We start from the raw sequence: 72089 nt of genomic DNA on the forward strand, positions 1-72089 counted from the left end.
ACAAATACAAACAATAAGGTTGAAAAAGAAAAAGCCATTTAAAAATGAATTTAAAAGATCGTCTATTTGTAGCTTTATGACACTGAATAGACCAAATATCTGCCTCTGACGAAAAAAAAAAAAATGTTTTCCATGCTGATTTGTTTTTTGTAACGAGTATGTCATTTCAAAAAGAAAGAAAAAAATATTACTTTTTAAAAACTCAACGCATTACTATCTAGGCCTATAATTATAATTATAATGTTATACTTGATTAGATAACAATTAGCCATGTGTTTGATAATTACAGAAAATTAAATATGTAAAATTGCTTCTCAAAGCAAATTAAATTACCTGGAATATGATTGTATGGTGTTAAAGTATGCAGTTTAAAGTGAATTGTAAACAAAATGTGAAAAAAGAAATGGCCCTCTTGCATTATATGACCACTGGGGTCACTTATATTCAATTTGCTCCTCCTGATCATCCTCCACCCCGCAAATTATGCAAATGTTAATAATGTTTACAATATTTATTATGCTTACTGTATTGGTCTCATCACAAGCTTTAGTTTGACACCAAATTTAACTACATAGGCTGTAGGCATCCCCGGGGTCGGCCTAGCCTATATTATGAACCCCAAAATGTTACATCTCCACTTAAAACGCATGGTCACTTATTGACTTATTTATTGACTTATTTATTTCTTTATTAACTTATTAATTTATTTATTCATTTTTATTTTCAGACATTAAATCATGACAGTAGTTCAATATTGAGTTTACCTATTATTTTATTGACTACGTTATAGAAATTCTCTAATTTTTGCTTACCTAGGTCAACGGGCAATACTTGTTAACAGTCGGGCAACGCTGTGAATTGTAGAAATATATCTTTCTCCGGTTCATAGTTTTATATTCGAAGCCGCATATATTTTGACGACCAAAAAGTATTCGAAGCCGAATATTCGCCTTCGAATATACACTTTGAACCAGCCTTAATCAAGATTTAAATTATCGATCATCTATTGTACAGGGAAAGCGATGAAACAGATTGACTGAGAGCTATTGATTTATGTTTCGTATTAGCAAGTGCCGATATTGAATAAACATGATGAACAAGCAACGAGACGAAGATATTTAATAAACCTGAACAATTAAAACGAGTCGGATAGACCTAATATTGTTTCCAATAAGATAGGCAGGATAGAACGTAATAAAATCTATATTTGTCTTTGTTTCAAGATTTCATAACGGGTGTTAGAGCAACGAGATCGCTTAATTTTGTTTTTATTGAGACACTCTAGACTGCTTCTCTGCACGGATATTATTAAGCCTACAATTGGTTATTAGGTTCATTCCATAATTTGTGCTACATGTACAAGATGTCTTCAAAAACAGGTGCAATAAAGCTGAGGATGACAGATTTCATGAATTTCAGTGTCACATATTTCGTGTTTTTTGTCACATTCATTCCCATGGTAACATCTTTAATAAATCAATGTTCTGCCAATTTTCATGTTGTTCATGGTAAGAGAATGTTAACCAGTGAAACTCGCACTTACAACAACGTCAAAATGCAGTCTCGGTGCGCTACGAGTTGCCTTCATGATCCGAGGTGTCTGTCGTTTAATTTCGCGCGTAATTTGGGAGTGTGCGAGATGAATTCTGAAGTTTGTTTAGACGCAGATGATAGATGTAATGATGATGACGATTATGCACATGTTCACAGAAACGGAGAGGTAAGAAATGAGTGTTTTTGACGAAAGAGATGAAAGGCAGATACCGTCCAGAAAAAACATTACAATAGATTGGTCTTATCTTGATACATGTTTGTAAAGTAAGCCTGTTTCAGTAATAAAATTGTTCAAACTCCAAATAATGTTTTTGTGGAGGGTGTCTGCCGGCGTCTATTTCGTCAAAAAAAAACACTCATTCAATGGCATGCATAGTGACTACAAGATTGATTAACTGTCTCTCTCTCCCTTTCACCCCTCTCACCCCCCTTCTTCCATCTCTCTCCCTCTCGCTCCCTGCCTCTTCCTCTTTCTCTCCCTCTCACTCAAATACGATAATTGACTACTACAATTAAAGCTAAAATGTTTCAAACCTGTTCTACTTTAGGTAATTGGAAACTGCACACCGGATATAAATGCACGTAAGTAGATTCTATTGAACGTCTTTACTAGATTACAAAAAAACATGTGATTTTATTTTGTTACATAAAAAAAAGTAGTAGGCCTAATTGGAGAAGGGTTTCTTCGAAATAGTGAACAAAAAAGTGAGCGTTGAAGACATTTTAAACTTTTACATAGGCCTAAATTTGACCAATAAAACAATTACCAACACCTGATAACATAATGTGATGCTGCGTTAAAATTTAATAGATTTAGAATACATCGGACGAGTTCTGAAATTTGTGTCAGGATCTTTGGAAAAAAGTATCCATTTTGTATTTTAGCGTCTGCCCAAAATACTTCGCATTATTCTTTGGTGTATAATCATGAAATCAGAATAATCTTGAACAGTGAACACTTCGGATGCATAGTAGGCCTACAGAACGCCAGCGTGGATGCGTCCGATGGCATGGAGATACACTGTTAAAACTAAATGTACGTCGTAGTTTTACAGAGACTTTAAAGGAAATTCATAACCTCATTAATAAACGCGATGTGTGCGATCCAATTACATTTAGTTATTTGTGAAAACGCGAACGCAATTCGAGGTCATTAATATCTCACAATTGACCGCAAAATGCGTAATTGTTCCAATGTCGCACACAATTGACCGGCGTTTGCGTGTTGTTGTGCGTCGAACAAACTACGCGCGCGCTGGCTGCCGTATTTGGATTGCGCGCTACCATATTTGCACAGATTGTGATACGCACTTTTGTTATTGGTCGTTATGTTTTAGCCTGATCGATTTTGGGAAAGGGAAGATGTAAAAATCATCTATTTTTATAAACTTTCGAGCAAAATTTTGTGTTATTTTGTAAGATGAAGAGATTAAAGTGACGGTTATGAATGAGGTTAATAACTTTGCATCGGTAATATGTCGGGCATTGTGAAAAATCTAAACATTTTGTTTTGGACCTCAGAATATTCCGCGGTTCCAAAGGCAAAATGTTTAGATTTTTCACAATGGCCTGCAAATAACCGGTGCGCAGTTATTAACCTCTAAATAACGGGGAAAATAACACAGAATTCTGTAAAGTACAGGCTTAAATCCTTAATTCTACGGATTCCCTATTAATCAACGGCCATTTTCACAATTTCCTATAAAATCTACTGCCAGCTAATTAACCTTTATTTAAATTTGCTGTTATTTAGCCGGCACTAGATTTGTTAGGAAATTTGCGAAATTTGCGAAAACCCGAAGCTTTACAAGGAAAAGAAGGGAAAGTGCTAGAGATTTACAGAATGCGTGAATTTCCCGTGTTACGGTCTCTGTAAAACTACGTTTATATTTAAAAGTGTGTTCTTGGAATTTGCCGTGTAGTTTAATACTAGATGATTTGGTTTGCATGTTATCAATATCTTTTTCTTCATAGAAACCCCGTATGTTTGTGAGGGTGACACATTCAGCTTAACATGTAACAACGAAGAACGTATCATAATAACTTCTGCAATGTACGGAAGACAAATGTACACACTCTGTCCAACAACCAATATGAATACGTTGAGCTGCGCAGCTAATAATTCTCTGGCTATAGTTCAAGAAGTGTGCGATGGTAAACAAAGCTGTAATATAAACGCCAGCAGTGAAGTTTTTGGTGATCCGTGCTCTGGTACTGATAAGTACTTACAGATAGAATATGAATGCGGTACGTATAAACACTTCTCGTGCTTCTTTTATTATTGTAATTTCCGCATAGCGATGAATAACGGAATAGTATAAACCGTCCCTCTGAACAATCTTGCGCGACTGGACGATCGCATGTAGCGACCTTGACCTTGGTGAAGGTTTTTATCGTCCTTGGTTCGCCAACTTGAGATGTTCTCACTTAAATTGCCCCCATTGAATATTCAATCAAAAAGATTGAATTATCAATCTCACGGTCCCGAATTGGGGACAAATCATTTTCGACTGTATATTCAGTCGGATGATTTGAATTTTTCAAACTTTTTGTCAATCAAAAGTGGTGATTCTCAATCTTTTACAATCTTTTAGCGATTGAAGTTTGGGGCAAATCTTTTTCGATTGAATTTTCAGTAGAAAGGATTGATTTTCATTGTATTTCAATCTTTTGCCGTCCCAAATTAGGGACAAATCCTTTCCAGTTGAAAAAAAGATTGAAAATCTTCACTCTAAAACAGTTGAAAATCTCATTCCAAAAATATGCAGCACATGACATGTGGCAGTACATTAGGAGTATCACTTGATTAGATAGTGAATCAGTCTACAAAGAGAGTTAGAGTGGAAAAAAACACATTTCAATCTATTTTTCAATCTATTTAGATTAATTCCTATCATCAAAACTCATCCTACGATTATATGCCTGCATTATACGGCTGCATTATAAGAAGCACAAATTGGTGTAAGCCTATTATTATTTCCTTTTAACTTTTAATTCCATTCTAAGCAATTTACAATTTATTTTAATGAATCATACTAAACTACACGTGAGTCTTTTTTTCATGGTGGGACCAGAATGAATAGCTATTTCAGATAATTTTCCACCAACATTTAACCTGAGAGTTTTAGACAATATTAGACATCTAATTTTTGAAGTAAGTTTAAGTAAGTGTATACAATGAATCGAGTTATCTAATTCCATAATATCTGACATTTTTGATTTTGGTTACTTTTTCTGAAGATTTTGACTCTTGTGCTAGTAATCCTTGTTATCCAGGAGTAACCTGTACTGATGCTCCGTCTGTTAAGCCTATCTGTGGGTCTTGCCCCAATGGAATGGTCGGAAATGGAACCACATGCGGAGGTATGGAGTATTTTATGTATTTGCCATGTGAATACCATGTATAAATCAGAATATACATTTTTTTTATTTTTAAGATAATGGAAGAGGATTTGACGAATGTTTTAGGCTTGTTAAAAGGTTCGTTGTACATGTACAATGGACTATATATGGGTCAAAACCGATAAATCGGCAGTACTTGGAAAAAATCGTGTCGCACACATTGAATTATAATTTTCACGAATGCTTTAACTTCCATTGTTAATTTCTTTTGTATTATCAAACAACCAAACTACACTCAGAAAAATGGTAATGTTTTTTAATCTCGCATTAATTCCTTTTATAAACCACGGCAGGTTGTTTGAGGGATTTATGGTCAAAACACTGTGTCGCAGGTGAAATATTTTTGATATTTAATGTTGCTCATTCTTAACAAGACGTGCATTCAGTTGGAACATGGCACGTATTTGAAGTAACATTCAATACTGATATAAAGCAGCGAAAATTTAAATGCCATGGCCTTCTTTGAGTTTTAAGAAATACCATCCAAATATGTCGCAAGGTTTCGTGAAACCTACGTTACCCCGATATGTTAACACGTACCTTTGTCGTTGCAAACACTGAAATTGAACCAAAGTGTCCTTAAATATACTGTTTACCATGCAACCTATATGATAGTAATGTTTTCAGGTCCACATTATTTATGTATTTGAGAAGAACTCCTAGGAAATTCACAAATTCAGACCGTATTTTTAAGAAATGAAACATACGTTACCATAAAGTGCAGGATTAAAACAAAAAAGTGACTATAAACTGTTGAGCAAATTATAGCCGCAGGTGCACTTGATAAACTTTATAAACATTGTTTCATTAACGCATTTTGAAGTTAAAATGTAACCTACGTAACAGAAACATACGTTACCATTAATTTTAAAACCCTATTAAAATGTACTAAAACCGCGCCCGATTACCCGTGTATTGCTTTCTTATAACGCTACCATGCATTATAAGTACCTAGGAAAGAAAATTACAAAATAATAGGCACAATGAAAAGTATCCTAATTGTAAGTTTCATCTAAATTTTCAATTCTTTTTCAACTCTTTTTTGAGGCAATCAATTACCCTTTAACAAAAGTTTCTTTTTAAACTAAAAGGCAACATTGCATAGTTTTATGCCCAAACAATTAGTTTTTGTATTGTCAACAAAAGAGCTTGCAGTACTCCTTTCAATCTAATGGTAATATACGTTTCCCTTAGTAACGTAAGTTTCCCATGAAAACACACGGGCATTATTGAAATTGATGTAAAAATAAAAGTTCACAAGATTTGATCGTCATATATTTCCAGAATGAGTAGTATAGAGGTACTTTATTTTTGCCGATTTTTCAATTCCAAGTACTGCCGATTTATCGGTCTTGACCTTATATCTTCTACTACTTAGTGTCCTGGCGATTTTATGCTCATTTAGTAGGAAGCAGGTGAATGTGAGTTAAGGCTTTCTGGCTCTCAACCCTGGACATGTACGATAACGTATCAAGGTTTTCAATCTTTATAAAACAAACGTATTTTAAATTTGATTCTTCCTCAGTTCCAATGCATCTTGGTTGCTACGAAGACAATGACGCCAGTCGGATTCTACCGGATGATTTCTTGTCTTCTACAGAGGCAATGACATTAAGTAGATGCCTCAAATTCTGCTGGTTTCGAAATATGATCTATGCTGGAATTGAAAACTCAACAGATTGCTGGTGTGGTTATAAAGCTGCATTTGATATAGATGAAAAACGGCCAGATGTGGAATGTAGCTCGGTTTGTAGCGGAAATCGTGAGAATGTATGCGGTGGAGAATGGAGAATAAACGTGTATAAATTAGGAGGTGATTTAAGAGTATTAAACATTGCTTACGCGCACAATCATCCTACACATAAAAAAACCTCCATGATCCAAATCCATTAGACCATAGAGGCCCCAGTGAGGGCGTTCCACAAACTTCACACACACAAACGTTCTGTACATTCAAACCAAGACATCCACAATCCCCCATATAAAGCGAGGAAAGCGTATAAAGGTCTTTTCAGACACCCCATGCCAAATATGGTCTGCCTATAATACTATTACTATAGATATTTTCGCTTTGTAAACCTCACTTTGTAATTTTTCCTCGGTTTGTATTATGTATTTCTTGTACAGTTCTTCGCTTTGAATGGGGAAACAAACATACCCATCACGGACTACATGTAATGTACAAACAACATACTGCAGTTACTGTCCGTTTTCCTATACACAATACACAGAGCTCTTACAATTGACGCGTGACCTCCACAAGTAGTGTACGTTAGAAGTATAGGCAATTGCCTAGTTAACGTCACTGTGTGAAAAATAACCGGCCAATATCTAAAGTATTCTCTGAAATTCTAGAAAATATAGTTTTGTAACATGTCCTAAATTTTTAGCTAATTTAGGTGTTTGGAAATATTCGCACTTTTGTGTTTTAGGAAGGATATGTAAACGACAGATAACACCAAAAATATGAAGAAATTATTTCCAAACCGTGTTAAGTCTGCAAACCACTATGCTTCTCATTTTCAAGAAGGCTGGTTAACAATAAGCAGAGTATTGTCTCATTTTGTAAACAAAAGCGCACACAGAATTGTTATCTAGCGTTCGCTTTATAATCGTTCACCCATGCAACTGAAACTATAATACCAGCTCGTTGCTCATTGCACAGGTAAAACAGATACATGTGTTGTGTGGATTTAACCAGAGAAGATCTGATTTAATCAGTTGAGCTGAGTGTTATCTTGGTTTAATAGCTTTTAATGGGGTTTACGTCCTGCAAAGATCGTGGTGAATTCTACTGTATACATGACTGCATCATGACATAACCACATCCCAACAAGCTCCCACGCACCCTACTCTATAATACCGAAATAGTCTTCACAAGGTCAAACCATGGACGATGTTACTTACAGAGGGGTTGGTAAAGTATAAGACCCCCTTTTACGTTTTTCTTCGGAGGACTTGCGTTTTGAGGACATGTGTCTTGTTCCCTGTCATGCATGAAGCCCTCGTGTCCTCGAAGTAACATATTGCATATGCACCTTCACGCACACTTTTATGTTTGGCTCCCATTATTGTATTCCCTTTTACAGAGAGAAGTTGTCTCAGTGATTGGAGCAAATTTGAAGACACCTGTTATTATTTGAATACCAGTAAGACGACGTTCTATGATGCGCTCAGAACATGCGCACAATTCGGCGGTAGCATGGTCAGCATTCATAGCCAGGCAGAACAGGACTTTGTCACAGGTTAGACGACAACTCAATTCTTGTAAACATGTATGATTATTTAATGTGTTTGTATATATTGAAAGGAAATCAAGGAAGCGACTTTTTTCATTCATACGATTCATATACATTATTTTCAGCAAAAGGAATAAAACAATATACAATATGGTGATATAAAAAGTGGTGTTATGTGGAGCTGAAGGTACCATGGAATAACCTCACAAAGAGCTTGACGAGAATGTTCCTTAATTTGTGTGTGAGATATCCCCGTATAATAAAAGAGTTTGCGATTCACACCTTTGACACAAACTTCCCCGCCTAACGCACGCATGACGTTGAAATGATCGTTTTGTACATGGTTTATGCAACGTGACTACTTTTCTCCACAAAAAGAATATTTGGATAATAACATAATTTTATGCACGTATAGTGGTCCTTAATCTATCGAAATGTTTGTATTTTCTTGTAACATGATTTTAGAGAAGCACTGAAATACAACCTTAAGCGGCATGTTAGGTTTAGACAGTCATCTTCATGTGACCATAATGTTATACAGTCTCTAGAAATCCACCGTACAATGGTTGGTTGAGATGTACATCTTTATAAATGTGTTCATTAAGAAACGAATTTGGAGAAAACCTTCTGTTAATAAAATACTATACTGAGCCACCGGCTTGGGTGGCTCACGCTGCAGTAATTTCAGATGATTGACCTCAGTAATACATCAAAGAATGTCTTCCAATTCATGAAAACAAATAGATAATCAGCTTATCGGATTAAAAGCTTAAAGGGAAGGTCTTGCTGCTCAGCGAGTGTTTGTAATTATCAGAAGGTTTTCTCCAAATTCATTCTCTAATGATGTGCGTAGGAATTTCCTACGGCCGTAATGTGCAAGACGTATGAAACATCGCAAACTCTCTAATGTCATCGCTGAATTATCCATTTTTGTTATTTTTTGCAAATTCCAATCGTCATGATCGTCAACGGTATTTGATATGATGGAGCATCGTCATGATCGTCAACGGTATTTGATATGATGGAGCACCGTCATGATCGTCAACGGTATTTGATATGATGGAGCATCGTCATGATCGTTAACGGTATTTGATATGATGGAACATCGTCATGATCGTTAACGGTATTTGATATGATGGAGCATCGTCATGATCGTTAACGGTATTTGATATGATGGAGCATCGTCATGATCGTTAACGGTATTTGATATGATGGAGCATCGTCATGATCGTCAACGGTATTTGATATGATGGAGCATCGTCATGATCGTTAACGGTATTTGATATGATGGAGCATCGTCATGATCGTCAACGGTATTTGATATGATGGAGCATCGTCATGATCGTTAACGGTATTTGATATGATGGAGCATAATTATCTTCTTATAATAAATAAGCTACGTTTTATTTGCTGTTGCAGGGATGATATCCTCAACATCTGTTCGGATTGGGCTCAACGACATTAGAAATGAAAGTTATTTTGTTTGGACGGATGGCACAGAGGTAACATAATGGATGACACTTGATTCCACAAAGCTTTCTACAAAGATGTATTTGAAAAGCACATTTTTGTTAGTGGCGTAGCGAAAGAGTAGCCGAGACCCGTCCCCCTCACAGTACAGACTTTGCGACCCGCCGGTACCTTTCGCCACACGCCACTAAAACTAAAAATAATTATGTGATGTTTAAAATTGAGTTTACTTAAGTTTGGCTCACTTAAGAATTAAAATGGTTCATTTTCGCACGCTTCGCGGGCAATTTTCTCGGTAAAGTAATTATAGGAGCGGGTCAGCGGAACGTCCTGGAAATTTTAGAAGACACCTTTAACCTTTTCAAGACGTGTTTAGGCTGTCGGTACATTTGTAATTTTGTTCCCCCCGCCCCGTCTCAAAAAGCTTGCTACACAACAAAAGTTATAAATGTTATTCAAACGGCTACAGAACATTTGGAAGTTCAAAATTAACTGCGTAATGACTTCGTGTTTTTGTTTCTTGGTGGGTTTGTGTCGTAGGTGTGTTGTGTGGTGTTTTTGTTTTCATTTCGTTTCAGACACATCCACTGGCACTGAATTATGTAAATCGTTGTGTGTATGCGTGGGGATATTGTATGGGGTGGGGTGTGGTGCCAGTGGTGTATGAATGGCAGGGGTGTGGGTGTGTGTGACGCGCGCAGGGTACCGACTTAACCATTTTCATTTATAATATTTATAATTCAGGTCAGTTTCACTGCCTGGTCTCCAGGAGAGCCCAATGGTTACGGTAAAAGGGAGTATTGCGTGTATATTGCTGATTTAGATGGCAATGGATTTATAATATTTATAATTCTGTTACATTTCAGGTCACTTTCACTGCCTGGTCTCCAGGAGAGCCCAATGGTTACGGTAAAAGGGAGGATTGCGTGTATATTGCTGATTTAGATGGCAATGGTACTTGGACATGGAATGATCACAATTGCACTAGTAGACTACCCTTCATTTGCAAGCAACGCAAATATATCGACGTATTCGGTAATATTGAAGTTTAAGATTCTGACATTTCGTAGCGAATTTTTTATTTGAATGAATGTTAACATGTAAGGTTTTTACTATAATTTATACAAATTTTGTAATGATCATCTTGTTGACACACAATAAAAGCAAATTTGGATAATATTTACATTATCGTTGCAGAGGTAACGACAACTGCGCCACCAACCACAACGTCACCACCGACAACCCTAGGTAAGCTAGAAATCAACTTATTTAGTTGGACGATAAAAACATCATCCAGTCAATAAATTCCAAGAAAAAGGCAAACAGAAAAAAATCTTATACACATTTTGTCAAAATAATGAACTACTATTGCAAGCAACGCAAACATATCGACCTATAGTACGCAATGTTCCAGTTAATAACATGTTGATATTCCGTAGTTAATTTTAATGTGAGTAAAAGTTGTCTTCGTGCAAGTTTTGTTTTCACTATAATTTATACCATGAGAATGGATGAAGGAAGAATAATGATCGAGTGAATTGGTATTCTTTGTGATGTGTGCATCATGCGGTTGATTTTTATATTTATGATAATATTTACCCATGTGTATTTACCATATCGTTGCAGAGAGGATCGAGATGACGACCACTTCGATACCTACAACAAACCTAGTATTGACAACCTTAGGTAAGCTACAGTAAGGAAATAATGTTCGCGTACTCTGACATATTAAATGCCCTCATTAAAGTCGTCAACGAGTGCGTCCAAGGAAGCCTTCGCACAAATCTGCTCAAATTTTACACATGGTCAGAAGTTGTTTCAGACCTACCATCTAATCATACTACTTATAATGACATTGACAAATAAGAAAGTCGGTGGAAAAATTTTAATGTTCTTGGACTTATCAAAAGCCTTTGACACTATTGATTACAATATGTTTGCAAATAATTTGATTTATTATAGGAAAATGGTGGATTTAGAGGAAACGTTTAAAAACTGTTTTGAGGATTATTTATGTAACATTAAAACAAACCTAATATGTGTATCATACATTTTTGTAATTCTTGGTTTAAAAAAAAGTATATAAACAGTATGACAGGTAATCACCTGCTTACTATTTGAAACAATGGGGTTGAGGATGGGCACATCTATAATAGACCGCTGCATCTTTCACTGCCAGCAGTGTTATTGTCTTGTGTGGCTTGCTATACGTGACTGCGTCATATTCCTGTTCATATCTGTATGTGTTTTATTTCTTCCTTAATCCTCACAGTCGCGGAAGACCTCATCTTCTACTGTCCAGTTGACATAAACATCTATGGATTCTGGTCTTCCGTTTACAAACAATTCGTCGGCTTTCTCCCGGATCAAGAACCCGTCTTCCGAGCAGCAAATGACGAGGTGCTGTCTTTTTCCTGTACTCCTGAGCCAGGTTCTGTGTATTTTGTTGGCGATGTCGTAAATGTTACGTGCGATGCAACGTTCACAACTTTACAATCCGTGCAATGCCAGTATACAGTAGGAATCAAAGGTATTAAAGAATTCTTTTAGTGACATTCTGCTTCCTTCAGGTGACGTGAGGTGAAGTATAGATTTAATTGTAGAGTGTGAGTAACTGAATTTGTTGTCATGTTGACTTGCAACACGATAATCAAAATTACTAATTTTCAGCTTCGATCATACGTCAATTGCACCAAAAATCGACCGTGATTGTATATTCATTTGTACACAAAACAGCTCAAAAGTGTGAAAAATACCCGGAAAAATACTGCATTTTTTTTTATTCCGATTTTATGAAGATGAAAGTAGTCACTTGTCTTTGACCTGAGGTATATCCGTAATCATTTACTATTATATAAATGAAGAAAAGGTGAAAAAATGTTGTCAGCCAAATGTAATCGCAAAAGAAGTAAATTGTTTGTGCGTGCAGTGAACGGCGAACGGCAGCAACTTATATTCTGATGATGCGTATGTGATACATGTATAAGCTATTGTAATATTTCAGTGTAAATAAACGACACACAGTGTGGTCTCTGAACTTAATTTGAACTTTATTGATGTATTATTGCTTTGTCGACAACTTGTCGACGTCGGATCTTGAGATTTGTCGATTGTCGACAATGTAAGTTTTACTCGACAACAGCCCTATTACCAACTAGGTTCAATATTATACGATTGTTGTATTTTTATATGCGGTTATCTCAGAAAACAGGTCTTATCGCTTTGATTATCCAACTATGAGGTTACAAAGCTGACTAAACTGGTGTTTCAAATCTTACGAAACCTTTCTTTGAGACTACAACTGTTCTAATAAATTTAATTTCCCTGTTCAATTTAGAGAGAGACTTGCAACTTGTATTTGGGAAAAAAGTCCTGACACCAAGTGACTACAAAGGCGGTGCAACCGATATCTTCACCGTGGAAGTTGGCACCGAATATGTCATTCAATATCCAAATATTGATACAAATAATAGAACTTTGACACATGCATTTTGGAGAGAGGCCATGAAATCTCACAGTGACATTCACTTAACCTCAGGTAAGAGCGCTTTAGTGTGGAGACGGCTCTTATATTTTATAAGGCATTGATTTTATTTTCATGTGCCCACCATATCACGGAAGATGGTGTCTTTTTGGGTTGTTGAATGTTGATTTTGGCTGCTGTAAGGTGCTTAAAAAACATATTTGCTTCAGTCGACGTTGGTTTATTCGGCGTTGTGCACTTTCAACAAGTATTCGTTATTCAATCTGTTTCAATGCTTTTTTATATTCTAACGAATGTTTAGTGACGATACATTGCTATAAATAAAAGACAATCATAAATTGGTTGACATGGGTGTTGAACGACGACCGACCAGTTTCAAAACCACTTGCTCCTGGACTATTTTATTCTTTAATTAAACATGTTATAGGAGCCATGTTGGAGAACTAGAACCACAGTTTCAAGGTGCCGGAGTTTACGTTACATGTCCCCAAAGAAATATTCACTTTACCTTATATTTTGGATACCATAAATATCATTAACTGGTGCATACACCACATCAAAATGCTGAAAGCGTGAATCATTCTTTGTAATTTTTATCAACTCATGGGCACATAATTTTTACGATATAACCTGGTCCACCTTTGACTCCAACACAGATGGCTTAATGACTTGGAGACCTACAAGTACTGCAAACGTGGACATATCAATAACAATTACATATGACGGAGAGACAAAACCAGGCGGTATATGGCAGTATCCAGTCAGGATCTGCAATTGTAACCAAAATTCGTCATGTAATTTTGCCGAAATTATAAATGGTACGGAATCCAGTGATAAGCTTTTTTCGGTAGGTACTTTTCATGAGAGTGAATTTCTGCAGTATTTCAATTTGTCATGATTCATTACGTGATAAATAACCTTCCCTTTATTCTAACCAATTTTTTTCTGGCAACTTCCATGTTTGATGTGATCGATTATTTATCAATGTTTCTAACAAAACATTACATCATTTTCATTTCTAGACCTTTGCAATACCAACAGCTATCACACTAATATACATATATAGTTTTAGCTATTTTAACTTAGATTTTCTTTTCTTTATCAAATTGTTCATCGTTGTCTGCCTTTTTGTGGTAATTTTTATTCTATGAACTGTATTGTGTGCAAATTGAGGGCACTATTTACACTTAGTTTAAATATAATTTAGCCCAATAATATGAGTTATTCCTTGCATTTCATGATTTAAAAAAAGTGGCTTGCAAATTTCCTTAAGATGTGCAACTCATTTTAATGATGTTTTTTAAAACAGTTGAAAACGAAATGGATCTACTTGAAGACACATGAGTTAAAAGCATCTCTGAGCTGAGATAGCAAGATGGTGGGCTATTCATGTATTCTGTATCTGTTCCTAAGATGACTTAGTTTGTCACACAGCTATACGGAGTATGTGACTTAAATGTTGAGTTAGTTACATGAGATGAACTTGTTCAACTCTGCTTTCCAAAAAGATCCAAAAGTGACCTTCGCCATGGGCAATTGCTTGCTAAAAGTAGACAGATGTCATGGAACCATTTGGTTTACCAGAGTATGGTTGAATCCTTTTTAATGTAATACGTATAATAATTCCATATCGATATTCTGCACTATAGGTCGCTAGCTGTAAGTGTAATCCCGGATATAGTGGCGTCAACTGTTTAGAAGACTTTGACTCTTGCGCTAGTAATCCTTGTTATCCAGGAGTGACATGTATCGATGAGCCTCCTCCGTCCGTTGAATATCTATGCGGATCTTGTCCAAATGAGATGATCGGAAATGGTACCAATTGTGGAGGTAAATAGTGTTAAGGACCTGCTTTTTTAATTTGCTATTGTAGTTGTCATTCAAAAGTTGTATCTGCGATTCTGCGTACAAATACAAATACATTAGTCCAATTAGCGGGCATTTACAGACAATGATTGCTGCACTTAAGGGGGCAGACAGGATCACTCAAAGAGAGAAATTTTAGATATTGTTTTGTATTGTATCTTAATGACGATAAGTATATAAAAGTTACATTCTCAAAAAGGAAATGATGCAAGGAATCCAACTAGCACGGCAGATTTCTACAAAAATGAGCAGTTTTTCAGAAAAGCGCCAATTTTTTTGCATATTTGTGTTCTAAAGACATAATACTAAAGATTTCTCAATTTTTCGAATTTTTTTTGTTTTAAGAACATAGGTCAAAAAGGAAAAACTTTTTTCAATTTTGACTAAAATTTTTGATATTTTAAGGTATATTTTAAATCTGAAGACATATTTTAGTTCATTGCTTTTGTGATTTTGTTGGTACTTGGTAAGCATTTAAACGTAAATACCTATTAATAAATTAGTATCATGGTCTTGTGAATCTCTTGCGGAAGTATACTGTATATTGATGGATTTGTTATTTACTCCAGTACCATTGTATCTTGGTTGCTACGAAGACAATACCACCAGTCGGATTTTGCCGGATGAATTCACGTCATCCACGGAGGACATGTCACTAGATACATGTATCAAATTCTGTTGGTCAAAATCTATGATTTATGCTGGAATGGAAAACTCAACAGATTGCTGGTGTGCTTCTGAGGTGTCATCTGATGACGTAATGAGTAAAATAGATCAGATACCGAATGCAGCTCGGTTTGTAGTGGAAATTCGAATGAAACTTGTGGTGGCGAATTGAGAATTAGCATGTATCAATTAGGAGGTAATGAATGCGTTTACCCCCCCCCCCCACACACACACACCCCCACCACAAACCCCACAGACTCAACCACTGAAGTGACTCTTACCATCTAGACTCTTACCTACCTGGGCGTTGTAAGGAAACTTTTGGTTGAATTAAAAAAATTGTTTACTGAGAGGAAAACTACTAAATATCACTGTTACATAATATTATTTACGATTCGATATTACCTCGCGGAAGAACTTCATTTCCTGGTCATTTGACTGGGTTGAAACTTGAATGGCATAGAAATGTTTTAAGCACGGATTTTTAATTCTCGCTGCACGGATTTTTAATCTTACTGCACAAACGTGCCAGGAGGCACATTAAAATAGCCCCTGTACCGTAAAAGGAGTAACATTTTGCAGGTCACGTTTATAAAGTTCAACTCTATCATATCTGTTAATATTGGATGTTGGTTTTCTCTGGAAAGAAATAATTTTGCTTGTCAAATTTACCCTATTGCTTGTCAAATTTACCCCATTCTGGACAAATTACTCAATGATTCACTGAGCTAGCAAAATGTATGACACCAGTCGTGATTGACTTTGTATCGTCATATTATTTTTTCACACAGAGAGGGCCTGTCTCACTGATTGGAGTGAATTTGAAAACACCTGTTATTTTGTGAGTACTGTGGATAAACCTTTCTCTGATTCTCTAACAACATGCGAGGATTTTGGCGGCAGTTTGGTCAGCATTCATAGTCAGTCAGAACAAGACTTTGTCACAGGTGAGTTGCAGAGTAGACTTCTAATAATTTAGATTTAGTTTGTTAGTCCTGGTGCAAGCTAAAGTCGGCTAAACTGAATAAAAATTCCCTTTAAACCGGAATATTGAACAACTATGCTGAGATTATAATGAAAATATCCGGGGAAAATATAAGGGAATCATTGGGTTTAGTTTGTTAGTCCTGGTGCAAGCTAAAGTCGGCTAAACTGAATAAAAATTCCCTTTAAACCGGAATATTGAACAACTATGCTGAGATTATAATGAAAATATCCGGGGAAAATATAAGGGAATCATTGGGTGTAGCTTCTATACATTATAGTGGCATTGTCTGTAAACTTTTGAAAAAAGGGTGTCATTGGGTGGCAGATTTGCAGACAATAATTTGTTAACACTTGACTCGTACCAATATGCCAGTGGCAAGGCAACTTTCAAGGGGGCAAACTTTGACGAAAATGGAAAAAGTACAAAAAAGGCTAAAATCGTAAATAACAGGGGTAAGACTTCTCATAGGGGGAAGCTCCCCCGGCTACGTCACTGATGCTTAGGAGGACAGTAGCTATAGTAATAGGGTAAACATAACATGCTCAGATCACATCACATCGTCAAACAATATAGTAGACCAGATATAAGACCTATCATGTGTTTGTTAAGGTCCCGGGTTAAGGTCACGTGCAACTTTGAAAACGGCCTCTTATTGACATAATGATCCATTGTGACCGACCGCAATGATGTATGACATAAAATTTATCTCAAAAAGCATTATTGGGAACTTTTAGTTGTGGATACCTATAAATACATATTTTTATATATATTTATCATTTATTGAATTTAGGAATAATACCATCTTCAGGTTCTTGGATTGGACTAAACGACATTAGAAATGAAAGTTATTTCCTTTGGACTGATGGCACAGAGGTAATATGCTAAAACTATATAATGACTTCGTCCAACATTTCTGATATATGAAATCAAAACTCGATCCCGGTTGACCGGTGCTTACCATGCTTACCGAGGGTTGAACCGCGTTCCATTTTTAGAACAATGGAAACCTGCTCCAACCGAACGGAAAAGCCCGGAACCGGCGTTCGAGTTTATGATTTCATCCCTATCAATTTTTTTTCTGTGTGTTTGTTTGTTTGTTTGTTTGTTTTCGGTCGATCCGTGCGTTGTGTTGGTGGTTGTGGATTACAGATTACAGGAGTGTGGATGAGATGTGTAATATGATGCATATAGATTTCCCACTTAACCACTTTCATTTAAATGCATCAGGTCAACTTCACTGCCTGGTCTCCAGGAGAACCTAATGATTACGGCGACGGGGAGGATTGTACGCAGTTAGCTGATTTTGACGAAGACGATATTTGGATGTGGAATGATTATCCTTGCCATGGTGTATTACCACTCATCTGCAAGCAAGCCAAGCACATTGATCTAGTTGGTAAGTTTCCCAGTACCATACCCTATCGTTTGGCTTTCTGGAGGGAGTCAATACTTTGCCGGATATAATTGTCCATAGATCACTTTCAGAAGTTGGGTCGGGAAAAGTAACAGAAGTATAATGTGAAGTACTAGTATGTATGTAAAACACTGCACTTTTGCATGTCTGGCAAAATACACAATGGTTTACTTGTGTGGACGCTGAGGATGATATATAGGAAATATCGGAACCATCAGCCAGGTACGAATGGACAGGGGGAAATGTGCAGGAAATTGTATTTACAACATTTCTATAGAGGGTATCCACTTTACTCATGTGTCGGTGACTTCTAACAAAAGGCTCTGGTTCCAGTAGTATTCCTCATTTAAACAAATTCAATGCGCGACCTCGGAGTTACATGCATAACTTTGGCGGTCTATTTTGAAACAGTCATGTTTGCACATGCATGTACTTCTTTTGAAAGTCGTAAACAAGGTTTAGTAGTCGCTGATAGGATATGCAGCTTATAGAACACGGATAACCTTTAGGCCTATTATATCTTCAGTTTTTCAGACCAAAACGTCAATGATTTTTTTGCGAAAACTGAAAAAAACACCTTTTTTTCAAAATAAAAGTTCTACGGTCGGGCGGACGAGGACAAGCAAACAACGGTTTTTTGTTGTTGTTGTTTTTTTGTTTGTTTTTTGCCTTACTTCGCGCATGTACCGTCTTTGATTCGGCGCGTGGCCAGTTCTTTGAGTCAGCGTATTTTGAGTATACGTGATTTAATACTACGCAAAAATGCGACCCTTTTTTTCAGATTTTAAGGTCGGTCGAAAAGACAATACAAATCTGTTTTAAGGCCTAAGATGATATAATCACGAAATAACCCTCTAATATACGTCATATGAGATGCATGCCATAATGCAACCTGCGTTACCTGCCTCATTTGTCTTTTATAATAAAACCACATTAGAGAATGAATTTGGAGAAAACCTGATAATTACAAACACTCGCTGAGCAGCAAGACCTTCCCTCTAAGCTTTTAATCCGATAAGCTGATTATCTATTTGTTTTCATGAATTGGCAGACATTCTTTAGCCTTGTTCACACAGTCGGACTTAAACCACTTAATACCGGACTTAAATTACGTCGGTAATAGTATCGGGTATAAGTGGCAGTGTGAATGAGCGTCGGATATAACTATATCCGACGTAATGTGGTTTAAATCCGAAGATGACCAGGGTTAAGTGCTGTTAAGACCGATCGAAACGTTACGATCGGTAATAGTAATTACGTGTGAACACTGAACAGCGCTTTTGGGCTGTCGGATATAACTGTGACCTTTCACCTTTCTGCGTGATTCAGCGTGAAGAACACTTCCGGGTTAAATTAAATCACTCGCGCAACTGATTTGAAGCAGAGTATAAATAGTGTGACCAGTGAGAGATAAAACAAAAGTCCGACAAGGCCCGTAGAGCTGGCAAAGTAATTGTTCGCGGGCAACTCAACCCAAACCTCCACGTGGTGTCGGATGGATAACGCTAACTTGGGCTCTGGGGAACAGGCTTGGATGCGGGAAGTCAAGCTAGCGTAGGATCATGCAAAGTAATTTGACCACGTTTTAGCCCTTCCTCGGCTGACTCAGCCTGTGGTGGCTCTGAAGAGACACTGTTTGGTTTTTTACCACGTCGACAAGGAAACAAATTTGGATTCATCGTACGAGCAAACAGCAAGAGATATACAACGAGCTAGGCATGAAGAAGATAGAAATAACTAAGGTGCAGTGAAGCAGATAATTATGTATTGTGACTGAATGGAATTATACAGGTGCAACTTGACAAAGGAGTGAGTACTGGCGCAAATAACCTCAGTAGTTGAAAGCGCCATACAAATCAACCAAAACAAAAAAAAAAAAAAAAAAAAAAAAAGATAAAACAAAATCATCATGGATGCAGGTGCGAATATCAAACGCAATAGAGGAATGAACTGGCAAGAGAAGGAGACATTAGCTCTGCTGACCATTTCCGGTTAGTTATGACCGGTAATAGCTCGGATATAAACACGTCGGACATAGAGCTATTGCCGACTCGTCGTGTTCACACAGCCGGACTATTACCGGACTTAAATTACGTCGGTAAAAGTATTGGATATAAGTGGCAGTGTGAATGAGCGTCGGATATTAAAAAAAATTACTATATCCGACGTAATGTGCTTTAAATCCGACAATTTAAGGCTGAAGATGACCAGAGTTAAGAGCTGTTAAGACCGATCGAAACGTTACGTCCGGTAATAGTAATTACGTGTGGACACGCAGCACTATTGGGCTGTCGGATATAATTGTGAGTAGGCCTATATCACTCGCGGAAAATTGTAAGCAGAGTAATTTATGGCTGCAGCTGCAAATATTAATATAAACTAGCGGGATGCAGGCCTTGCCGTTTAGATTTTAAAGGCGAGTGGTTAATCACTCGCTAGCATGATTGTAGGCGAGTGGTCGAATTTTCACAAATATCACTTATTTAGGAAATAATCAAGTAGAGTTTCTGTCTTGACACGGTATTTATGTACATTTATGTTGAAATGCGCGCGAAGCGCGCTAACATTTTTCACTTTCTACGCTTGGAGGAGTACAGCATCGATTAAATACTGAAATGGCTGATTCAGTGGCTGATTTTGGGAGATTCGCAGCGAGTGATATTTAGTGTCTATGGCGAGTGGAAAATCGCTCACTAAAAATCGAGTTTGGGCGAGCGGCGACGAGCGAGAGCGATCGCTCGCCTCAAACGGCAAGGCCTGGGGATGCGATTATTTTTTTCGGACATCACCGTTAGATGAGTAAATGGGAGCGTTCACTATAACAGGAAGAATTACTGAACAGGTAGAATCATTGAAAATGAACATTAAAATCTGTTCTTTCTTACATTTCCCTTTTAGCTTATTTTTTTATTTGCTGCTTGTGATTTCCCGTTTCCATAGAGGGGTCAATTAGAATGACAAGGAAACATTGGCTATACTCAAAATTTGGAGAGACACGGAAAGTATTTCTGGGATAAAAAAAAGCTTTGGGAGGAGATAGCCACGCTATTACATGACAAGGGGAAGGGGGGGTCCCGATACGGTCGGGGAGCAGATACCTGTAGTGATAAAGGCACTGAAAACTCTCCATCGCACCCTCCATGATCGGGTGAAAAATTCAGGCGCAGGAGCAATTGACCATCCTTATTGGGATAACCTACACGAGTTTCGGGGGGGTAGCAAATGTTAACCCCAGAGGGTTAAGTGGGGGGCAGTATGGCCCTGGATGTAGATGGAGATGAAATTTATTAAGCCATAAGCATGATAACAGAAAGGCATGCAATTGCATTTTATAAGATGATTAGGGGGTCCCAAATATATACGGAAAGAAAAATAGGGGTGTCATAAAATATTTTTGATGACCAAAATGTAGGAGTCACAACACAGCATGACTACAGATAGTGTGTTTATTTTATTCAAAAAGACTGATGCCTGTTTTTTTTTTGGGGGGGTGTAAACGGTGGGGGGTCATAAAATATTTGCTGCCGAAATAGGGGAGGTCGCAATTTTATTGAAGCCGACTTTTTGTAAATTTGGGACCCCCCCCCCAAGAAAAAAAATAGCATGATGATGGGAGTCAGTGTAATTTTTTTTATTTTGTCATTTTTCAAAGATGTCCACCATAGTAGGGCCTACATGTATAAAATGCGATATAGAGCTAAGTCTACTGTAAAATGGGACTACTTTGTCAAACTAAAATAATAATAATAATAATAATAATAATAATAATAATAATAATAATAATAATAATAATAATAATAATAATAGAACCTACATAAATACAAAATTGGTCTTAATTTTGGATTTTGAATGCATTTTTCTTACATGACATACCTACCGCATTGTCTGTAATTTGTTCTAAAGAGGGGCGTTTATTGAAAGTGAATATTCAGTGAAAACATTTAAAATCGGGTTAAATTTTCTGATGATGCTCATGTAGAAAGAAGAGATTTATGACCGGTAATAGCAAGGGGGTGACACTAAATTCACGGTTGTTCTATTAGCAACGCAAAATCTATGAAAAATTCAGCTGGTTTACTAGCTAGAAAGTGAGGCCAGTTATCGATCCGTTATAGCTCGTTATGAATAATTCATGTTCGACCCCTTGGATCATGTTAATTGAGTTTGGCAAATAACAACGTTGTTAGTTTTGCGAACTTTGCCTTGTCAATGAGAGTATAGCGCGCCCCCAATACATCTGGGCACAAAACAGGCGAAAACGATCCAGTTTAATGAAATGGCGGACGGGTATTCCCATCAGGCACCAGTGATATGTTTTTTCAAAGAACTTCTACTAATTTGATATGAAATGACATTTTGCAATAGCAAAGTCAAAATTAGGACTTGCTGTCAATAATATGAAGGAAATATGTGACAGAGGCAAGGTGGGAAATACAATTAGTATTTTTAGTTATAATAACCTTTGATACCCGACCTGACCTTCCATCATGGCGCCTTATTCGTCTTTACGTTCTATTATGCTCTCAAGTAAAATAAAATACCACTCTGCTCTGAGCAGACAATGTTACTTGGCTCCCAGCATGAATTATTGATTTTATACGGAAGTAAAGAAATGCACAGTGTATGTGCATGAGGTGCAAGCATACTCCAAATATTTACGGTAAATCTGAATAGTGGTCACATGTTAACATATCATGTGCTCGGGAAATCACGTGGCAACATTTTAAGATTTCAGGCTTGTTTACTAGTTAATTGCCATTTGTACTCTTTATTATTTATCTTTGTTAATTAACATATATTTTAAATGCTGATAAATCGTGGTTGGCTACCCATGATATCTGTTAAATTCAATGTTTTATGAATATAATTCTACCACGCAGAGGGGGTCACGCCTCATTTCACATCACCTGACTTAGCTACATTTCGAAGCTCTGCTCTTCAAATTCATGTAAAGTTCAAAGTTTATACATTTAATATATTTAATATGATACTAATTTTTTTTATAACGAACTGGTACACGAAATATACTAGCTTATTACCTATACAGAAAGGTGATTATCAGCCTTCACTCAGCAAATTGACATGCCCGGCATATGCAGCCATTCTCCGTCTGGATAACATGACTGTCGCCCTCAATACGTCTGGGCGCAAATTTAAATAACAATACGCTATTTACATATCAATGCGGCCTCATGCTAATTAAAGCTGCCCCATCCAGGAGTTCATCTATGGTAATAGGCTTTAACGGACATAACACGTCGGGCATACGCTGGCGAAGTTACGTCATTTATCGGATTAATTACCATAGCAATAGGTGAAAACAATTTTGAACATTTCGCGCTGTACTACAAGCAGGTTGCACTCATCACCTGTATGTCTGCAATCATAGATTGAATACAATACCGGTCTTTTTCAAAGATACTAATCTTACAGGTGCAACTAATCAGCATGATTCACCTATTGCTATGGTAGTTAATCCGATTATTACGTAACTTCGCCAGCGTATAGCGCTATTGCCGACAAATGTGGACGCACTAAAGCGAGCTTCAGACTCCGTATTGTACGTACAATATTGTATGTACAATATTTTTCGTGACGTCAAAAAGTATTGCACGTCCAATAAATATACGTGCCACGACGAGTTGAATCAGATTAAATAACGCGCTATAACCCTGACGGTTCATTGTTTGCTAAATCCAAGCGAGGTCACCCGAAAATCTATGCAAGAGAAATTTCTACTGCTGCTGATGAAAAATCCTAGAGTGCGTTTGGAGGTTTTCTGCACTTTACCAGTAGGCCTAATAAATTTATTAAAAAATAAAAATAAAATAAACATTTACAGGGACTTTCCAGACATAATTATGAGTAAACATCAAATTTAATGTTTACAAAACAATCAAATATATATACATTTGTTTGCATTTTGTACATTAATATTAATATTAATAATGTACAAACATTAAAAAAGGGGGCCTAAGAGTATGTCTATTTTTAATCATATACTACTCGTAATTCCGCCATGCCCAAACATATTTTATATATGAAATCGCGTAAAAACAGACCACTTGCAGATCTATGGAACCCCAAATTCCAATCAAAAATAAAAACAACTTTGTTATCAAATACACTAGGCCTATACATTGTATTACAGGAATTTAATAGATGGTGCATTTTAATTAATTAATAGATTAACACGGGTAATGGACGAAAAATATTTGGCAATACCGGATTTACCACAGAGCCAGTGGATAAAGAAATTAATTAAAATTAAAACAAATTGAATGAGAAAATGAAAGCAAGGACATTTGGTGAAGTATTGTTTTAGAATGCGAAGGAGTCCTAAATGTTATCCTGACCCAGGACACTGATTAATGTAAATTCGACACATAGTTATTTTGTCTACTTTTGCCAGCATTCAACCTGTTCAATGTGATTTATGCCTATTTTTAATAAAATTCCGAAATCTGACGTACGGTATCAACGTTGTATCGTGCACAAATTATGATAGTAGTACAAGTAGTCTGTTTGGGGCAATCGTTTCCTGTTCAGTCTTATGATGGCATATATCTAAGAACGCTTAAAATCTAAAGGCGTTTGAAATCCAGAGGGTTATAATTTGACGTTAATTGACTTCCTTAGTTTATATATCTCATCCACTTCTACACTATCTATATCACTCACTGAATTAGCAATTCCGCCATGACAGTCACTCCACCTTTTATTAATTGTTCCTTCAAGACACATACCTAGAGAGTTATCCCCCAAGACAACCAGTAACTTTCCCCCCCCCCCCCTGATTACTAATTTCCCTCTTGGTCATAATTGGTCAGTGAAATATATTCAGTTGGAGCAATACCTGGTACAGTCCTATTTATCCATAATTATATCCTTAATTAATTGTTCCTCCAAGATACCTAGAGTTCTTCCGAAACAACCAGTACCCCCCTTCCAATTAATAACTTCCCTCTGGGTTACAATGGTCAGTGCAAAATAGCGGATACAGGTAGATTTGTCCATAGTTGTAACTGGCACTGTGTCTTCTATCTGTTATATTTAATATTGTTTCCCTATTTGATTTGAAAGAATGCACGCGTAGCGGTTAACGGAGGGCGTCCGGTTGGGGTGGGGTGGGGCATGTACTTGTTGATAATGAGCGATTAAAGGAAGGCGTCCGGTAGGGGTGCAATTTGTAGTGATGAGCGGTTAATGGAGGGCGTCCAGTTGGGAGTGTAGTTGGTGAACACTGCAGGATGTTAATTATTTGAACCGATATTTAGAGAATATGAATCAAAAGAGGGTCTAATATTAATGATGAAGAAAAACCCTTCCTCGGTTAGATTTTTAGTCCAATCCAAAACATTTTTTACATCGTATTTGAAGATATATAGAAGTCGATGTCATTTACAGGCATATGATCATGTATAATACTACCATAGAAAGAACACTGACTGAACTGGGCCCAGGGAAACTGATTAATTGGGTGAATTAGTTGTATTGGGATAATCGCTCTAATTAATTGGAAGAACTATATATTACTGAGGTGGACCGACTGTCTCGGTGATCTACTTGGAAGTGTGAGTGGACGAGACTTAGGGTGAGCACATAAGTTCTAATGTAATTGCCTAAATTCTAAATATGTTATGAAATAGACCCAAACAACACATAATAAAGTACGATATAAGAAGATATATATATTTTTCATTTTTTTATTTTCATTTTATTATAGATATTCAAAGGCTCTTTGTAAGCATTACTCGATAGAAATGCGTCGTTGCGGCGTCGATTGCGTCGTCTATTGCGTCGTTGCGGCGTCAAATGCGTCGTTGCGGCGTCTATTGCGTCGTTGCGGCGTCAAATGCGTTTTATCATCGCTTGAATCATGAGTTTATTTAAGCTAACATCAGTCCATCTTCTCGCCATTTGTACACAAATCTTTGAAAAGGTCAACATGAATGTTCCTGCTCCTAAACCTCACCGGTGTTCCCTGTGTGAGAGAGGGTTCACTCGCAGATTCGATCTAAGGCGCCATGAGAAAATTGTACATCAAGAAGAAGAGTCTGACCAGGAGGAAGGTGATTCAGAAGTAGATGATATGAACTGGGATGATTCACAAGTAAATGACAACCCTGAATCCGAAGCTTCTGAAGTATATGAATCTGAATCTGAGGAGTCGTCATCGGGTGAACAGATAAGCGATGAACTGGAAGACAATGCTACGTATCGAGAATGGTACGCACAAGCCATGGAAACCACTGAAGAGATGAGAGCTGAAAAATATGAAAAGTACATTGCAGAGGGATTGGATCCAGAACAGGCTAAGGAGAAAGCATACACGAAGACCCTGTGGGCTGTTAAACGTGCCTTTTTCAACCACTTTACAACATTTTTATGGAGTTTTGCGCATTTGAAAGATGATGACCTGTATCAAGAAATCACGGATGAACTCGAAGACAAAATGGACTACGGTGCGGATATTCACACAGCAATCAAAAGAGTGGTGGCTAAGTATCAAGCCAAATTCGATGGTCTTTTCCTGTACGATGAAGATGCGGATGAAGAAATGGAAGCTGATGATGAAGACAGCATGTGAAAAAGGAACCAAAATTGTTTTACTGCCACCATCACCATCACTAAACTATACTTTATACTATACATTAATACGATAAAATATTTAACAAACAGCATAATAAAATCTAATATTTGTTACAAAGTACATTTGATGAATATTAATACCAACATTAAACTATCGAGTAATGCTTACAAAGAGCCTTTGAATATCTATAATAAAATGAAAATAAAAAATGAAAAATATATATATCTTCTTATATCGTACTTTATTATGTGTTGTTTGGGTCTATTTCATAACATATTTAGAATTTAGGCAATTACATCAGAACTTATGTGCTCACCCTAAGTCTCGTCCACTCACACTTCCAAGTAGATCACCGAGACAGTCGGTCCACCTCAGTAATATATAGTTCTTCCAATTAATTAGAGCGATTATCCCAATACAACTAATTCACCCAATTAATCAGTTTCCCCTGGGCCCAGTTCAGTCAGTGTTCTTTCTATGGTAGTATTATACATGATCATATGCCTGTAAATGACATCGACTTCTATATATCTTCAAATACGATGTAAAAAATGTTTTGGATTGGACTAAAAATCTAACCGAGGAAGGGTTTTTCTTCATCATTAATATTAGACCCTCTTTTGATTCATATTCTCTAAATATCGGTTCAAATAATTAACATCCTGCAGTGTTCACCAACTACACTCCCAACTGGACGCCCTCCATTAACCGCTCATCACTACAAATTGCACCCCTACCGGACGCCTTCCTTTAATCGCTCATTATCAACAAGTACATGCCCCACCCCACCCCAACCGGACGCCCTCCGTTAATTGCTACGCGTGCATTCTTTCAAATCAAATAGGGAAACAATATTAAATATAACAGATAGAAGACACAGTGCCAGTTACAACTATGGACAAATCTACCTGTATCCGCTATTTTGCACTGACCATTGTAACCCAGAGGGAAGTTATTAATTGGAAGGGGGTACTGGTTGTTTCGGAAGAACTCTAGGTATCTTGGAGGAACAATTAATTAAGGATATAATTATGGATAAATAGGACTGTACCAGGTATTGCTCCAACTGAATATATTTCACTGACCAATTATGACCAAGAGGGAAATTAGTAATCAGGGGGGAAGTTACTGGTTGTCTTGGGGATAACTCTCTAGGTATGTGTCTTGAAGGAACAATTAATAAAAGGTGGAGTGACTGTCATGGCGGAATTGCTAATTCAGTGTGTGATATAGATAGTGTAGTAGTGGATGAGATATATAAACTAAGGAAGTCAATTAACGTCAAATTATAACCCTCTGGATTTCAAACGCCTTTAGATTTTAAGCGTTCTTAGATATATGCCATCATAAGACTGAACAGGAAACGATTGCCCCAAACAGACTACTTGTACTACTTACGATTCGAGACTATTTCATTTGACACGGTTGTATGGATTTCAAAAGATCGGTCCTATAATAGATATCGAATAGAGAATTACAGCAAGAAGCTTTGAGGATACCGCAATCCTCTTGACAATCAACCAATCAGAGAGACATATTTCAGAAATATGTTCGTATAGTTGAAACTCTTTCAACTCTGAAATATATATTTCAAGTAATCTCGTTTCACATTTAGCAGCACTTTGGCTTGCAATAAAGCCACGAAGGGAACGGTAATGCTAATATACGATTTCAGTCAAATATTGGTGCAAATATACGATTTCGGTCAACTATTTGGCTATTCTTTGCCAAAAATTATGAAATGTTTATTAGTAACAACTCTTAAGAGGGTTTTCGAGTAATTTTAACGAAATAATGAGGTAAAATAAAAGAAAACCCACTTACAATATCACAATATTAATTCAAAATCGTTGTCCTACAAGCTCGATTCACATTAGGTATAAGTTGGGACATACAAACAATAAGGTTAAAAAAAAGCCATTTAAAAATGATTTTAAAAGATCGTCTTTTTTATAGCTTACACTGAATAGACCAAATATCTGCCTCTGACGAAAAAAAATTAATGTTTTCCATGCTGATTTGTTTTTGTAACGAGTATGTCATTTCAAAAAGAAAGAAAAAAAGGCGGATATTACTTTTTAAAATCTCATAGCTCAATGCATTACTATTAATAGGCCTATAATTAATTAATGAAAAAGTATAGAAGGCGTTGCATCTGGGTCTGATGAGGGGGGAGGGGCACAAGCCGTTTTTGACAGTTTTCCTATGGATTTTCTAAAATTTCTAAAATTTCAGATCAATGGGGGGGTCCCGTTCCCCTATAAAGCTACGGTTACTGCATTAACACGTTTATGGGTGTATTGTGATGATCATAAGTAGGCCTATAACATACACCATCATAACATGCCTCACCGATATCAACATGTAAAAAGGTGTTGCAAATTCATAACACAACGTGTTATAATGTAACAAATGCTATGCCAAAACTTTAAAAAATAATAAAAATATCAATATCAATAAAATTAATCAATCAGTAATCAATCAATCAATAAATAAATAAATAAACAAATAGGCCTAAATAAATAAATCTATAAATAAATAAATAAATAAATAAGAACTGAATGTGCCATTTATATTATTATTACAATTTTAATATCAGTATTAATATTATTAACTTTAAAGGTGCCCATTGATTATATAATAATTCAAATACAGTAGAATACAAGAAGACATAAAAAGATGTTCATCATTCCGTGCACGAACACTCACTAAATTTACCACTCTTAGAAATTTGGCAACTCCGTATCAATTAAGCAACCAATGATTATGGCAAAATATATATTTTCCCGGTACATACTTTTTATTGTACGTGCAATACTTTCTGACGTCACGAAAAATATTGTCCATACAATATTGTACGTACAATACGGAGTCTGAAGCGCGCTTAAGGGATTAGCGGAAATATTTAATTCGATCGGACATAAGCCTAGATAAAATATTACCGGTAATAAGTGCATGTGTGAACACAGCTTTTGATGTATTACTGAGCACAATCATCTGAAATTACTGGAGCGTGAACCACCCAGGCTGGTGGCTCAGCATAGTATTTTATTAACAGAAGGTTTTCTCCAAATTCGTTTCCTAATGATCTACATCATGACCAAAATGAGCTAAGTGAATTCTGTTTATTTGTATGATTATTGTATAATACAGGGTTCAAAAGAAATAACTCCCCCCCCCCCTAAAATTACAAAACATTTCTTTGCATAACTTGACATACATTTTGTTGATTTGAAAAATTCAAAAAGCTGTGAATAGAGGAATCGTTTTGCAACCCTCCCAAAGTTGTTTCATTTGCAAAAACAATATTTTTGGTCAAAAATAATCACATTTTCCAAAAATGATGCTTTCAGAAAAAGTTGCACTTTACGACATTATGTGCAAAACGTTCTCGTTATTAATGTTAAGGTTGATTTAATTCTTGGTTTTTTCCTTCACCTTTCTGTCTCTGATCCTTCAGGCACCCATGCAACCATAATTCAGTGCAAAACAAAGATTTGTTGAACTTAATTTTGACGTAAAATTAGATTTTCTTTGAAGTTTTTTAAACAGCAGTTGTTTCAAAAATGGTAAAATCACTAGGAAAGAGAAATGAGCTCTCCACGCATACATTTGACCAAACGGGTGAACATTTACCTGTCTTGGGTCAGTTGAAGCATCTTGCATTTTGATTTAAAATGATGACTTTCTTGGATAAATGTGTAACACTCATGATGTGGCCACAAGAGATTGGCTGCATGCAGTTAATTGGCTGGATGCTGAATTACAACCTCCAATCTCTGTTGGCTATTTCTCCTTTTCATGTAAGCCTTTATTCAAGAGAGCCGTTGCTATAGATCTTTGCAACTGTTTCAGTCTACTTTGCAAATAATTTTTCATCTCTTCTAGCCAACGAAAGAACTCAGCATCACGCTACAAATCTTATTTCTACTCCTAAAGTGATTTTAACAATTTTGAAACACCGACTGAAAATCCCATTCATGTCAAAATTCATGTCAATGAATCATTGTTTTATACTGAAAGATGATTGCATGGGTGACTGAGTAATTGGATACATAAAATTTAGGAAAATAAACTAACAATTAAATCATTCAAAACATTGATCACGTTGATATCGAGAACGTTTTTGTACATTTCATGTATAGGATGTTGAAATGTGCAACTTTTTCTGAAAGCATCATTTTTGGAAAATGTGATAATTTTTGACCAACAAAAATGATTTTCAAAAAAGAAGAAAATTGGGAGGGTAGCAAAACGATTCCTCTATTCACAGGTTTTTAAATTTTTCAAATCAAGCAAATGTATGTCAAGTTATGCAAAGAAATGTTTTGTAATTTTAGGGGGGGGGTTATTTCTTTTGAACCCTTTATTTGTGATCATAATTAAATGGAATATTTTCATGGTTTTTATTTTCTGACAGAGAACTGGTGATTACCAACAAATACAAACGATGGAAGCATGGTGGAACCTGCAAATGACTGATCTATATGGAAATTGGAAGCCAATAAATAAAAAAAAAAACTAATTTAGTATTAAATTAAGATATTAATATGATATTTAAAGATAATAAATTTCTGTCAGTGTAAATTATTTTAAATTATTTTAAAGCATGTAAATGATTGTCTAATTTTGTGACCATTTTTTGCTTTTCTGATCATACACATAATTATACAAAAAATACAGGTTATATCCACATTAACCCTGAAGAAGATGTTTGAAATATTTTGTTAATGTGCTATTCCATTTGAAATTCATATTGTGGAAGATATTTCAAAAATCTAACACAGGGGTAGTATATAGTTTAAATGGATTAGCCAATACCGTATAACAGGCGTCCCATAAAAAGTTACATGTAGAAAATGAACCGCGTTTTGTGCTGGTTCAACAAAACAATGTCACTTTTACAGATATTACTTATTCATTCTTCTTGTAACTGTAGGTTTCCACCCCGTGTTTGAAAAGCAACTATGACGACAGGGGGGTGACAAGAATGGCTAACCATCAAAATATTGCACAACGAAAGCTGAACACAAGCACACATTTGTTTTCATATTTTGTGTTTATTAAGAATAATTTTTTCTCCCTATTTTGTTCATGGTTGAACTTGTTGCACAAAAGAAACGTATTAAAAACTTGAAAATTATATACGAAAATAAATCAGTTTCAGAGCTTCTTGACTCTTGGTGGTAACAAATAAAAGAAGATGGTCATGAAGGCGTTTCGTCACGCTGTATCTAAGATGGTCATGAAGGCGTTTCGTCACGCTGTATCTCCTCATTCTCCTGGCATCAACATAGAATTTTTTCTGTACATCTGCCATGCTATCATGTGTTAAATTCCTACACACCTTCCATCCAATTCCTAAACATGTGTAGCATTTAAACATGTTTAAAAACGTGGTGCAAGATAGTGTTTAGAAAAGTGTTTAATTCCTAAACATGCTTTTTGCAGTGCACATGTAATATTTAGTTGGAACTTACTGGCAATTAAAGTCAAATTTATATACTTGGCCATTTGTACAAGTCTTTAAGGTTAGCAACTATTTTAAATTGTTGCGATTTGGTAGTTCGCAGCATCTTGCGAATGGTAGGTAGGTTTGGCATAAATTGCATTGCTCAATTCATAGCGAGCGTGTAGAAGAATCCAAATATCAAAGATATCCTTTGTAGATCCTGTGGTTCTTGAGTAATGTTGTAAAAAGGGCTCAAACAACAACACTTTTGTAAAACGTACATGACTCATTAGCAACAATAAATTAAGCAAGTTTTCAAAGTATATGATTTGTAGAATGCACTCTTGCAAAACATCAAAGTGTTATTTTTCAATAATATATTGATTTAGATGATGACAATCGATTTTTTTGGTTGCTTCGACCAACAATACCTCGTCCACCCTTAATTGCATGAAAGAAAACGTGCAAAATTGCATGTTTTGCCCCTTTTCCCAGATATTACCAGATACAAATATTTGACTTATTTTTTTCTTGTCAGTTAATTCAAACTAAAGGATTGGACTAGATCTATCTTTCATTTGGCAAACATGATAATATTTTTTTAATTCCAAAAAAATGAGTGTTGTATTTTTTGGGAATCAAGAGTAGGAGCTAACATTTTTTAACATTTTCTACAGCAGCATCAAATTTCTATTTTTAATTTTTAATTTAACCCCATTTCATTGGTGACCGATTGTGAATACATTATTTTACAAGTTGTCCGAAATTGAACATTATGATATTGATTTTATAGATTTGTTTTTGCCACAACACCTGTTATAAGTATCAATACAAAAAAACCTTTCGGGTTTTTTTTTTCTTATCTTAATATCGTCCTCATTTCTTAAATTATTGACCAAAATAGGCCAAAGGCAAAATTTAAATATAACAATTTTTTTGTTATCAAAAATGGCTGTTTTTACTATTTAATTCTGCGCTTCTATTATTTCTTAGCTCTTTCATTTCGAGGAATGTATACTTTTGGGGGTCGTACTTGAATAATGAGAAGTTATAAAAAGGAAGATACAATTTATTGACCAGAAAATTGTACTTACATAATAATTGTAGAAATGTTTTTTCTTAAATTTGTTCACTTGTTAAAAATAACAAGTTGTGTTTTTGATTAAAAGCACGATCACCAGCAAACACGAAATGTTTTGGTTACATTGTAGGCCTATAACGTCCGCAAAAGGTTGGAAACAGAAAAACCAATATTTTAAAAAGCCAGCAAATCGTCCACCATGCACCCTCACTCCCCTCAGATCTTTAAAGTATATTGCGTATACGTTGTATTAGGTTCATCTGGATTGTCAATTATAACTGTTTGATGGGAATTCATACTATCAAATCCAATTTTGGTGACATACCTTGTTACAGTTTCATGCTGCTACGCAGCACTTCATCAGACTGGCAACCTTGCTTCTTCTTCTTTCCTGAAGTTGCTGTGAGTCCCATTGTAGCTAATTTATACATGGAATGGCTGGAACAACAAGCAGTAGCTACAGCCCCTATCACATGCAAGCCTAGAATGTGGAAACGTTACGTCGACGACGTGTTAGAAATTATCATCAAGGGGGCCGCGCCCGAATTAACAGACCACATCAATCCAATTGACATTACAGGGAACATCAAGTTTACTCATGAGATAGGAGGTCAAATTCCCTTCTTAGATACCCTCATTACTCGCAAAGAAGACGGCTCAATCAAGTTACTTGTGTACCGGAAAAAGACTCATACGGACCAGTACTTGCATTTCACATCTCACCATCCATTAGAACATAAAATCAGTGTTGTGAATACGCTCATGGACAGGAAAGAAAAAGTAGTCACAGAACCAGCGGACAAGGCAATCGAAGAGGGTAAAATTAAACATGCGCTGAAACAATGCGGATACCCTGATTGGGCTTTCAACAAGACACGCAAGGACAAGACCAGTCAGCAGACAAAGTCTAAAAATAAAAGCGACACGAACAGGAAAAGTCGGTTGGTCGTGGTTCCTTTTGTGGAAGGATTATCACACAAAGTTAGGAGGATTTTCAACAAACACGATGTAGCGACAGCTTTCAAACCACATAAAACAATTCGCAATATCTTAGTTCACCCTAAGGACAAACGGGACATATCACAAACCTCGGACTGCGTCTATGAAATCCCATGCAAGAATTGTATATAACAAGACCTACATTGGTGAAACTTCACGCTTGTTTGGTACACGCCTCAAGGAACATCAAGGAGAAGCGGAGAAGGCAGCAAGCGGGGTACACACCCGGTCACAGAGAAAACATTCACTCACAGAAGTAAATAAGTCTGCTATTACAGACCATGTTGCGCAAAACAACCATGTCATAGGTTGGGAGGACGCTAACATCAGATCAAGGGAGACCAACAGGAACAAAAGACAGATTAGAGAGGCAATTTGGATCAGGCGACGTGGGCGAAACACCATGAACAGAGATGAAGGAAACTATTTCTTACCGAATATTTTCGACCAGCTTCTGGCGCCGCCACCGGCAGCAACTTCAGGAAAGAAGAAGAAGCAAGGTTGCCAGTCTGATGAAGTGCTGCGTAGCAGCATGAAACTGTAACAAGGTATGTCACCAAAATTGGATTTGATAGTATGAATTCCCATCAAACACATATTGCGTATACGTTGCGTTATGTACGCGTACGCGTCATTCGCATGGCGCGGTAGCGCGTGCAACAATTGTGCGGTCTCTCGCGCGCTTTGGTTGCTAATAACCACCGACTCAAACAAAAAACCATAAAATCATATAATGTTTGCACCTGTGCACAGTTTTCATACTCAGTCGTGGCGATTTTTAGCTAAAATATAAAGATGAATTCACTTTTGAAGGCTGCCCTAGCCAATAGTATGATGAATCGGAGTCTGCAAGCGATGGCACCGTAAGTTTTAAATATTATTTTCTTTAAATATTTAAAAACGAAACTTTAGTTAAGAAAATGTTGATAGTGATATATTTCAGGTGCGCATATGGTGCGCATATTTGATGGGAGAATAATGATCAAAAGTGCCTATACTAGGCCTAACCCATTTAAGCATGTAAGAAAATAAAAAAAATTCGACGATATTAATGGAGCAATTTTCTTCTTATCACGAAAATTAGGTGTAGCAACAACAACAATACTGCGTACCGCAGATGTTGCAGCACAGCCAATCTTGCTTCATCAAATATGAGAAAACACGAAAGCCTGAAGCTTCTTGTGGATTTGAACAAACATCTGATCAGCAATGTAACAGATGACTTCTATCGCAGCATTCTCATTGAGAGAAACACAGCTCTATGTAGCCTTATAAAAAAGATAGAAGAAAAGGTAGAAGAGGTCAAACAGTTTAACATCATCATCGAAGCCCATCTGGAGAGTTGGACAAAGTATGAGGTGAGTTTGGTTTGCTTTCAATGTTCGATTTGATGTTTTTGGTCCTCTTTACTACGGCGCTACACTCGCTATTATTAGTTTAGTTGGAAGAAGGGCTCTCGAAAATCAATTTCTAACGTTTCTATATTAGAAAACATGCGTACAAAATGATAAGCTACGGCAAGTTACAAAATTCAAAAGTATCCCTAGGGTCAACAGGGGTCAAATTTGATACAACAGTTGAAGTTTCAAACTTGCTCAGGTTTTGTCAAAAACCTCGCGAAAGTATAAAAATAGTATAGTTTGACTTATCTGTGACATAGGCTTTACCGTTCTTGAGTTATATGTCAAAAGGTAAAAATGGGGGGTGGTCAGGTTTTTTTGGCCACACAGGGGTGTCAAAAACTAAAAGTGCTCCGATTTCAATGAAAATGGGCTCAAAGTGTTTGAACACTGTTCTTATACATTTCACATCAGTGCTTTTTTTAAATCGTTTGCTATACGCACCATCTGTAACTCAATCAATCAATATTAATTTTGTCTTTTCAGAGAAAGCAAAAGAGGAAAACCAGGTTCTGGAGATTGTTGAACCTGTTTTCTGGCAAATCTCGATGTACAAAGCCAGCATATCCAGCAAAGGAAGACCCGTACGCTAACTGGGAATTCTTTCTAAGTAGTTACCTGGATACAAAGATACTACAAGACCTGTTGCATCGATGAGAGTAGATGATGGAGGAAAAGTAGGCCTATCTGAGCCGCTAAGAGAGTGAAGTCGCAGAGTGTTTCAGAAAGTCGTCGTTCAAGACGAAGAGGATACCAAGCACTCTGATCCCCGGGCTCTGATCCAAACTTATAAATTTCACAAATTTTAATATGACTGACATTTAAACATTACAAGATACTAGTACTTATTTATTATCAAATGTTATCATAATTTTTGAGTGATATTAAAGCAAGATGCAAGGCTAAACAAAGTTTGTTTCCTGTAGATAAAAGGCATTTTGTAGGAGCAATTTTAGTATATTTCGGTCTTAATTTGAGCAATCTAGAACAAAAAATATGCCCAAAATGCGTAAAAAATAAATGTCAAAGACTTTTTTTCTTGACTTCGTTTATAAGAGAGATTAAATCAATAACAATTATTGGAATATTTTCACTTCAAACCTACACTTTTAACCAAATTTTTAGACAATTCATATTTATATATAAATTATGACGAAAATGAACCGCTGGCATCTTAAATTGTAACCTGTGGTACACCATACCAGGAAACAAGTACGAGTTTAGTCTTACTTCTCGAATGCTAATAATGATTAAAAATATATTATTAAATGAAATTGAAAGCATAATGTTGTTTAACGAAGTTTTATTGACTTTATGAGACTCAGACAAACTGATGATACAATAAATATAACAGTGTTAAAAATCAGGACTGACTAGTTGCAGGAAATTTGTGGGAAAAACCGTATTGACTATGTACTAAAGTAATGCATGCTCATCAACATCCCAGCAAACACAAAAGAATCTTAAAACGTTTATTCAAAACGTTTTAATAACATTTAAATGTCGGGTTATATAAAGATTATGAATACGTTTTTAAAACATTAGTGTAAAATAGTTTGGGTAAACATTTTGCAAAATATTTTGTCAACAGTTGAATAAACATGCTTATAGAATGTTTTGCATCACGTTTTTAAAAATGTTATTTAAATGTTATTTAAATGTTTTATACCCTTTATAACCCGACATCTAAACCTTCTGTAAAACGTTGTGTGTTTGCTGGGATGTTTTATGTTATTTAGGTACGAAAATAAGCAAATCAAAGTTTCGGCTTGAATTTCAAATGAAGCCCAAAATAGAGTTTTCCTAGATCATTAGCAATATTGGCAGTCAAAGTTATCATAGTCCCAAACCAACTGAAATAAGCATATAGCTTCATTTACAGGATAAACACAATTGCTTAAATCATGGAAGAAAGAGATAAGAAGGAACCACAACGAACGCATTCACTTTGTCCAATCCCTTTACCGACATTTAATTGACATTGTTATTCATGAGGATTTACTTTGATCAATACCCCGCGTTAAATAGGTGATTGGTATTGTACTCCATGTATTTGCATGTCTTCTGGAGCGTGTCTGAAGGATGATTTGAACTAATGACCTTCCGTGCAAGCACTCTATAAGATTTTCTCTGGTGACGTGATCATCGGTCATTGATGGCCTACATCTTTTTCTTCCATTTCGCCCAATTTTCCCGAACTTTGATGACTTTTTTCTCAGAGTTGGCAGTCTTTGGCACTAAAACGAGTTAGCTAGTTACGATTATACACATATAAACCATTAAATTAAACAGGTTTCATGTACCGGACTCAACCGGAACATTGTACATTATTTAAGAACATTTTGCATCTATTTTTCATCGAAAAAGTCACCAAAATCTTACCTTATTTGCTAAAGATGAAACTCAGCCAAAAAACGGCCGATTTTGATGACCTTTTCGATTTTTAAAGGACATTTTCTACACAACACGATCAAGAAAACAGTTTGACTGTAGATCCCAAAACAAAGCTACTATACATGTTCAGAGCATCAGTGAAATTCCATAATCTTACTTCTGGGTAGCGTTTGTTTGTTCTTGGATGGGTTTGTTATAGTTTTTTTCCAGTAATGATTTCGCCAAGCATCGATCGCGGTAAATGGATCATACATGAAAGTAAGTACCATTGATAGCTTTTCTTTTCATGCGTCAATAGATAAGCGGATTAAAATTTGGCCGATCGAAGTCGTTGTGGTTCCTTCTCATCTCTTTATTCCATGCTTAAATCAAAGTCAATCGCAAAGTTTCTGTAAGATGCACTGTCACAGAACAAAGTGATTCAATCATGAACAAAATCATAAGATGGAACAGGGCAGAATATCGATTTCGTGGACAGGGGTGATTTTTACTCGTGTTGCCGAAATTGCTATATCTGAACGACGCGACGCAAGTTGCAAATTTCAAGATTTTTTCGGCCAACATCTTCAAAAGCAATTCAATCTCAGAATAGGCTAGATGTCAAATATCTGCACTGTAAATCAAAGTGTTTAGGGTTTCTGTAACACGTTTTATACACTATACAAGGTGTTTAATTTTTCATTTAAACAGTAAAGGTATAGGACACCTAAGTACCTAAACACCAAAGTAAACACAAGTAAACACATAAACACAAAGAGTACACACATGAGAGTATTTAGATTCTAAACATTTCAACATGTTTACTTTCATGTTTAGAAAGTAAACACACCAAATGTTTACAAGGTAAACACATGTGCATTTACTTTCTAAACAATATGAAAGTAAACATGTTGAAATGTTTAGAATCTAATACTCTCATGTGTTTACTCTTTGTGTTTATGCGTTCACTTTGTGTTTACTTTTGGTGTTTAGGTTTCCTATACCTTTACTGTGTAAATGGAAAATAAACACCTTGCAGTGTTTAAAGAGTGTTACAGGAACCCTAAACACTTGGATTTACAGTGTGACTACTGACTATGAACAAACTTTGGTCGGCGTTTATTGAGACACTGTATGAAAATTTTGACCTTTCATATTGAAGATAATACATTTTTTCCCCAAAAGACCTATTTTTTTAAAATTAAACTTATAAGTCACAGCGCGTGAAAAACACCCTAAAGTATTTCTGAACATTCCCTTGTAATAATAGTAGGCCTACGTTATGCTTTGTTTGAAAGCACGATCACAGCATGTTTTGGCTACATTCGTCCGCAAAATGTTGGAAAAAGAAAAAACAATATTTTAAAAAGCCAGCAAATCGTCCGCCATGTACCCTCTGATCTTTAAAGTATATTGCGTATACGTCGTTGCGTTATGTACGCGCACGCGTCATGCGCATGGCGTGATTAGCGCGTGCAACAATTGTGCGGTCTCTCGCGCGCTTTGGTTGCTAGTAACCACAAGACTCAACCAAAAAACATAAAATCATATAATTTTTGCACCTGTGCAAAGTTTTCATACTCAGTCGTGGCGATTTTGAGCGAAAATATAAAGATGAATTCACTTTTGAAGGCTGCCTTAGCCAATAGTATGATGAATCGGAGTCAGCAAGCGATGGCACCGTAAGTTTTCTTTAAATAATTATTTAAAAACAAAACTTTAGTTAAGAAAATGTTGATAGTGATATATTTCAGCCATATGGTGCGCATATTTGATGGGAGAATAATGGATCAAAAGTGCCTATACTAGGCCTAACTCATTTAAGCATGTAAGAGAATTTAAAAAGTCGACGATATTTATGGAGCAATTTTCTTCTTATCACGAAAATTAGGTGTAGCAACAACAACAATACTGCATACCGCAGATGTTGCAGCACAGCCAATCTTGCTTCATCAAATATGAGAAAACACGAAAGCCTGAAGCTTCTTGTGGATTTGAACGAACATCTGATCAGCAATGTAACAGATGACTTCTATCGCAGCATTCTCGTTGAGAGAAACACAGCTCTATGTAGCCTTATAAAGAAGATAGAAGAAAAGGTAGAAGAGGTCAAACAGTTTAACATCATCATCGAAGCCCATCTGGAGAGTTGGACAAAGTATGAGGTGAGTTTGCTTTCAATGTTCGATTTGATGTTTTAGTCCTCTTACGGCGCTACAATCGCTATTATTATTAGTTTAGTTGGAAGAAGGGCTCTCGGAAATCAATTTCTAACGTTTCTATATTAGAAAACATGCGTACAAAATGATAAGCTACGGCAAGTTACAAAATTCAAAAGTATCCCTAGGGTCAACAGGGGTCAAATTTGATGCAACAGTTTAAGTTTCAAACTTGCTCAGGTTTTGTCAAAAACCTCGTGAAAGTATAGAATTAGTATAGTTTGACTTATCTGTGACATAGGCTTTACCGTTCTTGAGTTATATGCCAAAAGGTAAAAATGGGGGGGGTGGTCAGGGTTTTTTTGCCACACAGGGGTGTCAAAAACTAAAAGTGCTCCGATTTCAATGAAAATGGGCTCAAAGTGTTTTAACACTGACTGTGTTCTTACATTTCACATCAGTGTTTTTAATCGTTTGCTTAGCATCTGTAACTCGATCAATCAATATTAATTTTGTCTTTTCAGAGAATGCAAAAGAGGAAAACCAGGTTCTGGAGATTGTTTAACCTGTTTTCTGGCAAATCTCGATGTACAAAGCCAGCATATCCAGCAAAGGAAGACCCGTACGCCAACTGGGAATTCTTTCTAAGTAGTTACCTGAATACAAAGATACTACAAGACCTGTTGCATCGATGAGAGGAGATGTTGGAGGAAAAGTAGGCCTATCTGATCCGCTTTGAATACTAAGAGAGTGAAACCGCAGAGTGTTTCAAAAAGTCGTCGTTCAAGACGAAGAGGATATCAAGCACTCTGATCCCCGGATTCTGATCCAAACTTTTAAATTTCAATAATATGAGTGACATTTAAACATTACAAGATACTATTACTAGTACTTATTTATTATCAAATGTTATCATAATTTTTTAGTGATATTAAATCAAGATGCAAGGCTAAACAAAATTTGTTCACTGTAGATTAAACGCATTTTATAGGAGCAATTTTAGCACATTTCGATCTTAATTTGAGCAATTCAGAACAAAAAATATGCCCAAAATGCGTTAAAAAAATTTCAAAAAAAGTTTATAAGAGAGATAAAATCAATAACAAATATTGCAATATTTTCACATCAAACCTATACTTTTTAACCAAATTTTGAGACAGTTCATATTTATATATAAATTATGACGTAATTGAACTGCATCTGCGGCATCTTAAACTGTGGCCTGTGGTACACTTTCCAGGAAACAAGTACGAGTTTAGTCTTACTTCTGGATTATTAATCGAAATGCTAATAATGATTAAAAATATATTGTAAAATGAAATTGAAAGCAAAATTCTGTGTAAAGCATCATTTTTTTCATGATTTTATTAGACTCAGAAAAATTGACACAATAAACTAACAGAAACAATTACGATTGACTAGTTGTAAATTTGTAGGAAAAAACAGTACAATGACTGCTCAGCAACATCCCAGCAAACGCAAAATGTCGGGTTATATAAAGATTATGAATACGTTTTTAAAACATTAGTATAACATATTTTGGGTAAATATTTTGCAAAATATTTTGTCAACAGTGGAATGTTTTGCATCACGTTTTCAAAAATGTTTTATGAATGGTATTTAAATGTTTTTATGCCCTTTATATAAGCCGACATTTAAACCTTTTCTGTAAAACGTTGCTGGGATGATTTATTTTATTTAGGTGCGAAAATAAGCAAATCAAAGTTCAAAATAGAGATTTCCTAGATCATTGGCAATGAATAAGTTATCATAGTCCCAAACCAACTGAAATACAACTTCATTTTCAGAATAAACACAATTGCTAAAATCAACACGTTTATTGAGACACTGTATGAAAATTTTGACCTTTCATATTGAAGATAATACATTTTTTCCCCAAAAGACCTATTTTTTTTAAATTAAACTTATAAGTCACAGCGCGTGAAAAACACCCTAAAGTATTTCTGAACATTCCCTTGTAATAATAGTAGGCCTACGTTATGCTTTGTTTGAAAGCACGATCACAGCATGTTTTGGCTACATTCGTCCGCAAAATGTTGGAAAAAGAAAAACAATATTTTAAAAAGCCAGCAAATCGTCCGCCATGTACCCTCTGATCTTTAAAGTATATTGCGTATACGTCGTTGCGTTATGTACGCGCACGCGTCATGCGCATGGCGTGATTAGCGCGTGCAACAATTGTGCGGTCTCTCGCGCGCTTTGGTTGCTAGTAACCACAAGACTCAACCAAAAAAACATAAAATCATATAATTTTTGCACCTGTGCAAAGTTTTCATACTCAGTCGTGGCGATTTTGAGCGAAAATATAAAGATGAATTCACTTTTGAAGGCTGCCTTAGCCAATAGTATGATGAATCGGAGTCAGCAAGCGATGGCACCGTAAGTTTTCTTTAAATAATTATTTAAAAACAAAACTTTGTTAAGAAAATGTTGATAGTGATATATTTCAGCCATATGGTGCGCATATTTGATGGGAGAATAATGGATCAAAAGTGCCTATACTAGGCCTAACTCATTTAAGCATGTAAGAGAATTTAAAAAGTCGACGATATTTATGGAGCAATTTTCTTCTTATCACGAAAATTAGGTGTAGCAACAACAACAATACTGCATACCGCAGATGTTGCAGCACAGCCAATCTTGCTTCATCAAATATGAGAAAACACGAAAGCCTGAAGCTTCTTGTGGATTTGAACGAACATCTGATCAGCAATGTAACAGATGACTTCTATCGCAGCATTCTCGTTGAGAGAAACACAGCTCTATGTAGCCTTATAAAGAAGATAGAAGAAAAGGTAGAAGAGGTCAAACAGTTTAACATCATCATCGAAGCCCATCTGGAGAGTTGGACAAAGTATGAGGTGAGTTTGCTTTCAATGTTCGATTTGATGTTTTTAGTCCTCTTACGGCGCTACAATCGCTATTATTATTAGTTTAGTTGGAAGAAGGGCTCTCGGAAATCAATTTCTAACGTTTCTATATTAGAAAACATGCGTACAAAATGATAAGCTACGGCAAGTTACAAAATTCAAAAGTATCCCTAGGGTCAACAGGGCTCAAATTTGATGCAACAGTTTAAGTTTCAAACTTGCTCAGGTTTTGTCAAAAACCTCGTGAAAGTATAGAATTAGTATAGTTTGACTTATCTGTGACATAGGCTTTACCGTTCTTGAGTTATATGCCAAAAGGTAAAAATGGGGGTGGTCAGGGTTTTTTGCCACACAGGGGTGTCAAAAACTAAAAGTGCTCCGATTTCAATGAAAATGGGCTCAAAGTGTTTTAACACTGACTGTGTTCTTACATTTCACATCAGTGTTTTTAATCGTTTGCTTAGCATCTGTAACTCGATCAATCAATATTAATTTTGTCTTTTCAGAGAATGCAAAAGAGGAAAACCAGGTTCTGGAGATTGTTTAACCTGTTTTCTGGCAAATCTCGATGTACAAAGCCAGCATATCCAGCAAAGGAAGACCCGTACGCCAACTGGGAATTCTTTCTAAGTAGTTACCTGAATACAAAGATACTACAAGACCTGTTGCATCGATGAGAGGAGATGTTGGAGGAAAAGTAGGCCTATCTGATCCGCTTTGAATACTAAGAGAGTGAAACCGCAGAGTGTTTCAAAAGTCGTCGTTCAAGACGAAGAGGATATCAAGCACTCTGATCCCCGGATTCTGATCCAAACTTTTAAATTTCAATAATATGAGTGACATTTAAACATTACAAGATACTATTACTAGTACTTATTTATTATCAAATGTTATCATAATTTTTTAGTGATATTAAATCAAGATGCAAGGCTAAACAAAATTTGTTCACTGTAGATTAAACGCATTTTATAGGAGCAATTTTAGCACATTTCGATCTTAATTTGAGCAATTCAGAACAAAAAATATGCCCAAAATGCGTTAAAAAAAATTTCAAAAAAAAAGTTTATAAGAGAGATAAAATCAATAACAAATATTGCAATATTTTCACATCAAACCTATACTTTTTAACCAAATTTTGAGACAGTTCATATTTATATATAAATTATGACGTAATTGAACTGCATCTGCGGCATCTTAAACTGTGGCCTGTGGTACACTTTCCAGGAAACAAGTACGAGTTTAGTCTTACTTCTGGATTATTAATCGAAATGCTAATAATGATTAAAAATATATTGTAAAATGAAATTGAAAGCAAAATTCTGTGTAAAGCATCATTTTTTTCATGATTTTATTAGACTCAGAAAAATTGACACAATAAACTAACAGAAACAATTACGATTGACTAGTTGTAAATTTGTAGGAAAAAACAGTACAATGACTGCTCAGCAACATCCCAGCAAACGCAAAATGTCGGGTTATATAAAGATTATGAATACGTTTTTAAAACATTAGTATAACATATTTTGGGTAAATATTTTGCAAAATATTTTGTCAACAGTGGAATGTTTTGCATCACGTTTTCAAAAATGTTTTATGAATGGTATTTAAATGTTTTTATGCCCTTTATATAAGCCGACATTTAAACCTTTTCTGTAAAACGTTGCTGGGATGATTTATTTTATTTAGGTGCGAAAATAAGCAAATCAAAGTTCAAAATAGAGATTTCCTAGATCATTGGCAATGAATAAGTTATCATAGTCCCAAACCAACTGAAATACAACTTCATTTTCAGAATAAACACAATTGCTAAAATCAACACGTTTATTGAGACACTGTATGAAAATTTTGACCTTTCATATTGAAGATAATACATTTTTCCCCAAAAGACCTATTTTTTTAAATTAAACTTATAAGTCACAGCGCGTGAAAAACACCCTTAAGTATTTCTGAACATTCCCTTGTAATAATAGTAGGCCTACGTTATGCTTTGTTTGAAAGCACGATCACAGCATGTTTTGGCTACATTCGTCCGCAAAATGTTGGAAAAAGAAAAAAACAATATTTTAAAAAGCCAGCAAATCGTCCGCCATGTACCCTCTGATCTTTAAAGTATATTGCGTATACGTCGTTGCGTTATGTACGCGCACGCGTCATGCGCATGGCGTGATTAGCGCGTGCAACAATTGTGCGGTCTCTCGCGCGCTTTGGTTGCTAGTAACCACAAGACTCAACCAAAAAACATAAAATCATATAATTTTTGCACCTGTGCAAAGTTTTCATACTCAGTCGTGGCGATTTTGAGCGAAAATATAAAGATGAATTCACTTTTGAAGGCTGCCTTAGCCAATAGTATGATGAATCGGAGTCAGCAAGCGATGGCACCGTAAGTTTTCTTTAAATAATTATTTAAAAACAAAACTTTAGTTAAGAAAATGTTGATAGTGATATATTTCAGCCATATGGTGCGCATATTTGATGGGAGAATAATGGATCAAAAGTGCCTATACTAGGCCTAACTCATTTAAGCATGTAAGAGAATTTAAAACGTCGACGATATTTATGGAGCAATTTTCTTCTTATCACGAAAATTAGGTGTAGCAACAACAACAATACTGCATACCGCAGATGTTGCAGCACAGCCAATCTTGCTTCATCAAATATGAGAAAACACGAAAGCCTGAAGCTTCTTGTGGATTTGAACGAACATCTGATCAGCAATGTAACAGATGACTTCTATCGCAGCATTCTCGTTGAGAGAAACACAGCTCTATGTAGCCTTATAAAGAAGATAGAAGAAAAGGTAGAAGAGGTCAAACAGTTTAACATCATCATCGAAGCCCATCTGGAGAGTTGGACAAAGTATGAGGTGAGTTTGCTTTCAATGTTCGATTTGATGTTTTAGTCCTCTTACGGCGCTACAATCGCTATTATTATTAGTTTAGTTGGAAGAAGGGCTCTCGGAAATCAATTTCTAACGTTTCTATATTAGAAAACATGCGTACAAAATGATAAGCTACGGCAAGTTACAAAATTCAAAAGTATCCCTAGGGTCAACAGGGGTCAAATTTGATGCAACAGTTTAAGTTTCAAACTTGCTCAGGTTTTGTCAAAAACCTCGTGAAAGTATAGAATTAGTATAGTTTGACTTATCTGTGACATAGGCTTTACCGTTCTTGAGTTATATGCCAAAAGGTAAAAATGGGGGGGTGGTCAGGGTTTTTTGCCACACAGGGGTGTCAAAAACTAAAAGTGCTCCGATTTCAATGAAAATGGGCTCAAAGTGTTTTAACACTGACTGTGTTCTTACATTTCACATCAGTGTTTTTAATCGTTTGCTTAGCATCTGTAACTCGATCAATCAATATTAATTTTGTCTTTTCAGAGAATGCAAAAGAGGAAAACCAGGTTCTGGAGATTGTTTAACCTGTTTTCTGGCAAATCTCGATGTACAAAGCCAGCATATCCAGCAAAGGAAGACCCGTACGCCAACTGGGAATTCTTTCTAAGTAGTTACCTGAATACAAAGATACTACAAGACCTGTTGCATCGATGAGAGGAGATGTTGGAGGAAAAGTAGGCCTATCTGATCCGCTTTGAATACTAAGAGAGTGAAACCGCAGAGTGTTTCAAAAAGTCGTCGTTCAAGACGAAGAGGATATCAAGCACTCTGATCCCCGGATTCTGATCCAAACTTTTAAATTTCAATAATATGAGTGACATTTAAACATTACAAGATACTATTACTAGTACTTATTTATTATCAAATGTTATCATAATTTTTAGTGATATTAAATCAAGATGCAAGGCTAAACAAAATTTGTTCACTGTAGATTAAACGCATTTTATAGGAGCAATTTTAGCACATTTCGATCTTAATTTGAGCAATTCAGAACAAAAAATATGCCCAAAATGCGTTTAAAAAATTTCAAAAAAAGTTTATAAGAGAGATAAAATCAATAACAAATATTGCAATATTTTCACATCAAACCTATACTTTTTAACCAAATTTTGAGACAGTTCATATTTATATATAAATTATGACGTAATTGAACTGCATCTGCGGCATCTTAAACTGTGGCCTGTGGTACACTTTCCAGGAAACAAGTACGAGTTTAGTCTTACTTCTGGATTATTAATCGAAATGCTAATAATGATTAAAAATATATTGTAAAATGAAATTGAAAGCAAAATTCTGTGTAAAGCATCATTTTTTTCATGATTTTATTAGACTCAGAAAAATTGACACAATAAACTAACAGAAACAATTACGATTGACTAGTTGTAAATTTGTAGGAAAAAACAGTACAATGACTGCTCAGCAACATCCCAGCAAACGCAAAATGTCGGGTTATATAAAGATTATGAATACGTTTTAAAACATTAGTATAACATATTTTGGGTAAATATTTTGCAAAATATTTTGTCAACAGTGGAATGTTTTGCATCACGTTTTCAAAAATGTTTTATGAATGGTATTTAAATGTTTTTATGCCCTTTATATAAGCCGACATTTAAACCTTTTCTGTAAAACGTTGCTGGGATGATTTATTTTATTTAGGTGCGAAAATAAGCAAATCAAAGTTCAAAATAGAGATTTCCTAGATCATTGGCAATGAATAAGTTATCATAGTCCCAAACCAACTGAAATACAACTTCATTTTCAGAATAAACACAATTGCTAAAATCAACACGTTTATTGAGACACTGTATGAAAATTTTGACCTTTCATATTGAAGATAATACATTTTTTCCCCAAAAGACCTATTTTTTTAAAATTAAACTTATAAGTCACAGCGCGTGAAAAACACCCTAAAGTATTTCTGAACATTCCCTTGTAATAATAGTAGGCCTACGTTATGCTTTGTTTGAAAGCACGATCACAGCATGTTTTGGCTACATTCGTCCGCAAAATGTTGGAAAAAGAAAAACAATATTTTAAAAAGCCAGCAAATCGTCCGCCATGTACCCTCTGATCTTTAAAGTATATTGCGTATACGTCGTTGCGTTATGTACGCGCACGCGTCATGCGCATGGCGTGATTAGCGCGTGCAACAATTGTGCGGTCTCTCGCGCGCTTTGGTTGCTAGTAACCACAAGACTCAACCAAAAAAACATAAAATCATATAATTTTTGCACCTGTGCAAAGTTTTCATACTCAGTCGTGGCGATTTTGAGCGAAAATATAAAGATGAATTCACTTTTGAAGGCTGCCTTAGCCAATAGTATGATGAATCGGAGTCAGCAAGCGATGGCACCGTAAGTTTTCTTTAAATAATTATTTAAAAACAAAACTTTAGTTAAGAAAATGTTGATAGTGATATATTTCAGCCATATGGTGCGCATATTTGATGGGAGAATAATGGATCAAAAGTGCCTATACTAGGCCTAACTCATTTAAGCATGTAAGAGAATTTAAAAAGTCGACGATATTTATGGAGCAATTTTCTTCTTATCACGAAAATTAGGTGTAGCAACAACAACAATACTGCATACCGCAGATGTTGCAGCACAGCCAATCTTGCTTCATCAAATATGAGAAAACACGAAAGCCTGAAGCTTCTTGTGGATTTGAACGAACATCTGATCAGCAATGTAACAGATGACTTCTATCGCAGCATTCTCGTTGAGAGAAACACAGCTCTATGTAGCCTTATAAAGAAGATAGAAGAAAAGGTAGAAGAGGTCAAACAGTTTAACATCATCATCGAAGCCCATCTGGAGAGTTGGACAAAGTATGAGGTGAGTTTGCTTTCAATGTTCGATTTGATGTTTTTAGTCCTCTTACGGCGCTACAATCGCTATTATTATTAGTTTAGTTGGAAGAAGGGCTCTCGGAAATCAATTTCTAACGTTTCTATATTAGAAAACATGCGTACAAAATGATAAGCTACGGCAAGTTACAAAATTTAAAAGTATCCCTAGGGTCAACAGGGGTCAAATTTGATGCAACAGTTTAAGTTTCAAACTTGCTCAGGTTTTGTCAAAAACCTCGTGAAAGTATAGAATTAGTATAGTTTGACTTATCTGTGACATAGGCTTTACCGTTCTTGAGTTATATGCCAAAAGGTAAAAATGGGGGTGGTCAGGGTTTTTTGCCACACAGGGGTGTCAAAAACTAAAAGTGCTCCGATTTCAATGAAAATGGGCTCAAAGTGTTTTAACACTGACTGTGTTCTTACATTTCACATCAGTGTTTTTAATCGTTTGCTTAGCATCTGTAACTCGATCAATCAATATTAATTTTGTCTTTTCAGAGAATGCAAAAGAGGAAAACCAGGTTCTGGAGATTGTTTAACCTGTTTTCTGGCAAATCTCGATGTACAAAGCCAGCATATCCAGCAAAGGAAGACCCGTACGCCAACTGGGAATTCTTTCTAAGTAGTTACCTGAATACAAAGATACTACAAGACCTGTTGCATCGATGAGAGGAGATGTTGGAGGAAAAGTAGGCCTATCTGATCCGCTTTGAATACTAAGAGAGTGAAACCGCAGAGTGTTTCAAAAAGTCGTCGTTCAAGACGAAGAGGATATCAAGCACTCTGATCCCCGGATTCTGATCCAAACTTTTAAATTTCAATAATATGAGTGACATTTAAACATTACAAGATACTATTACTAGTACTTATTTATTATCAAATGTTATCATAATTTTTTAGTGATATTAAATCAAGATGCAAGGCTAAACAAAATTTGTTCACTGTAGATTAAACGCATTTTATAGGAGCAATTTTAGCACATTTCGATCTTAATTTGAGCAATTCAGAACAAAAAATATGCCCAAAATGCGTTTAAAAAAATTTCAAAAAAAAGTTTATAAGAGAGATAAAATCAATAACAAATATTGCAATATTTTCACATCAAACCTATACTTTTTAACCAAATTTTGAGACAGTTCATATTTATATATAAATTATGACGTAATTGAACTGCATCTGCGGCATCTTAAACTGTGGCCTGTGGTACACTTTCCAGGAAACAAGTACGAGTTTAGTCTTACTTCTGGATTATTAATCGAAATGCTAATAATGATTAAAAATATATTGTAAAATGAAATTGAAAGCAAACTTCTGTGTAAAGCATCATTTTTTTCATGATTTTATTAGACTCAGAAAAATTGACACAATAAACTAACAGAAACAATTACGATTGACTAGTTGTAAATTTGTAGGAAAAAACAGTACAATGACTGCTCAGCAACATCCCAGCAAACGCAAAATGTCGGGTTATATAAAGATTATGAATACGTTTTTAAAACATTAGTATAACATATTTTGGGTAAATATTTTGCAAAATATTTTGTCAACAGTTGAATGTTTTGCATCACGTTTTCAAAAATGTTTTATGAATGGTATTTAAATGTTTTTATGCCCTTTATATAAGCCGACATTTAAACCTTTTCTGTAAAACGTTGCTGGGATGATTTATTTTATTTAGGTGCGAAAATAAGCAAATCAAAGTTCAAAATAGAGATTTCCTAGATCATTGGCAATGAATAAGTTATCATAGTCCCAAACCAACTGAAATACAACTTCATTTTCAGAATAAACACAATTGCTAAAATCAACACCAGTTACAAAGTTTCTGTAAGATGCACTTTCGCAGAAAAAAAAGTGATTCAATCATGAACAATATGAACAGTGCAGGATATCGATTTCCTGCACTGTTCATCTTGTTCATGATTGAATCACTTTTTTTTCTAGTGTACACTTTAAGAATATATCATTAGATTTATAAACTTTACTTCGAGGAATGTTATATATCAAAAATGTGAAAAATATCAAATGTTTATAATTTGTCATAAAATTTGTATTATATCGTGAATTTCAAAAAAATGCAAAGTATTTGATTTCAGAAAGACATTCTTCGTATTCAGAATGCAATTCGATATGTCTGATTTGCTCTCATGTCCCACAAAAATACTGTCGAGACGCTCAAAACGCTCATTCAAGATCCCTTAATCACTGTCAAAATATCGGAGTGTCTCCCCCCCCCCCTCCCCCAAATGCATACAAAAAGTATTCCAAACTTGTTTCCATGACTTTATCTAATTTTTCGCAAAGAATGACCAAATTAAAATTTGACCGAAATCGTATATTAAGGTTTTAATTAATAAATCCACGAAGAAGACCTCCGGGGTCCATGATAATATAACTAAAATGAACAATATATCTCATCAAAACGAATTCAGAAAAATGAAAAGTGTGAAATTAGAGCGTACTAGATTTCGCGGTTCTCGGGTTGAGTGGTTCTCTTATAGGCCTATCTCTAATGGCCGTTAACCCATACTGCAGTTACTGTCCGTTTTCCTATACACAATACACAGTGCTCTCACCATTGACGCGTGACCCCTACAAATGATCTACGTTGGAAGAATGGGCACTTGGCTAGTTAACATCACTGTGTGAAAAATAACCAGTCAATATGTTAGGTATTCTCCAAACTTCTAGCAAATATATTTCTCTAACATGACCTAAAATTACAGCTAGGTTAGATGTTCAGAAATAGTCGCACTTTTGTAAAATATGAGTGAGGGCAAGGCATAGCTAGCCAACTCCCCGTGTTAATTGAATGGAGATTTGACCGAAAATATTGGTATCGGACCGCTCACTTCTGAAGGATGCCACAAAAAACGGTACAAGCTACATTTTAACTATTCTCTGGCAATCATCATGATGAGTTTCTGATATAGTATGCCGAAATTGGGTACTGTAGGTGATTGACAAATGGTCGCACTTTTCTGATAAATAAGTGACAGTGAACATGAAATATCAGCGCCCATAAACCCAAGTTAGTAGCTAGTTAGTGGAGGCCGTCACGTGACTGATTATTGATTATTGAAGTGCCTTATTAATAGATACGCACGATTTAGGGAAAGAAAAACAAACCGGGATACTTTTGGAGACATCATCATCATCATCATCATCATCATCATCATCATCATCATCATCATCATCGACATCATCATCATCATCACTTTCTACATTTTTTCTAAACAACATAGGGCCTACCGTTTTAATAAGATTTTTTTCTTGAAATGCATGTAACTATAATTTTTGTTTAGAGCGTGATGAAATAAAACATCACGATTTTCATCACAAAACAAAGTAATAGGCCTACAAAGGAAATACATTTTTCAAGAGTGATTGAATAAAACATCACGATTTTCATCACGGAACAAAGTAATACATAAGACATTGTTTGTTTGATTGCAATCAACCGCGACAGTTCGTCTCACACACATAACAATGCACTGCGATCAAATAGGTTGATGACAACATTTGATTGAATGGACTGCACTGCGCCATGATTACGTGCACCGGTTCAAATCCTTTGTTTGGAGCCAATCAATAATTTCACGTACAGCCTCTATGCAAATTAGAGTTTACACACGCTGCAGCTGGGGTAATCGACCGAAGCTTGTTGCCGTTAGTGATCGAATGCATGAGCTTATTTGCTTTACTGAATCGATTTACTGGATTAATTTCCTGTTAACTGGGTTTAATGCCACAAAGGTCGAATCGCCTTTGCCATGGACCATGACTGCATCATGCATATACCTGCCCTGCATGACCTTTTAAACTTCTATGATATAGGCTTACTTCACTCAGTGATCAAGACCCAACTGTTTTGTAGCTGTGACGCTTACTTTGGTATCCATTAAAAACCCATCGTTCGCCTCTTCCAAGCCCTGAGTGTCCTGCTGCTCCCGGTATCTGGATGTAGGCCGTTACTAAAGTAATGAAATCAATCGTGAGATATGTGCACGCAATAAGGCCTAATATAATGGGTTATGTCCTGCTGAAATACATGAAAGAGGCTTATGCACGCGTTCAGTATTTAAATATATGTTGAAAATAGGACTATTGGTCCTATGAGATGCGTCTGCTAGTCACATGCACTCTGTAATGCTTTCCGATGCCCGCACTGCGCCCGTCGCGACGCGTTGGTACTCCGCGTACACGCCCGTTGATACTCCGCGTTCACGCCCGTTGATACTCCGCGATTTCGCTCTGCGAGCACGCGATAGCTCCGCGCGCACGCGAGCACGCGATAGCTCCGCGAGCACGCGATAGCGCGCGGACAGACGGACAAACTCTCTATAATTAGTATTAAGATACGTGACATATTTCAAAACCATATTTCTTATATGCACATAATTAAAATATTGTTGAACTAATTCATAAACTTTTCACAATACAAATTTTCAAAAATGTAACTCTTAAATATTTTCACATAAAAATGAGTTATTTTTCATTTGTGATTTCATGGATTGCAGCACTTTCAATCACGTGTAAATAGGACAAAATTAATGATGTTTTGTTTGAAAATCTGTATATTTTGATATTAATCAAGTGTAAAAGAACAATGCGCCAAGCCACGCAGGGCGCCTCATCATTACCTGCGTCAAATTAAGCGTGGTCAAATTGATTTGCGTCACAACAATTCTCGCCTTAAGGGTGCGTGCATACTATAGAAATGTGTTTGATTTAAAATGCTTGAAATTACGTTTTGTATAGAGACAAAAATAGTATATTAATATGATGTTTTTCATGCAGAGGAATTTTAAATATCAAACACGTTCGCACACTTGCGAGCTAACGCACCCCCATCCACCCCACACTTTGACTTACATATACCAGGGAAGTCGTGTCATTTGCCTGCACAGACACCCCCGCCTCTACTTATCGAGGGCTTAGAGCCAGAAGTAGCTATGTCCATTTTTTTCTCAATTAGGCCTACATGTTACTCATTTCGGCAACAAATGCACGGTTATTTCTGCCCTCCATAATAGATGCAAGTGCCTTTGGGGGGTATATGTATGGTCACTTGAACAGTTAGTTAGACGCAAGTGATACCCCAAAGTCACTTACATTTTCTTATGGAGGGCATAATTAACCGTCCATTTGTTACCGGAATGAGTAACATGTAATTGAGAAAACAAGTGAACATATCTATACTTCTGGATCTAAGCTCTATGCTCACCGGCAAACGAGAAAGAGAAAGAGGGAATCCCTATACGATATGTAGTTCCATACGATTATTATCAATAAGCTTCAATTTACTCGACAATATACTTGACTTCTTGAAGACAAAGAAATAGAAAGCTTTTGAAATGCTAACTGCACAAAAGCACCTATAGGAGCAGTATATTGACTAATAAAAATAAAACAATAAAAGGGCCAACCCCAAAAGAAAAGTCGAAAAGGTGGTCAAGAAGGCTGTGTACGACATGTTTCTTGTATTGCATGCCCCAACCGAAAATTGTCAGTTTCGACACAAAATTGGCCGATGTGGTCATTTACCATTGAGCTATTTCAAACTTAGGGCCTGATTTACCATTAGACCAGATGGGTCTCGGGCCCAGGCCCCTAAAATTGCCTAATGTATGTTCCCCAAAACACCATGTTTTGGACCGAAATATTGGCCTTCACGTAAAAATTTACCTTCATGTTGGGCTAAAGTTGTCTGAAATTGGACATTGAACACCCTGGAAAATTCCCAGCTACGCCACTGACGGCAAACGCGGTCAGTCATAGTCTTTAATTGCTTTTTACCTGCTTAGTGCTTATATGCCTATAGCTATGCCTAGTGGTTGGTTCTGGCAACCAATGACGTCCTCGGTTGGAATGTGTCGGCACTTACCCTGAAGTGTACTCAAATTCTTCCTCAAAAGGCATTTCTGAATCAGGAAAATCGACATTATCATGTCGATGTCACAAATGAAATAACCTCACAATTAACGTTATAGGGCCTACTCACATAGTGCAATTGATTTCAGTTTACATGCACTACAATCGTGCAAATCATGTTAAAGTTGTCATATTTGGCAGATGAATAGTACTTTAGTGCTAATTAATCTAGGCTGTGGAGACAATTTAACAGTACCCTCATTCTATAGTAGAAAAAGGTCATTGAACTTTGCACAGAAGGTCAAGTTCAAAACTACTCAGACCTGTTCAAAACGTACACCGTCGTAATCCTCTGGTAATAAGGAGTCAGAAATCTATCTATGATTAACGGTCATGGAGTTATGGGCAAAAGAGTAACATTGTGACGTCCTAGGCCCAATTTTGCCCTCTGATTTTGATGAAACTGGTCTAAAATTATTTGTCTTGTTGCAAGAAATCAGAAAAAGGATAGTTTTAACTATCTTGGGCGGTTTTTTTATCCAGGTAACACAAAAATTTGTCACGGTCAAATTGATTCAATATAGACCTCATCAATGCGACTCAATAAGGTATATTGTCGATTTTGATGTGTTACTGGGGAAACGAAACATCCTACAGGCCAATATTAATTTGGGATTATTTTCAACGATTTTTTATCAATTTTGCTCCATGCGGTGCCAAAATTAACTCATAACTCCAAAACCGTTCGTCGTAGATGGGTCAAACTATATTTTTTCTGAATCCTTATGACTAGTGGAACACATTGCTTGTGTTTTAAACAAAGACCGAGCAATTTTGAACTTGACCTCTGTGTAAAAGTTAATATTGATAAGCGCTATAAGTACTGTATCTCTGCCAAATATGGCGAATTTAACATGATTTGCACAATTGTTATGGGAATTTATTGGACTATTACATTGTGCGGATAGCACAGCCTTTTACATTCCACACAAACACCCACCCACCCACACGTACACATCCCATGTGGGGGTGCAGGGTGAGTTTAGTTGTTTTTTGTTTATTTTTTGTGTTTGTTGCTTCTTTTATACTGTAACATGCCAAATAAATTTTAATCATAATATTATCTTTCCCTTCAGTTATGAAATATAGTCTTCATAATAGGACACACTCAATAATTATCATAATTATTATTGTTTCAAAACAAATCACTTATACATGTACCATTAACTCAAATTAAAGGTTGTCAGATCAAGATTGCCAATTAGGATCATTGTTTACTGATATCACGTTGTTTTACATTGACAAACCTGACGAAATTTTGTTTATTAAAACGTATCCAAACCTCCACGTTTATTGGACGTATCATTTTGGTTCACTTGCTCTCGATAATTATTTAAATACAAATTGTCTCATTAGTGGATCTTTGTTTTGTCCATAAACTTATAGTGAAAACAATTATTACTTTAGTCGTCATCAAGCATTTCAGTGCACCAGTAGCTTTTTGTTACTGAACAAGAAATTATTCTTAAAGTAATTTGAATAAATTTGAGGACAACTGCTACCATCAAAATGAAGTTGGCTGTTAAGCTGCTACTTCTTGCTGTTATCGGGCTATGTGTCTTCGATGTCTTTGTTTCTGCTGGACCATTCGCAGAAAAGACTAAACAAGGAAAACAGAAAGGTGACAAACGTAAGATCACAAAAGAGCCATTGAAGTTTAGAAGAGAACATCCAAGTGGACCGAAGCAAGGAGGACAACAAAAACCATGGGACGGCGTGCGAGTTCATCCACCAATGCAAAAAGGACAAGGAGGACAGGGTCATCCACTTGCAAAGGATGGATACGGGTATGGTGAATATGGGTATCCTAAGCAGGGAGGACAAGGCAGACAAAGTCACCCACCAAAGCAGAAAGTACGCGGTAGACAAGGTTATCCACCAAAGCAGAATGACGGGAATGGTCAACTACCAATGGACGGGAAACACGGTGGACAACTTCACTCACCGCTCACAGGAAAGATTAAAGGAATCGGTGCAGGTATAATGGACGCCAAACTTAAGTTAATGAAAGAACCAATGAAGTTGAAAAAACTTCGCCCAGCTTTCCAAGGCGGACATGCAGGCGGCAAGAAAAACCCGACTCAAGGAGAGCACAAACCATGGAGTGGCCCACAAGTTCACCAGAAAATGCAGACAGGACAACGCGGACAAGGTCACCCACCCGTACAGGATGAATTCGTGTACGATGGACATGGGTTTCACCCGGGACAGAGAGGAAATGTCATAAAGGGTCACCCAATGAAGCAGAAAGGAGACGGTCGCAAAGGTCAACAATCAAAGCAAGGAGGTTACGGAGGGAGAGGTCAGGGCGGACACGGTGGTCAAGGTCACGTACCAACGCAAGGAGGACATGGTTTCCCGTCAATACAACACGACACGTAAGTATATTGTGAAATCATAAGACTATGGAGAAAACATTTACACTTGAGTGGGGTAGGTGATTGATGTAAATTCAACGTCTGCTAGCTTTCTACAAAGCAAGTTTCCTGATTGTCGACAAGAATGGACCAAGTGTCGACAAAATCTAGTCATTGAAGAATATTACAGATAAGCTTAACATCGCCATTATTTACCATGAATTAACTGCATCAGTCTTCTATTTTTATTCGTAAGTAGTGAATATAGTGCATTATCTTTCCATCACAATCCCAGTATTCTGATGCTTATAAGCAATAAGTAATATTTTATTGAGGTATTGCTTTGTCGACAACACGGGTCGACAACTTGTCGACGTCGGATCTTGATATTTGATGATTGTCGACAATGAAAATTCTACTCAACAACAGCCCTACCTATAGCTTTGAAATTGCATTATTTGTTCTGGATTGCGTATTGAGCATTATTGCCAATTCCTTTAAATCGTAAGGTTTGGAAGACATTTAGGAAATATTATCATTAACATTTTCTTATTCTAGGATTCTACTCTAAACGTAAAAGTTCAAATCCTTTGTTCTTTCCACAGGCATGTTTGTTCTTGCGGCGCAGACACCTGCACTAATATCAAGCCTCCTACTCCCGAGGTAGGGAACCTGGTATGTGAGTACCACCGTGATACCGGCTGCACGGTGTGTATACGGCTTATGAGGTAAGATAATAGAGATTGCGATTTCCAAACGTACGTATCGAACGTACGTGGAATCTATTCAAAACCGCTCTACTGCGACGGGATTTTGAATAGATCCCACGTACATTCGATGCTACGTTTGGAAATCACAATCTCTCTACTTTGAATAAGACTACCAAAAACAGATAAGTGTTTCACCTTGCGGCTTACGCGACGAGATCAGGTTACTCACCGCAACATAACACTTTTAAAAAGCTATAATGTGAGATTTGCTCCACAGCGACGCCCTCATTTATTTCTCGAATTTTTGCATGATTGTAATGCCCAGTGGTGTACCAAAATACCACATGAAAGTATAAGCCTTTTAAGAACTTTAATTACGGTTCACCGATCAAGTGATGGCTAAACACATCGCGTATCATTGAATCAGTGACGTATAACTGTGTGCATATCGCTGTTCGTCTTATTCGTCTTACGTCTTGTTTGTACATCGGCGAGCTACACGCATTATATAATAGGTGCTAGAATGAAATATATGGCAATTTTCTTCGTTTTAGCAAATGGGTCCAGTCCGAATTTGACAGCGAGGCTAAATTTCCCACCAGGCACCATTGTGTTTTGTGTGCTTAATTGGCTGCAGGGTGTGTGTGTGTGATTACGGACATCAATATCATAATTTTCTTCAAGAATGTTCTCACTTGTGGGTGTTCAATATAGATCAGCAAGATAGAGCTTTATGTTCAGTCCAGCTGAACCACTAATATCAGTACGCTTCCTCAAGTGGAAACCGAGTTAAGCTTACTGTAAGCTTACAAAGATACAGCATAGTTTACTGCGGTAATAGGGTCAGATGTCATTAAACATGCCAGTGATTGAATAAATATAAATTCTGGTGTCTACAATCACCGCGACTGCATTCAAGATGACCAAACACGCAAAACAAAAATAGCGGAGGATCACGTAATGTGAAAAGATGGGACATTTTGGCGGAAATGCTGACCCACATAAGAAAACTTATGTGGGTCATGTGACTCAATTACGTTTGTATTTATTTTTGTCCGCCTAGTGACCCTCTTTAAGCTTCTTTACTATTTTGTGAGTCAAATGACACATAAAGTGAGCCAACCAACTCATTTAGTGGGTCAAATGTGTCACGTGACCCACTAATATAATTATTATTTAAATATTAAAAATTATCAGTTAATTTTGTAGTGAATTAAAGTTTTAACTTCAACACTACACTATTTTGCGCTCACCTGGAACGTTTTCACTAGTCCGACTTGTGTCTTCAGCATATGGTGATGCTGTGATGATATCTTGTCTACAATCGGGATATTTCTCACTGATGACGTCATATGATATCATCACAGCATCACCATCTGCTGAAGACGCTAGTCGGACTAGTGAAAACATTCCATGTGAGCGCAAAATAGTGTAGTGTTGAAGTTTAAACTTTAATTCATTTTATCTACTCGTAAATTTTGTAGTGATTTATAATATTTATTTTCTAATTCTGATTTATAATGTTTATTTTCTAATTCTGTAGTGCTTATGCTGAACCAGAGATTAGTAAGTGTTGCACTTTCCCCAAATTTGCTGAAGATCTTGAAAGTGACCATCCCAGATTTGTCGGGCAGATACATGGTCATGACACATCCAAAATGAGGTGCAAGGTTTACAAAGAAGATGGGTAAGAACAAAAACTACTTGCGCTCATCTGAGTGTAACCAAATGCTCCCATTTACTCAGCTAGGTGTCCCGCTAGTAAATAATAAATCTAATATTAACGAGATCCTGAGTTTTTCCTCTTGAAGTAAAATAGTAGACAAGTAGTAGAGAGATAGCGATTTCCAAACGTACGTACGTATCGAACGTACGAGGAATCTATTCAAAACCACTCCTCTGTGACGGAATATTGAATAGATTCCACGTACGTTCGATGCTACGTTTGAAAATCACAATCTCTTTAGTATCTCTTGTTTTGTAATACGCATATTACATTGAAGGAAGGCAGGAATTTAGGTACAAACTGACTTCCGGTAGAGAAACATAGCCCAGGACCCACGTGCGTAAAAAATACGCTGAACATTAACCGCATCCACTCTGTATTGCGCACGGAAAAGTCAACCTCGTCGTCAATGATGATGCAACAAAGGCTTCAACAAAAAAGTCCAAGTTTTGAGATACTTTCTCAAAATAGCAAGAGCTTATCTTAAGCACCACTGAACAGCCTAGACTTGTTTATGCTCACTTCAATGCATTTTTAATGCTGATTCCAAATATGGTCACAAAATGTGCACATTTGAAACTTGTCGTCTGCAGCAGGCTAGCGCATAGCGACATCACCCCGATATCTTCATGGCAGAAATCGCCATGGTAGTAGGGCGAGTCCACTAGTTCTTCAAAACCACGCATGACCATTTTGTTCCGCCATGTTTAATACTTTCGAGAGAATGGCCGAAGGACTCAGCCAGTCTAAGTATATAATTGTAAGAAAATACGATATAGGTGGCTACGCATAGCAACGACTTCAGAAAAAAAAAACCCGAATTTTAGTCAGTTTTTGATTTCAATACGCAGGCATGGTTTTCAATACGCAGATTCAAGCTTATCATAATTCTTTCAACACATATTCAAGTACAAGCTTTACAATAAGTTGAATTCCAAATAACAGATAAGCATCCTACGCCATGCAAAACTCGGCTAGCCCAATTCCCTACCAATTCCTTAGAACGGACAAGAGCGCATGCGCTCACTTCAATCTCTTGCAACCATGTGGTCTAATCTTTCAGGAATTCTGTAGAGAGAGTAAAACACTGCTTATTTTATTGTCCAAATAACAATAGGATTTTTATTCTGTTTGGTCGTTACTAACAATAGGGTAGTTATCATTGATTAGGTGAAAATTGAAATGTCAGCTCTATCTTGTAAATAGCAATTAGCGGTGTGATATCAGATACACGTGCATTGGTTTAGTTTCCTGCCAGTACAATATAATTATTTACCAGGTGTTGTCGGTGTGTAGCGGTACTCTGTACAAACTGCCTATATCGATTCGGAGGACACACCGTGGTGTCATTATTAATATTATGACCCTGTTTTGTACCATGGGTCATGTCTGTTTCCGTATCTGTTTAAGTGACGAACAGTGAACTGTGTATAAACAGGCTGCCCTCTAGGTAATCAGGCCTAACAGTCGCCTTTTTGTACCGCTCGCAGAACACGATATCTGCATAACAACAGCCTAATTATTATGTGCATAATGGCTCCACCCCAATGAACCATACATCGCTGTGCATCATTCTGCTCATAGGATAAGTCATGACGCCGCCTTTTTGTGGTGTGGCCTAAGTCACAATATAGCTCATTAATATCATTACCTATTCAGAGTGACCTTTTGGCATGACGGACAGACTCTTTATACACTGTCCATACTCTTACACAAGGTCTCGAACTCACACTGTCCTTACTTTTGAGATCAAAGTAGCGCCTCTCTTAATTTGGTACTCTCTGTCTGGAGTCAGACTGGTCTGGAGTCGACACCGCCGTGGAGAAGGTTGCTTAATCCATTTACAACAATCGACTTTTGTTTAAAACTTTCAACAGGACTGACCATGGTACAACCGTAAATCTGTTGGATCTCGGCGGCGCATGTCCAGTCCATCCGGACTTCCATGACCGTAAATTTTTGGCTGACTTCTTCGCAGAAAAGGAATGCAAGGTTACGTTGAAAGGAACAGGTACGTGTAACAGATTACATGTTCCAATGCCAGTGATACCTCATGCATATTGTCCTGGATTGGATTTAGACCAGGGTTCACTGGATGGGCATATAAACCAACACTAATAGCCATGTATATTGATTTTTCAAACTAAAATGATAATACCTATTACAATAAATCCAGAGGTCCAGAGAAGTTAATGAAGTGTAATTGGAATTGAAAAGATAAGAGTTGGAAGAAACAATCAATTAGATATGCCTACATTACGTTATGGGTTATGATGGGATAGTTCAGCGAGTGATTTGTATATTAATGGGCATTTTATGGCAAAGATTGTTTCATTTTCGTGCTTCCACCTTGACTGCGTTTAACATCTGTAATTGCAAAAAAAAAAAACACACGTACAACGCCGATCGAATAAGCATCTCCTACAATTTTCAAACTGTCAGCTCCGGCCACACAAAAGTGCTGATTAAGATATCTTATATAGTTTAATTATTGAATATAATGTAAAAGGACACATTCCTCGTAAAACTTTACACTTCTTATAGCCAAAATGTGGTCAGTAGCCAGTCGGCATGCTGAGGTGTTCCTGCGTATCCCATAGTCAGGAGTTCAGATGATAGTTTCCACTTATTCTTTGGAAATTAACATTTGTGCAAGGACCATCATGTGCCAATTATTGGACTGTGAATGTGGTCCAGGAAGCTGTTCCGTGTCAGTGCATTTTGATATTGTGTCAGTTGGACAACTGCTTGGTTACTGACATGAGTTAAGAGTAGAGTATTGAAGTAATCTGTGTGTAATTTTGGTTATTGGACAGGATTTTACGATATGACCTTGTGAAAAATTATCAGTTTCTTTTTTGGCTTAGTGTATAGGCCTAATCGTCATGATTTCATAAAACATGAATTGATTGTGTAGCAATCAAATGTCCCGCGCGAAATCTATTGTGGTACTACCGATAGACGGCTCAATTTATCTGCTATATTAAGGGATCTGGATGGAATGAGCGTTTTGGGCGTTTCGACAGCATTTTTGTGGGACATGAGAGCACATCAGACATATCGAATTGCATTCTGAATACGAAGAATGTCTTTCTGATATCAAATAATTTTCATTTTTGAAATTCATGGTATAATACAAATTTAATGTCAAATTATTAAAAGTTGATATTTTTCACATTTTTGATATATAACCGTCCTCGAAGTAAATTTGATAAATTTAATGATATATTCTTAATGTGTATGTAGCTGGGAGGAAAAGCCGACGATCAATTGAAAATTTTAACGTTTCATATTGAAGATATGGATTTTTTTCCCAAAAAGACCTAATTTTTTTTGTGTTTTGGGAAAAAATCCATATCTTCAATACGAAAGGTCAAAATTTTCAATTGATCGTCGGCTTTTCATCCCACCTACATACACTTTAAGTACATATCATCAGATTTATAAAGTTTACTTCGAGTATTGTTAAATATCAAAAATATCAATTTTAATGATTTGCCATAAAATGTGTATTACATTGCGAATTTCAAAAATCAAAATTATTTGATATCAGAAGGACATTCTTCGTATTCAGAATGCAATTCGATATGTCTGATGTGCTCTAATGTCCCACAATAAATACTGTCCAAACGCTCATACCCCATCCCTTAATACATAATGGACTATTTCTTGTTTATTTCCAGCTTGTGTGGAGGATGAGGAAGCCCAGACTGGTGATGCAGGATATAACAACGGCGCAGGTCTTATTGGGGGTATCAACGACATGTTCGGCAAAAAATAATTGCTTTAATATCTTGCGTTGGATCAGTTCAAAATATTTGATTTTGGTTTTGTTTCTTTTTTAGTTGTAAGTCTTTATCATCCATTCTAAGTGTTTGAAAGCATTCCCATTGTATTTCTAGAATAACCATAATATGTTGGCAAATCTTTCGTAAATGGCACGATTCATCTTGTGAATTTCAATTTGCTCCAATATAATAGACGAAAATATGTTTAAAATTACCCACAGTTTAAATGATATTTTATATTCTAAGCTGGAAAATGCTCCGATTTTAATTCAAAATAAACCAAATAGAAAACGGTTTCAATGTCTAGAATGCTTTGTACTTAAAGGCAGACCCAATGAACCATACCGACCACTATCAACACAAGACCATATTGATTAAAATCGTAGCATTTTCAGATTTTGGCCTCTATGGAGCCTAAATTTACCGCATCCTCTTTCACTGGGCACGGATATCTTAATCTCAAAACAAGAAACCTCTAAAAGTTCTCTAGCACGTTGGCTATTATGATATGTTGGACAAGCCCAGCAACGTTTCAGCTGAATTTGAACGATTGTTGCAGCAATGGCTTGATAACCATCATTACCATGACTGACTACTTCTAGAATGCCTCAGTTACTTAACATGAAATATTTGCAATAAGGTTCAATTCCACTAATTATTTATTACATGGTTTTCAATGGGGAAATGGCTAATTTCGGGCGAAATTTCTTCATTCAGAACTCTCACAGATGATTTAGATGCCAAATGATCAAATGCTCAACATAGGTTGACCTGAGACTTTTCTTGTTTTAACACCGGAAACACCTTAAAATGGCAGTGCGCCCTCAAAGCTGAAAGTTACAATTAGGTAGGACAAATATTTACGTAAAACCGATGCCGTGCGGATGAATTTTAGTAAAATTACAACAAATGTCATATAATGAGAGAAAATATACCATTTCGAAGCATCAAAACCCAAAATGTACTTTTTTGGCTATAAAACTTGGTCAATTTCAGTGATTTTAAAGCAGTCTTTTTAGATGCCGCACAAACAAATAGTTCCTTGTCGTATTTCCATGCGTCGCACAGTCCTATTAGTGGTATATAATCATAAGCAACTAAACTAACTGGAAAGGGTTTTTTGTTCATATTCATATTTTGAATCGTGCCATTTAAAAAATTAAAATGTATGAAATATATAATAAAGTTCTTTATAATCATATGTATACAATTAAATTTAGATATTTAACTTATAAATGAGTTAATAGTATGCAATCATCTATTCGACTTAGGGTCTGATCAACAGTCCATTCCACGTGTTCTCCATCAGAATGGAGAATTTAGATCTGTGGAAAGACCATGTTTTGTCCGGGTATATGTACACGTTACACCTGTTCCAACTATTGAGGTTAGCCATAGAGAGACTATCACTCTTCTTTTTTCCTCCTCCACGCCAAACAAAGTCCATCTAATATTCCCTGGCTAGTATTACTATTAGGCTACATATATTTGCCATTCACAGAATCTACAATAATAGAATCAGGTATGTAAATACCAAAAAAGTTCCATATCCATAGGACAAATCTCCATAGTTAGATCAGGTCTAAATGTTGTATAGACTTGGTCTAACTTGTCTATTGCATACGGATGATATCAAACTTGACCGGTGGTTGATTTTTTCCGTCCGGTTTCCATTGTTTAGAACAATAGTAACCAGACCGAACCGGCGGTCCACCGCCGGTCGATTTTTGATTTCAACCGCAGTGGCGTAGCTGACAGGGGGCAGGGGGCTGGGGCAATTGCCCCTGCTGGCAATGCCTATTTGGGGCCCGCCCCCTATCTCAGGGCAAAATAATAAAGGAGTGAGAGAGATGGAAAAAAGGGGACTATATTATATCAAAATGAAGTCGCTATACCTTGTATTCCTTTTTTTTTCTTTTTTTTTTTTGGCTCTTCACTTTTTCAAACCACCGGAAAAAAAATTGGGTCAACCTTTTTGAGGAAGTGGCGGCAAAATGTTTGTTTGGTGGATTTGGGCCCCCGTCCCATACAGGCTTGCCCCCCCCCCCCTGGAAAAAATCCCAGCTACGCCACTGTTTCAACCCTTAGTCATTACAAGCAGGGTGGAAACTGCCCGCGTGTGATGAAATCAGACCATCTTCCTTCAATGTACCTGTGGCCAAAACATTTATTACCAACATTAAATAAGGTCCTTTGCTTGTAATTTTAATAAAGGGTCGTACATCATGAAAAACTAGAGAAAACAGGCAGCCTAAATGCGTAACTCTCAGAGCTTTATGAAAGTAACGCCGACCTCTTTGTATACTCTACCGGGATACTCTATAGGCTATGTGTATAACAGTATTTAATTGTGTCTTGAGTAGCAATTGAATTTTCTAGAAGAAAATGCGCAGAAATCTCGTATCTTTATTGCTAAACAAATTCTTTATAGCGTCAAAATACTGCACTAGTTTGAAATTAGACAACATTTTACTAGTTCGAATAAAGGTTGCATATGTTAATATTACCACGAGTTATACAGTTTTCATTATATACCGGTACTGTTTTGGGTGAAAGTATTCGAGTTTTTGCACAACTTACCCTAAGCATACACTCTGCAGCTACACCTTACATTTCACATCATGTAATGTACATGACCCTACATGTAACCCTTTCACAAACACACCCCTGCAGTTAACCATAACTTACATGACCCGGCATATCGTCATGCATGATGACCCAACCACCGGTCGACCGCCGATATAATATACGCTGACAGAACTGGTTTAATAGTGTTCCGTACAATAGAAAGCAATCCCAACCGCTAGTTTTGACAGGGCGCCTTTCTTCTTCCCCACCTTATTCTAATCAACTTTACATATTTGTTTACCCAGAAGTTATCAATTCTATAGCAACCTTTATAAACATCTCAAAAAAAGTAACTAACCCCTAAGTAATAATGACAATTATTCAAAAACGGGTGGTTGTATTACAAATCTGTAAAATGCGTTGGAAGCAGAATTTATTTCTGCATATTTTGACACCTCATTTGCAGCAATTGACTAAATATTGACGTAACAGCGTACATTTAAATCAATGTAACCCAATATTTGAAAGTTGCAGTAAATTGTATTGATTTTGTATTCAGTGTAATGGAAGGAAATCTGTGTAATGATATCTGAGTGTTTTTGTATTGTAAAAATTTGTTATGTAAGTGCAACTTTTAAATCTGGACCTTACTACATTAATTTGACCGGTGTTTTATTGTTTTCTGGGCTATCGTATCAAATGAGGTGTCAAAATGCGCAGAAATAAATTCTGCTTCCAACGCATTTTACAGATTCGTAATACATTGTCCCTTTTTGAATAATGTCCATTATTTAAGTGGGTTAGTTACTTTTTTTGAGATGTTTATTAGCGATGCCACCCATACACTCCTTCTGCGTATAATTGAATGGCGAATGTAAGGGTCGTAATCAAAGCAAATATCAAAAATGTTACGAGTAAGACTCTATCTAAAACAAGTGCAAGTCTTTTCCATTCAGCTAAAAAGTCTCCAGAACTTGAATTGACTTGCACATTTTGACACATATTTTCCATTTTATGATATTCGCTCGTTTGCTCTGGTAATTTTCCGACTGGTCAGAGTATTTCCGTGAGTGACAAGAACTACATGTTTCATCTTCTGGCATGTCATGCCTACAGGATCTTAAGCAGGTAAAATCGTTTCCTTGTTGACGTGTAGAATGTACCCAAACTACATGTTCAGGACATTCTACTACATGTAGTTTCAGGACGTTTGTTTGTTTGTTTTAAATGATCTTCCCGTAGGAACTCGACAACGACCCGTAATAGGAGAGGGTTAACGGCTCGCACTCCCGGCTCGCACTACCTCCATCCCCGGTCTACGCCAAGCTGGCCCAAGTAGGCCAATTTCGACAAACTTTTACGTCTTTCAGGAAATGTCATTTCGTAAGACTTGCATCTTGACATTCCTTTTTGGACGGTACAATATTTGCTGTAGCCTTTTGGGTAACGAGAAAAGGTTTAACTGATTCCAGTCTCTAACACCACTTTCTACTACTAGTTGGGTAACGAGAAAAGGTTTAACTGATTCCAGTCTCTAACACCACTTTCTACTACTAGTTGGGTAACGAGAAAAGGTTTAACTGATTCCAGTCTCTAACACCACTTTCTACTACTAGTTGGGTAACGAGAAAAGGTTTAACTGATTCCAGTCTCTAACACCACTTTCTACTACTAGTTGGGTAACGAGAAAAGGTTTAACTGATTCCAGTCTCTAACACCACTTTCTACTACTAGTTGGGTAACGAGAAAAGGTTTAACTGATTCCAGTCTCTAACACCACTTTCTACTACTAGTTGGGTAACGAGAAAAGGTTTAACTGATTCCAGTCTCTAACACCACTTTCTACTACTAGTTGGGTAACGAGAAAAGGTTTAACTGATTCCAGTCTCTAACACCACTTTCTACTACTAGTTGGGTAACGAGAAAAGGTTTAACTGATTCCAGTCTCTAACACCACTTTCTACTACTAGTTGGGTAACGAGAAAAGGTTTAACTGATTCCAGCCTCTAACACCACTTTCTACTAGTTTGATGGAGACACTCAATGGGTGGGTCTTGATGAAAGAATCCCATGTCTTCTTTAGGGGGAGTGCCTTTAATTTCTAGAATAGCCCAATGGGTGGGTCTTGCCTGCCAAGTCTATTACGAAAACCGTTCAACCTACACATCATAATTTTCATGACTAAAAAGTAAATCTCTGGAAGAAAAAGAAACAGGTTATTGAAAATACATCTAACAAAGGGCCATTCTATTATTATCTAAGGGCTTTTATTCTTTAAGTATATGAATTAAAAATCAGGAATGAACCAATTGAATAAAAAGCTTCAGGACTGTATAAAAACATGTCTATATCATTTGCTAAGCAGCATGTTGCTACAATAGTTAAATCTGAGGTCAAAATATTATGGTAGTGTGTTTTCATACAAAACGTTTTAAAACGTTTCTATGATCTTAATAAAACCCGACATTTAAAGTTATTAAAACGTTTTTTATCTAAACCAAATCCCAAAATATAACATTTTTTGTGTTTGCTGGGCTGGAGAATTATTGCTGTATGTTTTTCTTACGTCCCCCATGGAAAAAATAGAGGGTGTGTCCACCTCCCCTACTTCCGCCGCCAACGGGTTTAAGAACAATAGAAAGAATAACAATAATACATTATCGATGCTATTAGTATAAACTTTTTCAATAGTGTCCTCACATCCGTGACTCTGCAAGTGCGTTAGCTTAATGGACTATAAAATTAATTAATCGATGTAAAAACCTGTTTGTGGTGTCAAATTCAAAAGAAAGAACCAAGCTTTAAAACAAGACTATGAACTATGAAAGGTGCAAGTATTCATCTTCATTTTGAAAATATCATTATCATTTCCTTTTTTCAAGAAAAATGTCACGCATCCACCCTTTTAAAGATCCCAGTACAAGACACGTGGCCTGATAGTAAAACGTCATGTTAAAGGTAAAAAAAAAGGCGCAATGATTTATAGTGCGCTACGCACAGGCACAACGCCTAGACGTTGATCCACAAGCCTCAGCACACTTTACAGGTTGTCGCTAACCACTACGGCCTCACATCATTCCATAAACCATTTTTAAACAACAAATCAGGGACTTTGCTGCTACAAGAGCGCACACCCTAGACATTCCACAATTAACCATCGCAACCAGGATCAGCTCCCCGAGTTTCGTACGGGTTACAACGAGACAATTAGCAGCAAGTTCCTTGTCCAAGGAATTTCAAGCTAATTCTATTTTTCCACGAGAGCATACTAGGCACCGCCAGGGTTCGAACCCCCAACCTCTCGCACCATAGTCGAACGCCTTAACGATTGAGCTAACTTGGCTGCTTTCAAATATTACTAAAGGCCAACGTGTAGTGCGTCGTCTTTGCGGCAGGTTTTACCGTTTGGACAGATGTCGCATTTTGAGTTCTCCACTCTATAGGTAGAGATTATTCAAAACATTATTCGAAAAGTATGACATTAAACTCTATAAAGACATAATTCATTTGATATATTTTATGCAAGCCCTTTAATCAAAAGGTTTTTTGAAATTTTGTTTGAGCATTTTATTACATCGACAAGTACAGGCTGTATCAAAATGATTGCTACCCATCAGCTTCCAGCGATTATGGACAAGACTGCCACTTCAAGATGTAACATAGGAGCTACCTTTTTTTTATCTAGTTGAATGTTATAAAAGGCCATAAACATTACTATCCTGGGCATTTCAGTTAGATGTATATCGGAGAAAAAGGCTTGTCCAATAAACCAAAAAAAATGGGTGCCAATCTTTTTGATGCAGTCTGTACATAGAGCAAGCATCAATTCCCGTGGGTAATTTTCATCTGCGATGTATCATACTCAACAACGCATCCTGGCTGTATCGTAAGGGACTTCCGACAGAATTGCTTTATAACACCTTCTATTCCTTTATAATGTAATAATATCAACATTTCAGTAATTAGGTGAGACGAGACAACTCTTGAATTATAGATCTAAGGTCATGACGGTGTTCTGGATTTTTCTACCTGACTGGGATATCATCCAGCTATCACACTTTTGACCAGATTCCCGGGGTGGCACTAAACTAAACTGGGCTCAAAAATACACCTAACAAAGGGTCATGTTATGATAAAGGGTCATTCTAAACTGGCCTCAAAAAGAAACTTATAATTTTTCACAAGGTCATATCTTAAAATACTATCCATCAAAATGAACCAAAATTACACACATGATTACTTCAATATGCTACTCTAAATACATGTCACTGACCAAGCAGTTGCCTAACTGACACAACAGCAACATGCAGTGACATGGAACAGCTTCCTGGACCACATTCACAACCCAATGGATGTGTGCAATTGGTGGACTCTCCTGTCTCAGGATTGCCTCACAACAATAACACTCGTGCCAACGAACATAAACACACTCCTACATAGGCAAACACGGTGGACACTGTCTATGTTCATGATGTTTGGGTTAGTGAGATTACCTTTATTTCAATTTTTTTGACTTCTTCACGTGCATTAAATATGTTGCCAAAATGACAGGCTGTTACATGTGATACAGCATTTTTCAGTTGTGTCAGTAAGGCGATCGTATGGATATTGACATGTCATTAACGTAGAGATATGACAATATGAAATATTATAAGTTTCTTTTGGAGCCAGTTTAGCAACTGTGATGTGCAGCCATAATGGGAATCAGTCAGTAAGACTTGGAACACTAGGGGGCTAGGGACATTAAATACTAAGATGTGTATTTTGTGCGGTCCCATTAGACCCCTTGATTTTTGTCCGTTTTCTCCCAAACTCCATTTAAAAAAAAATTTCCCCACAAACACCCCTTAAGGGATCTGGAATGAGCGTTTTGAGCGTTTCGACAGTATTTTTGTGGGACATGAGAGCACATCAGACATATCGAATTGCATTCTGAATACGAAGAATGTCTTTCTGATATCAAATAATTTTTTTTTTGAAATTCACGATATAATACAAATTTTATGACAAATTATTAAATGTGATATTTTTGATATATAACAGTCCTCGAAATAAATTTTATCAATCTAATGATATATTCTTAAAGTGTATGTAGCTGGGAGGAAAAGCCGACGATCAATTTAAAATTTTGACCTTTCATTTTGAAGATATGGATTTTTTCCCAAAAAGACTTTTTTTTTTGGTGTTTTGGGAAAAAAAATCCATATCTTCAATACGAAAGGTCAACATTTTCAATTGATTTCAATTTTCATTCCACCTACATACACTTTAAGTACATATCATCAAATTTATTCGAGTACTGTTAAATATCAAAAATATCAATTTTTAATCATTTGCCATAAAATGCGTATTACATTGCGAATTTCAAAAAATCAAAATTATTTGTGTAACCCAGGTTCATGTGTCAAGTGTAAACAATGACGTTACACTAATGACAGAACAAAATTTATAATCACACTAAACAACGATGAGCCTTATCTTGATTTCTAAGTAAAAAACATTTATTAAGAATAAAAAAAGGAAATAAAAATAAAATAAACCTTAATACATTTTACTAGTAATATTACGCAAGCGCGCTGCTTCGCGGGGATCCCATAATAATATAGTTAAAATTTCAAAGTCAACAGTTCATCCAGTGTTGTAGTAAAGTCACAATCGGTGTAAATCACTCCCTCGGTGACCATCATCACAAATCACAAATCAGTCTCTGTAAAGATCATCTCTGTAAAGAGCCAGCAGAGTAGTCTCCTATCTCACATAATTCCATGTCATATATAAAATCCAACAGCTATATAATAAATCCAATGAAGCTGGTTCACTCAAAGTATCTTGTATTTCACAAGAACAGAATATTGATGATTATAATTATGAAGATATACAATGTATGATAAAATTAGTATTTAATATCAGCATGATCAGAGGAATCAGACATCCATGCTGGCAGCACACGTAGTCTCTCCATATGTGGGCAAGGGTCAGCAGAGGCCAGAGGTCAGCAGAGGGGATTAAGTGGGATGAAGTTTTAGAGGTTGGAGGACCACTGGAATCTAACTTTTAGGGGTGTTACACTCTCCCCCTCTAGAATTATGGCCGTCCTCGGACATACTCGGCACCATTTCATCCTCAGTCCTGAAGCAAGCGAGCCATCAGCATACTATTCATTTGTTGCTGCTGTTGTTGCTGCACCATTTGCTGTTGGATGAGGCCTAAGATATCACT

General features: G+C 36.4%; 4 protein-coding genes across 4 annotated transcripts; all 4 read left to right on the forward strand.

Moving 5' to 3' along the window:
* Nucleotides 1-1058: 1058 nt before the first annotated feature.
* Nucleotides 1059-32568, forward strand: LOC140150560 (uncharacterized). Its single transcript, XM_072172594.1, has 19 exons — nt 1059-1720; nt 2103-2136; nt 3529-3801; nt 4795-4917; nt 6482-6769; nt 8046-8201; nt 9615-9697; nt 10532-10700; nt 10863-10913; nt 11292-11351; nt 11938-12195; nt 13003-13203; nt 13806-13996; nt 14799-14979; nt 15585-15877; nt 16473-16628; nt 17460-17542; nt 17897-18065; nt 31097-32568. Exons 1-15 carry the CDS (start codon nt 1355-1357, stop codon nt 15851-15853), a joined length of 2703 nt encoding a protein of 900 aa, XP_072028695.1. The 5' UTR covers nt 1059-1354; the 3' UTR covers nt 15854-15877; nt 16473-16628; nt 17460-17542; nt 17897-18065; nt 31097-32568.
* LOC140149978 (low affinity immunoglobulin epsilon Fc receptor-like) lies at nt 15862-25844 on the forward strand. The gene is made up of 5 exons (XM_072171980.1): nt 15862-15877; nt 16473-16628; nt 17460-17542; nt 17897-18065; nt 25810-25844. The coding sequence occupies exons 1-5, from the start codon at nt 15862-15864 to the stop codon at nt 25842-25844; spliced, it is 459 nt and encodes a 152-aa protein (XP_072028081.1).
* A 1070-nt stretch (nt 32569-33638) lies between the features above and the next one.
* LOC140149979 (uncharacterized) lies at nt 33639-34340 on the forward strand. The gene has a single exon (XM_072171981.1). The coding sequence runs from the start codon at nt 33639-33641 to the stop codon at nt 34338-34340; it is 702 nt and encodes a 233-aa protein (XP_072028082.1).
* Nucleotides 34341-56124: 21784 nt separating this feature from the next.
* LOC140150561 (uncharacterized) lies at nt 56125-65808 on the forward strand. Its single transcript, XM_072172595.1, has 5 exons — nt 56125-57099; nt 57684-57806; nt 59332-59475; nt 61392-61525; nt 63198-65808. The coding sequence occupies exons 1-5, from the start codon at nt 56231-56233 to the stop codon at nt 63293-63295; spliced, it is 1368 nt and encodes a 455-aa protein (XP_072028696.1). The 5' UTR covers nt 56125-56230; the 3' UTR covers nt 63296-65808.
* Nucleotides 65809-72089: the final 6281 nt, after the last annotated feature.

The sequence above is a fragment of the Amphiura filiformis genome, chromosome 4 (genome assembly GCF_039555335.1).
Source record: "Amphiura filiformis chromosome 4, Afil_fr2py, whole genome shotgun sequence".
Taxonomy (NCBI): Eukaryota; Metazoa; Echinodermata; class Ophiuroidea; order Amphilepidida; family Amphiuridae; genus Amphiura; species Amphiura filiformis.

What these genes read in the sequence shown, in the direction of transcription:
- LOC140149978 (XM_072171980.1), top strand. An exon ending in TTTGGACTGATGGCACAGAG is followed by an intron (nt 17,543 to 17,896) that starts GTAATATGCTAA and finishes TAAATGCATCAG; the next exon opens with GTCAACTTCACTGCCTGGTC. An exon ending in CAAGCACATTGATCTAGTTG is followed by an intron (nt 18,066 to 25,809) that starts GTAAGTTTCCCA and finishes ATTTTATTATAG; the next exon opens with ATATTCAAAGGCTCTTTGTA.
- LOC140150561 (XM_072172595.1), top strand. Translation starts at nt 56,231, where the DNA reads ATGAAGTTGGCTGTTAAGCTGCTACTTCTTGCTGTTATCGGGCTATGT. An exon ending in AAGGTTTACAAAGAAGATGG is followed by an intron (nt 59,476 to 61,391) that starts GTAAGAACAAAA and finishes AACTTTCAACAG; the next exon opens with GACTGACCATGGTACAACCG. An exon ending in GGTTACGTTGAAAGGAACAG is followed by an intron (nt 61,526 to 63,197) that starts GTACGTGTAACA and finishes GTTTATTTCCAG; the next exon opens with CTTGTGTGGAGGATGAGGAA.
- LOC140150560 (XM_072172594.1), top strand. Translation starts at nt 1,355, where the DNA reads ATGTACAAGATGTCTTCAAAAACAGGTGCAATAAAGCTGAGGATGACA. An exon ending in TTTGGACGGATGGCACAGAG is followed by an intron (nt 9,698 to 10,531) that starts GTAACATAATGG and finishes GTTACATTTCAG; the next exon opens with GTCACTTTCACTGCCTGGTC. An exon ending in AAATGGTACCAATTGTGGAG is followed by an intron (nt 14,980 to 15,584) that starts GTAAATAGTGTT and finishes TATTTACTCCAG; the next exon opens with TACCATTGTATCTTGGTTGC.
- LOC140149979 (XM_072171981.1), top strand. Translation starts at nt 33,639, where the DNA reads ATGGAATGGCTGGAACAACAAGCAGTAGCTACAGCCCCTATCACATGC.